General features: G+C 41.0%; 1 protein-coding gene and 1 long non-coding RNA gene across 3 annotated transcripts; one reads left to right on the top strand and one right to left on the bottom strand.

Moving 5' to 3' along the window:
* Window positions 1-22,889: 22,889 nt before the first annotated feature.
* On the bottom strand, window positions 22,890-61,032 carry NEDD1 (NEDD1 gamma-tubulin ring complex targeting factor). Of its 2 annotated transcripts, none has more exons than XM_020815482.3 (15): window positions 60,927-61,032; window positions 58,200-58,346; window positions 53,019-53,113; window positions 51,948-52,064; window positions 44,099-44,239; window positions 37,837-38,066; window positions 37,216-37,417; window positions 36,631-36,817; window positions 33,287-33,418; window positions 32,886-32,933; window positions 32,453-32,667; window positions 27,147-27,291; window positions 26,546-26,702; window positions 24,838-24,904; window positions 22,890-23,609 (listed from the first exon to the last, which is right to left on the bottom strand). In XM_020815482.3, the coding sequence occupies exons 2-15, from the start codon at window positions 58,336-58,338 to the stop codon at window positions 23,505-23,507; spliced, it is 1,980 nt and encodes a 659-aa protein (XP_020671141.3). In that variant the 5' UTR covers window positions 58,339-58,346; window positions 60,927-61,032; the 3' UTR covers window positions 22,890-23,504. The 2 variants fall into 2 exon arrangements, with proteins under 2 accessions (XP_020671141.3, XP_020671132.3); XM_020815473.3 differs by having other exon boundaries at window positions 60,760-60,949.
* An 8-nt stretch (window positions 61,033-61,040) lies between these two features.
* On the top strand, window positions 61,041-61,523 carry LOC144583076 (uncharacterized). The gene is made up of 2 exons (XR_013536656.1): window positions 61,041-61,133; window positions 61,331-61,523. It is a non-coding gene; the product is annotated as an uncharacterized LOC144583076 (long non-coding RNA).
* Window positions 61,524-72,089: the final 10,566 nt, after the last annotated feature.

Here is a 72,089-nt window from a genome sequence, read left to right as displayed (position 1 = left end):
AGGCAATGCATCATGTCCTCTGTCCTTTAATTAATTTGCCAGAAGCATATGAAACACAGGCGTTTTCTTGTCACAGCCTCATGAAATAGGGTTTCTTGTTTAACAACAAGAAAGTAATTCCTGGGCCTGCTATGTCATCTGTTATAATTAACATTTTATTGTAGTAGATTTCAGTAAACAGAGTAGCACATCACAATGTTCACTTGTTTTCATATTGAAATTAGGGCAAGAACTACAAGTACCATGACATGAACCTTCGGTATTTTTCTCTGTTATCCGCGTTCCTTTTCCTCAACGCAGTTATTCCATAAGTGATCGAGCTGTGGGTCAATCTGTGCTCGCATTTTTTATCAGTTCTGCAATGTCTGGCTTCTAATGCTAACCTCAGGTAATTTCTCTCTCAATACTCCTTCCTGCCGCCCCTAAACCTTTATAACATTGTCTACAGTGACTATAGGTTTTTTGGGTACAGAATTCCTATCTGTGTTCCAATCTAACAGTATCGTGACTAGACATGGGGACAAATAAAAAAACCGATCACAATATTTGTGAAAAATCACCAAGTTATTAAATATTCATCCTTTCATATTCGTCAGTTCCAGAGACCCCGATGAATACAAAGGGAAGAATATTTCCCTATTTTTATTCCTCCCCCATATGAAGAGAGGGAAGGCTAGCCTTCCCTCTCTTCCTATGGCTTTTCCATTCTGCCTATGGGCCTTCCGATCAGCTGATCAGCAAGCCGATAGGCAGCCAGGCAGCCCCACAGCCAGCCACCCCCACAGCCTCTCCCCACCCCCTTCCTCTCTCTAACTTAGCTGCTGCCACCATTCACCAACACCCAGCACTGCCACCATCTACTGCCACCCACTGCTGCCGCCATCCATTGCCACCCGCAGTGGTGGCTTCCACAGCCACAGCGTGCTATAAGGGACACTGGCTGCCCTTTGCAAAGATGGCAGCTGCTGCTTCTTTTACGGCAGGAAAGTTGCAGCCACCATCTTTACAAAGGGCAGCCCAGATTCCCTTAGTCTGCCTTAATGGAACCCAGGCTGCCCTTTGCAAAGATGATGGCTTCAGCTTCTCTTAGGCAGGGAAGCTGCAGCCACTGTCTTTGCAAAGGGCAGCCTAGATTCCCTTAAGGCAGACCATAGCGGCAGAGGCCATTGCAGCAAGTGGTGCTGGATGGTGACTGCAGAGGCCGCCATGGCACATGGTGGTGGTGGCAGCAGCAGCAGCAGCAGTACAGACTGCGGCAGCCAAGATATGAGGGCAACAGGCAGGGCCAAATTAAGACCCTTAGAGGCCCTAAGTACTAAAAAGATTTTGGTGCCCCCATATATATGTAATCCAAATTATAAAAAATTAAACATAAAATAACATTTTATTCATCAAAATTAAACAAAACTTACCGTAAGATGGAAAAGAATGTTTATTTTGTATACTTCCACTTAATTTATGTTTGACAAGTTTTCTCCTACTTTTTTCAATTGCAAAGTCTTTGATCAGATCCTCAAAACTAATCTTATGTAACACATCTGCTTCTATACTTAATAGAGATAAGACATCCAGCCTGCCTTGTTGCATAGTTGTTCTAATGAGATTTTTAATATACTTCAACTAAGAAAATGAACGCTCAGCTGAGCAATTTGTGACCATTAATGTTAAAAATGTACGAAAGCCAATGTCTACATTTGAAAAGACACAATATTGTCTTCTACAATTATTTTATAAAGTTCAGCAGAACTAAATCTTGTTTTTACATTTTTTTTATTGCACTGAACTTATAGTGCACATATGAAGGAAACTTATGAATGAAATTACTGTAAAAGTCCTCTGGGTAAGCATCAACAAGCTTTTGACAGCACTGAGAATATCTTTCAATGTTAGTAGATGATGAAGTGACATAATGTGGCACATCACTTAGAAAAGAAAATCTCTCTGCTATTTATTTTTCTCTCCTCTTCTTTTCATCTCAGTTTCAAGTTTGTCAACAATTGTGCAAAAGGTGGTGATACGGAATTTATCTCCAGCATTCAGCTATACTTCTGGTGCATCTCTGTCATTGGGTACCTTCTTTCTGATATGTTTGCAAGTTGTAGCTGCCTTGTATTCAACATCTGCTAGCATTTCCTTTACAGCTGCTTCATATCTTTCAGATTCATCTCGTGAAGTGCACAGTTGGTGAGCTAATGATACATAAAGATCTGCACATGCTTCCAAGTTCACATGCCCATTTTGTAGAACTTGGCTGACTCTGTGAAAATTCTGCAAAATCTCATTTCAAAAATTCAACATAAAACAAATTCTAGCTTTTGCATCTTTTCTGCAATTTTCTTCTAGCATCTCCCTTTTGTGACTGGTCTTCAACTATATATACTAATGCTTCTAAAATTTTAAGGAAAGATTTCAAAATTGCTGCTGTTGCTATAGCATGTGCCTCCCATCCGGTATCGGAGAGGGATTTTAAGACATTTTCATTTCCAATACAACTTTTAAGAATTTTTCACTGGCTGCTTGATGCTGAAAAACAAGTATCGAGTAACTGCGGGGGCGGGGGGGCCAGGCTGTGGGGGTGGAGGGGATCAGCTTTTTTTAAGACAGCCTCTGGCTTTCTAACCACCACCCCTACGAGCCAACAAATAAATTCATGCTTTGTCAGTTCATGGGGAGGTGATTCGTGCTTCACGCTTCATCAACTCTGACGGATCACAAAGCATGACGACTTACCAAAATGGCGATTCGTCCCCATTTCTAATTGTAACTCTTACAATTGGGAGTGCCTTCAAAGCAAGGCTGCATTATTCATAAGGCTGACTAGGCTGAAGCCTAGTGGCCCATCATTTTTAAAAAATGACTTAATTTATTATTGATTGGGGGGGGCTATAGGTACTCTAGGACTCCAGTGGTCAAAAGGCACTTTACATTCTAGTGTATATACTTATAGGGCTACATACTGTGGTCTATTACCTACCGTATCAGACTGTCAAGTGTAGTAGGGTGAAAGACTGAAGTGCCAGAGAGGGCCAGAAGACCTGAAAGCCTGACCATGGGTTAATATAACCCTGCTTCAAAGTTGTAGAATCTGGTTAGCAAAATTCACCTCTAACCTTAGAGTGCTATGAATAAGCACACAGAATTCTATTAGGATTCTTCTTTTAAAAAATGCATCTATTAGTTTGTGTCTATGTTGACACTCTGGATGCCTGTATATGTAACAGATTTCATCTTATTCAGGATCCTGACCGCAGTGTGGTCCTGCTCTTGGCTGTGTGTTGGGTTCTCAACTCTGAGACACAGGATTTCAGTTTTATCTGAATAGGAGTAACTCTCTTTTGTGCAGAACATAATTAACAAATCATGATATCAAAGTGAAGTTTGCTCTCGTTATGTTGATTGCTTAGTGGTTTATACGCTTTACAGTGTTCTGTATTTAGATGGAGTGTGGAAGACCTGTCAAACAAGGAAATAAAAAGCTTCAGAATTTCCTTCATTTTGAACAAATGTGGAACACAGAAGCCTGCATGTTCTCTTAAGCACAAAGCATATTGTTGCAGTCAAATGCATCATGTATAGGTTTAAGTGTCAGCATTTGTCAATTCAACATATGCTTCTGGGAGACCTGTATATTTATAGCTTAAGAACTGTGTACATGTGTGTGTGTGTGCACTCACACAGACACTTACATGATTAAGGAAGTTGTTCAAAGAAAAAGGAAAGTTGTGCAATGCTTTCTTCATAAAAAATTATCCAACTGCCAAACAGTTTGGAGAGAGAAAGAGAGAGGTGTACAATAACCACAAGACTTGTTCAGAGCTATGGCTCAGAGCTGTTGGGAGGCTGACTGATTTGGCAATCCATGCCTTCAGATCCCCCACTGAGTTCTGCTGAAAATCAGCAAATGGCAATAATATATGTTCTCCCCACCATCACCACCATTGGATTATGCCTCGCAAATCTCGAATAATCAAGTTCAGAGATGTTGTGCTACATGCCTTCAAATTTCTTCTTCGATTACCATTTCATGGCACAACATCATGAAAATTGTGGGAATAGCTGTACCTTGTCAGGGGAAGAAGCGTAAGAGAGAAAACTAGGGGAAGAAAACCCAGCTGAACAGTAGATCAGTCTTTTAATAGCTCACTTTAGTTAACCTTTCCCAAAAATACTGGGGTAGGAAAGTCATGCTAAAACCGTTCACTTTAAGTAGCACTGCCAGTCATGCAACAATGGGCTCAAATTAAAGGAAGCCAGATTTCGGTTGAATATCAGGGAATACTTCCCAAGTGTTAGAAAAATACGACAGTGGAACCAGTTACCTCAGGAGTTGGTGAGTGCTCCAACACTGGAGGCATTCAAGAAAAACTTAGATAATCACTTGGCAGATCTGCTTTGATTGTATTCCTGCATTGAGCAGGGGGTTGGACTTGATGGCCTTGTAGGCCCCTTTCAACTTCACTTTTCTATTATTCACATCACACCTTTTCTCAGCCTCCTCCCTGTCCTCATACTGAAATTTCTGTTTATGGAGATCTTGAGGGGAAATGTACCCATTAGAGACAATATACTCTGTCCCTCTGATTCCAAATTGCTCACAAATCTTAAGGTGTGTTCGGATCTGGATTCACATCAATATATTGGAATCATCCAAATTCAGATGTATCTGGGATTCATCTGAGTCTAACATATGCACAGTTTAGGAGAGTTGTTAACTTGATCTTTTTAAAAGGATGTTCAATAGGTACTGACATATATCAACAGATATATTGTTAAATTTATTTAACAAAAGTAAAGTCAAAATGGAGGAGCCATATGTGACAAACTAAGTACACCCTTACTGCTTTCATAGGAATTAAGAGGCTAAGTAGCAGCCAGATGCTGCTAACCAAATGCCCTTGATCATCAGCAGGTGCGACCACCTCTATCAAAGTCAAAGTTTTAGTAGTTTGCTGGTCTGGAGGATTCAGATGTGTGTTAACACAATGCCAAGGAGGAAACACATCAGCAATGATCGTAGAGAAGCAATTGTTGCTGCCTATCAATCTGGGAAGGGTTATAAGGCAATTTCCAAACAATTTAAAGTCCATCATTCTACTATGAGGAAGGCTATTCACAAGTGTAAATCATTCAGTCTTCCAAGGAGTGGGCATCCAAGAAAATTCACCCCAAGGTCAGACCATGCAATGCTCAGAGAAACTGCAAAGACCCCAAAAATGACATCTCAGACTCTACAGGCCTTAGTTAGTATGTTAAATGTTAGAGTTCATGACAGTATAATTAAAAAAATAGTGAACAAGTACAGTTCGTTTTGAAGGCCTGCCAGGAGAAAGCTTCTTCTAAAAAGAACATGGAAGCACTACAAAGGTTTGCGAAGTTGCAACCAGACAAACCACAAGACTTCTGGAACAATGTCAGATTAGACCCAAGTGGAGATGTCTGGCCATAATGCACAACACTGCTTTTGGTGAAAACCAAACACGACATATCAGCACAAACACCTTGTACCAACTGTCAAGCACGGTGGTGGAGGGATGATGATCTGGGCTTGTTTTACAGTCACAGGACCTAGACGTCTTATAGTCATTGAGTCCACCATGGACTCCTCTGGATAACAAAGTATTCTAGAGTCAAATGTGACGCCATCTGTCTGGCAGCTAAAACTTGGCCAAAATTGGATCATGCAATAGAACAATGACCCCAAGCACACCTGCAACAGAATGGCTGACAAACAAAATAATCAAGGTGTTGCAATGGCCCAGTCAAAGTCCAAACCTCAACCCAATTGAAAAGCTGTAGCAGCACCTTAAGAGGGTTGTGCATAAACAAATGCCAGCAAACCTTAATGAACAATTACTTCAAGTTATAGCTGCTCAAGGTGGTTCTACAAGCTATTGAATCATAAGGTGTGGTTAGTTTTTCTCCATTTGGTTTTTTTATTTATTTATTTTATAGAAGTCTTCACCACCACCTCTGCTGGCCAGGATATCTGGGAGTTGAAGTCCAAGAACATCTGGAGGCCCAAGGTTGGGGACCACTGCTTTAGAGCATAAGCTGTATGGTCAGATTAGCTACAAAATGCCGAATTGTAACATTTGGAAAGGTATCCATCAATATGTATGTTTGCACCATAATTTCAAACTTGCACACATTTAAAATAATGCATTCAGCCTATTTAAAGAGCATTGCTAAAATATACAAAACTGTTAAAGTCCTTGTAAGAACAACCCTCTACAGGCGCAGGCTAGGACAGACAACAGGTGCATAGCTGCTCTTCACAGCCAGCTGGCATATTCTTCAAGGGTAAGCAAGGGACGACATTGTTTTTTTTTTAAGTCATGTTTCTTGGTTGTTTTTGACAGAATGGAAACAAGTTATTTCAGGGGCCAGATTTTCCTTGGCAAAACATCAGTCCTTTTATTCCAGGTGAGGTTTCAAAAGTGCATTTGCATTTTACTGAAAAATAAGGGAAGAAAATAGAAAGTACATCTCTGTATACATTCTGTCCAATAAAAGTATATTGAATGTGAATTATTTAAACATAAACTCAGAGTTTAATTTAACTTTTTTAAAAAATAATAATAAAAACTAGCAGGTATCTTGGCAGATCATAATAAAGCTTGCTAAAATGTGGAGACTCTCTGTGACTGTACTCAGAGCGATGATGATTAATCTCCAACTGGGGATGGAAGAAAAAAGGAGGATGACTTCAGACTTTCTCACCCCAGTGCTCTCCAGATATATTGGCCCACCACTTCCATCAAGCTTGGTGCTTGATTTATACAACTAAATCACAAATCTCAAAATACATGTATTTGGAACAGGCACAATCACATTTAATAGTGGCATCATTTTCTTCATCACCTCGGGCAGCGACATGTCTTAGGCTGGCCAACTATACTTAGACATGTATTTCCCAAGGCTTAGTTCCAGCTGCAGGCACAGAAAGATTTACTGGCTAGAGTTCCAGTGTCCAAATGGAATCTCACAGGCTTGAAATGTTATCATTTCACTGTAGTTTTCCAAATAACTTGATGCCATAATCTTTGACAGAAATTGAGTACAAAGGACTTAGACCTCTTGTGCTCCTATCTTTCTCCCTGCCAGAGGGACCTTTAATTGTCTGTGATAGATGAGGCTTTTCTCTCTTCAAGACAAGCCATCTCTTACCATGATGGTCATCCATATTTCTTTAACATCTTGGCTGTATTATTGCAATACCCTTGAAAACTCAACCAGTAGAGAATCCTGGGGCTATCTCTTCCCTGGTGTTGAGAAAAGCAGACATGTCCAATGTATTCTGCACCTCTTACACTATGCAGCTCAGCTCATGACCTGAAACCATAAAAGCCCGGAGGATCATTTTCTCCCATATGAACCCACTCATTGAAGTATAGCCAACTGGCCCCGATGTTGATTTGGTCTATACAGAAAACCCAGAAAAACTGCAGCTGAGGAAAAGAAATGAGGGAAGGAATTAGAAAGGACATCTCTGCATATATTATTTACAACAAAAGTAGAGATTGGGAAAGTGCTCTTCTTTTCTCATTGCTGTAATTCTGGAAAGTCTATCAGGCTTGCTAGTTTGTTGGCTTGTTTCATCAGTCCTTGGCGGGAGGGCTGACTTGAGTTGTTTTGGTAGTGTTCTGTCTGGTTTATTTTACTGCGACCTTTGCTGTATAAACTATTTTTAAGTTTTTCATAAAAATGTCAACAAGCAATTAAAAGAAAAGAAAATATAAATCAGAATAAAAAAAAAACAGAAAATCAAGATTATACTGTCTGTTTTTTTTTAATTGCTTCAAGCTGCTACATGGTAAGACTTAAAGTATATGAACAATAGTTGCTGTGGGTTTTCTGGACTGTTTGGCCATGTTCTTAAGGTTGTTCTTCCTAACATTTTGCCAGTCTCTATGGCCAGCATCTTCAGAGGGCAGGAGTCAGAACTCTGTCTGTGCTCTGGTGCAGTTTGCCGGATAGTTGAGTATTTATAGCTGTGGGAACAGCTTTTGTCCTTTTCAGGAGATTGGGTGATTGTGGTGATCAGTGTTTTTGTTGTGGGTGTATTGTTGGGATAAGGGGGAGAGATGATCTGTCACTGTGATTGATGGGTGTTGTTAGCTGGTATTTTGTGTGCAGTGATCACTGGTCCTTGTGGTTGGGTAGAGTTCATTGAAAGGTCAACAAACTCTACGCAGCCACAAGGATTGTATTTTCAAAAAATACAGCCTGCAAAAGATCAACAAACTCTACCTGGCCACAAGGACCAGTGATCACTGCACACAAAAGACCAGCTAATGACACCCATGAATCACAGTGACAGATCATCTCTCCCCCTTATCCCAACAATACACCCACAACAAAATACATGCTGATCACCATAATCACCCAATCTCCTGAAAAGGACAAAAGCTGAACCCACAGCTATAAATACTCATCTATCCAACAAACTGCACCAGTGCACAGACAGAATTCTGACTCCTGTCCTCTGAAGATGCCGGCCACAGAGACTGGTGAAACGTTAGGAAGAAAAACCTTCAGAACATGGTCAAACAGCTCGGAAAACCCACAATAACCATTGGATCCCAGCCGTCAAAGCCTTCGAGAATAAATATATATGAACAATACATTAGGTAGGGTTATTTACAGTAGACACCCATCCTATGCTTAAACTCCTCCAGTCTGGTAGGTATATTTTCCTAGTCCTGTTTCATTACATTAAATTCCTGTGTCATTGCATTACAGAAAAGAGCGCCAGTGCTCCAGGCAAGGATGAAGAGAATCACAAGAACTATGAATAGGTGGAATTAACATTCTTTTTCTTCCAGTGAAAAAAAGAGAGTGAAAGTAGCAGTTCTGAGGAGACTTATATTTGAATGGCTACAACTCTATAAACCAAACAGAAGTAGAAGTCACAGAAAAAGGAAACAATAAAAGCAGTAGAGTGGGATTGCATTTGGAGGTAGCCCTGTTCTAAGATTCAACAGCCAGAATCCTAGTGGCAATTGATACTTGCATAAGGAAAGCAGCATATATTATGGTGGTAAACAGCCACTCATTAAAGAGGTGTTGGTGGTATTCCCAGGCATGTGCCGAGGTATAAATGCAGCACATTTATGAGGGCAATTTGCTGTTGCAACTTATAGATTTCCATTATGCAAGTGATAAATTGCCAAGGAGGATTTTGGCCAAGGAGGCTGCACCTCAGCTGGCAAATGCTGATAAAGGTTGAGGAACATGGAGGACAGAGTTATGTGTGCCACACCACCTGTCTTGCAAATCCTGCTGTTTTCAGGTGTGGTAGAGAATGTTGATCTGCTTGGAAAAATTCAACTTTAGTCCAGTTGGCTTCTGCAAGTGGGAACAGGGCAGAGGGGGGCGGGACACCAGTCTGCCTTTGCCTCAGGCAACAAATGTTTTGAGCACACACTAATAAATGCCTCCCTGACATTTTTTTTAAAAAATGTGCATTAATACTTCCTATTCACTGAACAGGAATAAAGCAGGAAATTGCAGGAAATTGAACTACAGGCTAGTTCTGCCCTCTGCTGGAAATGTTTCATTATAATCAATAAAATATGAGAAAAGTAGAAAATATAAATTTGAAAAGAACTGATCATTGTTCTGTTTGTAGAACACACACACACACACACACACACACAATTCAGTGTTTGATGAAGTGAATTGTAATCCACAAAAACTCACAATGAAATGAATATGTTAGTATTAAAGGTGCCACAACTTCTTTGTTAGAAATAGAAGAAAATCTTTCCCATGATTAATATTCATATATTTTATATTTCCTAACTTAGCTAACCTCAAAGGGTGGCCAAAGATTTTTTTTTCTTCTGAGGTAAAAAACAAGATGGTCAAACCCCAACCTCCCCCCACACAAACACGCACACAGACAACATACAGAAGTGGATCAGACAGGCAAATGATGTCATCTGCCAGACCTGGTGACAACAGTCTAGTTTTGAAAGTTCTGGCCAGGCTGTGAAGCACACACAACTGTGTCTTCCAACAGAAGAGAGTGTTGGGGGACAAGAGGGACTAAACCTGCTGCTGCCTGAAACAAATGCCTCCTTCTACCTAATGACTGTCTTCCTTAATTGCACCATGATTACACAATTCGTCTCATACATGGTATTATACACAGTCCCCAGGGAGTAAGCTTATGGAATAAATTGGAGCTTACATTTTAGTATACATGTATGTAAGACCATGCATGTATCACAGAAGACCAGTCTGTGGCCTTATTAAGCGAAAGACACTTCAGCTGTTGTTCCAAGGCTCATTTTCACCATGTCTAATCCTGAAAGTTGCAGCAACTTTCCTTAGGGACCCCAGAAATAATGTTCAGTTTTTTAAAACAGCCTTTAGAATATCCAGTCAGAAATTACTGCCAGCCAAAGCCTTGTACCCACTTGTGATGGATGTAGTGACAGCAAGATGGTCTTTCTCTTTCTATTCTAACAGCTCCCACAGGTAGTGAGAGACATCTGTTCCATCTGTTGAAGAAGTCTCAACAGCCAAACCTTGTCACTTAGAAAAGAATACTTGAAAATGGGAGAAAAAAAATCATTTAAGCCTGCTCTCTTGTATGCTCAGAGGCATCTACAACATCTATGGGATCTTCCACAACCTGTTGCTCTTCAAACATTTTAGGATTACAGCTCCGATCATCCCATTCTGTTGTTTTCAGCCAGTGCTTGAGTCTATTAGGGTATTTTTGAAATTTGATTCTGTCTTCTGAGGTATTAGCTATTCCACCCAGTTTGGCATCATCAACAGATTTGATAAGTATTCCCTACATCTCCTCATCCAAGTCATTAATAACATGCTCAAGGACTGGCCTCAGGACTAAGCCCTGAGGAACCCCTCCTGACAACCCTCACCTAATTAACTTGCTAATCAGAATATCATGGGGCACTTTGTCAAAGCCTTTGTTGAAGTCAAGATATATTAGGTCTACATCATTTTTACCATCTACCAGAGTGGTTACCCAAGGAAAATAGTTTTTTTAAAATTTTACAGTATTTATTTATTCAATTTGTATCCCACTCAGATTACTGTCGACTCGAGGCACTATTCTAGGCAGGTACAACATGACATAACATTCATCTGGCAGGATTTGTTTTTCACAAAGCTTTGTTGGTCTCTAGGTATTGCTGCCTTGTTTTCAAGTTTCTTGCAGAATGACTGCTTTATAATCTGCTCCAAAATTTTTCTTAGGATTGATGTCAGGTGGAATAGTCTGTAGTTCCCACATTCTTCCTTTTTGCCCTTCTTGAAGACAGAGGCAACATTAGCTCTCCTCCAGTCTTCTAGTACTTTACCCATTCTCCATGATTTCAAGAAAATAATAGAAAGTGGTTCTGAGAGTTTTTCATCCAATTCTTTCAATATTCCAGGATGTAGTTCATTGGGCCCTGGATATCTGAACTCATTCAAAGTAAGAAGGTATTCCTTGACAATTTGTTTGTCAATCTCAAATTCTAATCCTGTCCCCTTTGTTTGTACTTCACATTGGCCTGGAGGGCCATAGACTGTCTTTTGGAAGAAGACCAAGCTAAAGTAAAGATTGAACACTTTGTCTTTTCTTTGTCCCTGTTATCATTTTCCCATCCCCATTAAGTAGCTGAGCCACTATTCTTTTCTCTGACTTTTGCTACACACATACCTGAATAATGCTTTTTGGTTGCTTTTAGCATTCCAGCTCATTCTCAGCTTTTGCCTTCCTAAACCAACCCTACAATTCTTTGCTACATGTCTGTATTCTTCCTTTGTGGCCTGCCCTTCCTTCTATTTTCTATACAGTATGAGTTATATTGTTTTCAGTTCCTCTCTGAGTTTTTGTGTAACCACTTCAGCCTTTTTTGCTGTATTCCACTTTTTCTTCCTATTTAAAATTCTCTGTAGTTGTATCCTTAGAATTTCTTTATAAGAAACTCCCATCAATCTTGGACTCCATTTCCTGTTAGAATCTCCTGCCACAGGACCTTGCTTATCATTGTTCTGAGCTTACTACAACTGGCTTTCTTATAACCCAGTATACACTTGTGGCTACACTCTGCTTCTGTTTCCTTTGAAATCAAGAACAAGTAGAATATAGTCACTTTCCCTCAGATTTCCCCTTACTGCCACTTCTTCCACCAAGTCATCCATATTGGTTAGAATCAAGCAGAAGAGAGCTGCTACTCTTGACATTTCATATATATTCCTGCTTCTTCTTGTGTTATTTTAACGTTAACACATTTTACACTGACTTTATTTTATGCCATATACTATAAATACATTCCAATAACTTTTGGGTAAATTGTGAATTTCCCAGTGTGTAGAAACTATTCCCTTATTTTGGGTGTTTCACTTCCTAGATATAACATTTATTGCTTCCTCCATTTCACAGAATCCAGTAGAGTACAATCCAGCCTAAAGAAACCAGCAAGGAGGAGGGGAACACCATTATTTCCCACAGGTATCTTGACACAATCTTCAGCCACGGAGATGGGTTCTCCCTATTTTCTTCTAGGTTTGCTGTATTGCCTTTTTTTAAAAAGCAAAACCAAAAATCAAACTGTTTTTAATTAAGAGGTGACTGTCAGTGGTTTCTGTTGTGTGTTGTTACTTGCAGCTGTACTTTGAGATCTGTGGCTGGAATGATATGGTTTCCCTGCTCCATTTAATTATTATAGTTTCTTGTTTTGCTATTTTAACATTGATACATTTCAAACTATTTTACAGCATATGCCATATGCTCAGGAAAATATTTGTAAAGATGACTTACAAACCTTCTGAATAAAACAATATGACTAAAACAAAAATACAGTGTAAGAAAATCAGTGCACAAAGCCTTCCCTGTGGCTGCTCCTGCTTTTTAGAATTTTCTCCTGAGGGAGGCCACCTTTGGTCCTTCCTTGCAGTCCTTCTGCTGCCAGGCAAAATCCTTGTTACTGAGGTAGGGATTTGATGACTGACTTTCCTTGCAGCAAAAGGACTTGTTTTTTTAATGGATGAGTGCAATATCTTGTTTTATTTGTGAGGTTTTAAGTTATGTTTTATAATTTTAAAACCTCTGTTCTTAACTGTATTTCTGAATTGTAATTTTACTATTTAATGGTAAACCACCTTGAGTGCTAGTTTGTGGGGAAAATATACAATAAAGATCAAATTGGTAAATATGCAGTTCTATGTGCATTACCTCAGGAGAAAGACCTGTTGTATTCAGCTGATGGACTTTAGTCCTTCTTGAACTCTTGCCTAAAACAGAGCCCATTCAAAATCTGTGGTACTCACAGACAAGTCATCTGCTAGAAATGAGTGGCTTTTGAACCACATCCACCTAAGTGCCTGCCAACTTTGTACAGAATAAAGGTCTTAAGGGGAAAAGCGACAAGACTGATCACATCGCTTGGTGCTCTTGCAACAGCAGGTATTATGGTCAAATTCCCTTACTGGCCCAGCCTGTGCCTTCCTTTCAAACCATTCTATATTAAGCAGCTGTGTGCTTTGCTTTCAAAGCAGAGGTTAGAGATATCCCTGCCACTTACATCATTGTTTCTATGGCAACTAAATGTACTTCAGAAAGGAGAGACTGTTTAGTTTGGGCCCTGTTAAAATAAGAAGGAAACCCAAAAGAATGGCATGGCGATTGTGAAGACTTTCTTGCTAGTTCAGGGATATACAGCGCTCTAAAGCAACAGAAAGAATCCCAGTGGATGCCAAATACTTCTTTTCATGTGTGTACATATATATATATATATATATATAACCGTTCCTTATTTCAGCTGCTTATTTTGTTAATTAAAAAAAGAGAAGGTGTCTTTTCTCTTTCTGAAAGACATGTTGCTATGGAAACAATGGATTTACTTGGTATAGCTATCCCTTGGGTTCATCCCGAGTAAAAAAGGAAGTTAAATAAAGTGGCAAGGCTAGCAACAGAGAGACTAAATATAGATTTGGTAAACTAGTGCAGAATCCACATGTTTATAACACAAAAACCTACTGCATTTGTAAAGAGGATCAAGATCTATGTGACAGATACACAGAAAGGGATCATATCCTTTCCCATAGAATGGAGGAATAGGCACACATTACTCCGGTCACTTAATGAATTATCTAAATATGCCAGCTGCCTAGGAATAAGGCATAGCTCATGACCAGATGTGACAATGCATTCAAAAGTACATTTGTAACTGCATCACTGGCTGAATGGAAGCCCAGGATCTTTGCTACCTACCCAATTAATGCACATGGACTATTGACTAAAATCCTGTTGCACAGCTCTGCCTGTGCAACAGAAGTAGAAACAGCAGCAGTGGCAAATCACCACTGACTAAACACTTCCTTTGATTATTTTGGGGTACATACAATTCTGATATGGTCAGCGCTCCTGTTGAAGCTCAGGTCACCCTGTGGAATAGGGAGATGACCCAGGCGGTTGACATGATTGCGCCTAAGCACCCTCTCCCTGCGCGCAGAGCCCAGACAGCTCCTTGGTATACTTCTGAACTGCGGGTGATGGACAGGGGAGACGGCTGGATCGCAGGTGGAAGAAGTCCCACTGGGAGTCCGATTGAACACGACTTAGAGCCCATTATCGGGCCTATTTTGTGGCAATACAGCTGGCAAAACAGCAATATTTCTCCATCTGTATTGCTTCCTCAGAATGTTGTCCAGCAGAGCTGCTTCGGGTGGTCTGGGATCTTCTTCAACCCAGAAATCTGGTGGAGGTCCCAGACTGCTCATCAGCTCACTGTGATGTGTTTGCCATTCATTTTGAGGGACAAATCGCTCAGATTAGCAGTTGGTTGGACTCCACCGTTACTTCAAAATCAGAGGATGTGTCCAGTGTGCCATTTTTAGGTCAAATATTAATGGATGAGTTTCAATTGTTGAAACCTGAGGATGTGGACAGGGTGCTTGGATCTGTCTGTTCTACCACCACTCCATTCAACCCTTGCCCATCTTGGCTAATTGGAAGATCTGCCGGGGGGTCGCACTTGGGTCCAGGAGTCCGGGAATGCCTCTTTGAGAGAGGGAGTGGTTCCTACCACCTTGAAAGAGGCGGTAATCCAACCACTCCTTAAAAAGCCTAACCTGGACCCAAGGCTGGTGGTTAACTAATGCGAACCTCCCTTATTTGGGCAAAGTGTTGGAGCGGGTTGTGGCCAGGCAACTCCAGGCACTGCTGGATGAAACAGATTTTCTGGATCCATTTCAATCGGGTTTCAGGCCGGGTTTTGGCATGGAGACTGCCTTGGTCGCTCTGTATGATGACCTTTGCAGGGAGAGAGACAGGGGGAGTGTGACGCTGTTGATACTCCTGCACCTCTCAGCGGCTTTCGACACCATCAACCATGGTGTCCTTCTGGATAGGCTGGCTGGGTTGGGAGTTGGAGTCACTGCTTTACAGTGATTCCGCTCCTTCCTAGCTGACCGTGTCCAGAGGGTGGTGCTGGGGGACAGTTGCTCTGCCCCATGGCATTTATGCCACGGAGTTCCTCAGGGCTCGATACTGTCCCCCATGCTGTTCAACATCTACATGAAACCGCTGGGAGAGGTCATCAGGAGGTTTGGGCTGAGGGGTCAGCAATATGCTGATGATACTCAGCTCTACCTCTCATTTTCCACCAATCCAGGTGAGGCGGTTTCTGTGCTGAACTTGTGTCTGGACCTGATAATGGACTGGATGAGGGTTAATAAATTGAAACTCAATCCAGACAAGACAGAAGTGCTGTTAGTAGGTGCTTCACTGGATAGGCTGGAGGGCCATTTCCCTGCCCTGAATGGGGTTACACTCCCCCTAAGGGACAGGGTCTGGAGCCTGGGGGTGCTCCTGGATTCCAGTCTAACTCTGGAATCCCAGGTGGACTCAGTGGCCAGGGGTGCCTGCCTTCAGTTGCTGAAATTGTACCAGCTACGCCCCTACCTGGATGAATGGAGTCTCATGACAATTAGACATGCACTGGTAACATCTCATATAGATTATTGCAATGTGCTCTATGTGGGGCTGCCTTTGAAGACAGTCTGGCGACTGCAACTGGTTCAGAATCGAGCTGCGCAGCTGGTGAGTGGTGGGGCCACTAGGGGACATATCAAGCCGATTCTGATTAAATTACATTGGTTACCAGTTGCTGCCCAGGCCCAATTCAAAGTGCTTGTTTTGACATATAAAGCCCTAAATGGCTTGGGCCCTGGGTAGGCTCATCTGGAAGGAGGCGGTCCTTCAGGTATGGACTGCCTCCTTCCATATGAGCCTACCCGGCAGTTAAGATCTAGCCAGGGGGCCCTTTTGAAAGAGCCATCCCTCAAGGAGGTAAGAGGGATGGCTTGTAGACAGCCTTTTTGACAGCTGCCCCCAGACTATGGAATGCCCTCCCGACCGAGATTTGTCTGGCGCCGACGCTGATGACATTTCGGCGCCAGGTCAAAACCTTCCTGTTCCAGAAGGCTTTTAATTGAAATAATATCAACTGTGGGTGCTAATGGCAATTTTTAGAGTATCTATTTTAATTGTATTTTGTTTTATCTTTTAATTGTATTTTAATTGTTGTAAGCCGTCCAGAGACCTTTGGGTAGAGTGGGCAGCATATAAGTTAAATAATAAACAAACAAACTCTGTTACATCGTACATGAGTTACATGCACTTTTAAATAGCCAAAGGAAGCCTTTAATCAGTGGCATTTTGCTGTGATGATTACACAATTCCTGTTGTACAGGCAGAGTTGCACCAAGAGGTTTTCAAACTATTGCCTTTAAACTTCAAACCCAAAAAAACAGGGAAGGGAAAATCTGAAATAAACTTCCCAGTCTTGTTGGTCCTTCTGTTGGCTCTTATTATAACTTTTGAAAAGCCAGAAGTATCATAGTTGATAGGTTACATTTCATGTGATAATAGCTAGTATCCCTGTCACACACTCTATTCATTCTTAAGCTTTCTTCTTGACATGATAAATAGAAGTTGTCACATCAGTATGCCCCTTTTCTCCCTAAATAGTCACCTTTGGAATCTGACAAGGTTAAAAAAACCATGATGGTTTCATCACATCAAAAAGAATTGAGGAACTACAGACCAATTGTTCTTTTTTAAAAAAGGAAATCTTTCTACGACAACTTCAAGTCCTTCTGATAACCTCAGAAAAATGCCAGCTTCCTGTCAATTTTTATATATTTTACATGATCTTGGGCCAAAGTATATACTCTAAAATTCTGAAAGTAACCTATGTTTGAAAGTTGAAAAATATTATACTCTGGAAAGATGCAATTTCATGCTGATTTATACAAACAAGTTGGAAATACAAAGATGATGTAAGCAGAAGAAAAATGAAGTTGGAATTTCTTCTGTCATATTTAATGACTGGCCAAATCCTGCTGGGATTTTAAACAGTCATAAGATAAATCATGCAAGTTCCCGTGGGTAACTGATGGGGTGCTGGCCCTTGTTATTATATGGCCTGTTGGGCTCCTAATGTCAGCTGAGCTCAAATGTCACCGGCAACTGAGGTGTAGAAACAAACACAACACACCAAAATTCGAAAGGAAAGGCCACAAGTATATTGGTTACAGCTGCCAGTATCCTGATGCTAGCATGGAGGGTGGATTGGCATCAGCCAAACCATCTGCCCACTGATGGTACCCAAGGTAACAGCAACTGGAGTTAATCATGTGAGCATCTGTCACTATGTGGCTCCACCTTCCACCTGAAGTGGAGAGTGAATAATTGCCCCAAACTCAGCCTGTGTGTGGTCTTCTCCCCTGCACCATAAAAGGGAACCACCTGGGAGTGTCCTGCACTTCCTCCGTCCACCTGTACCCATTGTAGTGTGCAGAATCATAATGCATTCCAACCAGCATTAATTAATGATGGGTAGGGAAGGTCTAAAGCAGACTGGCTGTTCTTGGCTGTCTCCAGCCTTTCTGTATTTCCCAGACAGACCACAATGGACGCCTATTCCCACCAGTCCACTTATGAAGCTAATCCTGCCCCAGGCCTTCTGATAGGACAGAGGAAGCGTAAGTAAAAACCTATGAAAATTCCTGGGACTTCTTGAAGGATGACTTTCAGCTCCAAAATGGTGGTTGTCATGTCACCAGCCTCCATCACCACCAACTGACAAAACCAGTTTGTAAATATGTTAGGGACTGACACTTAATGTGCCCAACACACTTCAGATACTTCACCAATTAGCTGCAAATAGCTGTAGCAACTTGTGTTATTCTTCTTGCATGTCCATAAAATCCCAAAAGGAATTAACTTCAATTAATATGACTTTTTTGTAATGAAGAAAACTGAAAAACAGAGCTTAGCACATCAGGATTCACTCAAAGCAGGAACTTGTTTATTTCAAATTTGGGAAATAGTCTCCAATCCTATACTCAAGTTCATCTGAATTCACTTCTAGGTAAGTATACATTGTTGTTGTTTAGTCGTTTAGTTATGTCTGATTCTTCATGACTCCGTGGACCAGAGCATGCCAGGCCCTCCTGTCTTCCACTGCCTCCCGGAGTTGGGTCAAATTCATGTTGGTGGCTCAAATTCATGTTGGTAGCAAGTATACATAGGATTCATCAAATTCAACCATTTCTCCCTCCACTCCAGCTTTTACACACGTTTCCTTACAAACATACAGAAATTGGTAAACCATTTTATAATCAGTGTGCATGACATGTTATGATATATTTTATTAATATTCAATTCTTCAAAAAAACCCCTCCTGTTTATAAATGTGGGATAATGTACTTCTATCTCCATGATTCGAAACACCAAGAAATGGCCCGATATTGCTGCACAACATCATGTCCACGTTGCCAGCAGGAAAAAGGATGTCAAGCTGTACATAGCAAAGGGCAACCTGAATGCTGACAACACCAATGGTAGCAGTCAAGACAGTCTACCTCTTGTGCTAAAAAATACTCTTCTTAATGTTTAGTTTAAGATAAAATACTGAATGAATGCAAACCTGTAACACTATTCATAAAATTTAGTCCATTCCTATATGACAAATGAAGAGACTCTGCTGCAATTCTGGAGCATGCATCAACCCAGTGTAAACGTGGCCCTGATTTTCATGTCCAGTACTCCAGTACATTTTTTTCCGTGGTTTGACTAGAAGCAGACTGGAGGTTACAAGATGTGCTTACAACAAGCAACTGGATTTTAGCTAAAGTTCCGCTGCCTTTCAGGATATTTTGAATTTATTGATTGATTGATTGATTGATTGATTGATTGATTGATTGATTTGATTGATTTGATTTGATTTGATTTGATTTATTTGATTTATATACCACCCATCTGGAACGTGTCTACTCTGGGCAGTTATTCCGGATTTCTCTAGATATTTTTTTTTCTTCCTTGTTTCTTTGCTACTGGAGACTGTGATGCAACTGTATGTCTCTACTGATTCTGGATTAAAAAATTCTGATTTTGATCTCTGCAGCTGTACAAACATAGCAGTATATCTTGCAAGTTCTCTCACAGCTTTTGTAATGCTGAAAATGAGCAATATCTTCCATACTGGGGGAAAATGAGGGGGAAGATAGGAAGGCAAGCACTATTTTGACATGTCTTATCCAAGTGTTTTATACTTTCTGCCAAAATAATACACATTCCCTATATATGAAGCTAAAGCTGATTCATGCAGTTAAATGTTTTACCTTTCACAAGAATTCCCATAGGCACAATTTTCTGATTGTCATCACCAATTTCCCTATTACAACATCCATCCATTACAACTTCCCTATGAAAAGCTTGAGTGATAGCTGCACAGTTTTCATTTACTCTCTTGGGCATTTGTATGGACTGAATTTGAGGTGGGGATGAGAAAATATTCAAAGGTTACCTCCAAATATTAAAAGTAGACACATTTTGTTTCCTTGGTTACTATTCAACCACAAACTGTACAGATACTCATGTCAACCTGTTACAGAGGAAGCTAGTGGGGCAATTTCACATGCATTAATGTGGTAAAGGCCACTTCATGAGATGCATGAAGTGCAATAGTCTTTCACAGTAAGCAGGGACAGACAGAAGAACATTTGCTTAAAGTTCTGACACTAAGCTGACCATACTACAATGGTAGACGAAGACACTACAGTGCCTGAGGCAAATTGTGTCCCCTATTATACAAACATAGATGAAACATCCCCTTTTCATATCAACCTTTTTGTTACATAAGAGACAGGCATCGTGTCCACCATCACTTAATTAAACTCAATCATACTTCAAAGCTAACTGTTGAAGGACAGGTTACTTACCTGTAACTGTGGTCTTTGAATGGTTATCAGTACACACAGGTACCTCTGGGCCTATGCAGACAATCCTGAGAACATTGCAGAGCTTTAATTCCCCCCCCCCCCCTTTGGCTAATATATCCCTGCAATCAATGATCACTCCTCAAATCCTTCTGTCCACATAAATGGAAGCAGCATGACAGACATAGGGAGGTTGGGTAGATTGTGTGAATTCGCTGATGATCACTCAAAGAACCAGTTACAGGTAAGTAACCTGTCTTTCATAGTTTCTGTGATCCACACACATGGGTGACTCCAAACTAATCGGCTGGTGGGATGTCATGTGAGCATAAAAGACAGCAGCACACAACTGAACAATTCATCCAGTTTGGCTCTAACATCCAATCTATAGTGGTTCACAAAAGTCATAGGTTGGGACCAAGATGCAGCCTTGCAAAACGTAATATAACCGGACCGCTTCCAAAAAGGTCACAAAGTCTGCCATAGGCTGAGTCTTGAACTGAATCTGTTCTGGTGGAATGTTGTTTCTTTGGAGGTGGTCGTCTGACTACCTCAATTTTTAAAGATGTTGTCATCCCCAACATCATATCCGAGTAATTATGGATATCACCAGAAGGAGACAAGGCATTAGTATTTCCAACATCTGCTTCAGGAGAGGTTAGATAGATGAAGACTCTTTATCAACCTTGATATTAGAAGAGTCTGTCAGTGCGATTGGGACCAGCATGCTCTTTCTGTTTCCTTTTGGGAACAAATAAATGCTCAGGTCTTTAGCTTTGGCTGGTACCAACTCATTACTCAAGGTGGATTTCATTGTTTTCAAGCCCAAACTCTTGTGTTCTGACCTACCTTTAGTAGTTGATTCTGAATGACCTTTCCTTAGTTTCAAAGTTTTCACTTGACCAAGGGATACAGCTTTTTGTTCAAGACCCACAAACTTTTTGTTTTGTTATTTTTTAAAAAAAACACCTCGTTTGCCTCTTGATGTTGAGGCATTTTGGTATTGGAATCAACAGGGTCAGTCTTCTCCTTATTCTTTATAACCTCTCGATGCCAATCAACACTTGGTTTCAAAGATTGGGACTGACTTCAGTATCAATGCAAGAGAAGGAGACCTGGGGGTTGATGGTTTTCTCGAGATCAAAGACTTTGATGCCTAAAGAGGTTTTGGAAGATCTCCCAAGCCTAGCAGTTATCATAATGTGCTGTTGATTGATGCCAGTCTGCTCCCACATAGAATGGGGGGGGGGAGGAGACAAAAAGGATTGAACTCTCTCTAGAAGGAAACCTTGAATTTCTCCACTTAGTTGTGGCTCTCATTTTGTTTGTCTTGAAATTGATTAGGACAGATGCTTTGAGACTTGAAGTTGTCTGGATCCTGATTGATGGCTGGTTTCGGTAACAATTTTGTCCAAGTCCCATGAACTGGTGAGGTGTCATATTGATGAAGAAGTGTAAGCATCACTTTGTAGGGCCTTCTTCTTCAGACATTGATTCCAGTGTCTGCAATGTCTCTTGAGCCTGACATATGCAGAAGTGGTGAGGCACAAGGTACCACTGATGATAGCCATTTCTTGTATTTCCCTTTTATTTTCCTCGGTTTTGAAACCACAAACTCTGTGGTCTTCTTTCTATACCAAAGATGATGGTGACAATGTTTTCAGTGACTTCAAAACTAATTGTTGTGTTTATGTTAAGTATGATTCTGAAACCGAATCCGGTAGCTTGGTATTGAGTTTGGCTTGTATTGAGTTTGTCTCACTGAGTAGGCCTGGTCTTCCTTAGTAACTGCCTCCTTCACAGATGGTTGTAAGCCTGTTCTTTAGTTATGTTATTAATGGCCTTAGGTGACTACTTCTATAGGAAAAGACTTCATCTCAACAGATTTTTCTTAAGGGCAGCTTTGCTGAAGTTTTGACAGATTTTACAATTGAGGTCTCGTGACCCTCGCCTGGATAATAGAGCCACTTCTTGTGGCTGTCACTTAGCTGTATCTTGCTGTCACACAATGTTTCTGGTCAAAAATAGTCTAATTATATCAACATTTTAATTTGTTTTTAATTTTATCAACATTTCATATATGTCCATAATTTTAAATGTGCAACACACTGATACAAATAAAAAGAAAAAAGTGGGCAGGGATGCAGCCACTGTTACCAAGTAGCAACATTTGCTTTGGCAGCAAAGAAGATACAGTATGTGCCAAGTTATCAAAAGTCTTAAGGAAGAGAGAGGCTATGTCACTTTACATTTGTGTAAATATGTGATGTCAGTGCCACATATGTTTTATGTTGCTGTTGATATATGGTCATCACCTATGGTTTTAAGCAATAAAGCTTATACAAATAGTCAAATATGATTATGACTGGAAATCAATTTTTTGCTCTTTGGGGATAAAATTCTCCCTCTGTGTATGTTCTGTGCCATCAAGTCAGAAGTGACTTAACAGTGACTATAATAGGGTATTCAAGGTAAGTGAGGTAATTAAGGAGTGATTTTACCAGTTCTACTCCCCCAGTGAGTTTCCATGGCCAAGTGGGGATTTGAACCCTGTTCTCCAGAGTCCTAGTCCACCACTCTATCCACTATACCACAGTGGGAATCCAGTATAGAGAAATACAATAATATTTGCTAAGTAATTTTAATCAGAATTTCAAAAAATGTTTATTCAATTTGAGCAAATTCATCAGGCTGCCATTAAATTACACCAATATGCAGATTAATACATTACTCAGTTGTAACAAAAAGAAAAGATACATTCTACACTTACAAAGTAACATTTATAGGAAAGAATTCAGATCCAAATATTTGAATGTTCTTCTAGCCAGATAAAGAGATATAAAAGCCTCATAAAACAACTTCCTTGCAAAAAGAAAAACAAAAACCCTGCTGAAGTACTGAAGCATATAATAAATGCATCAGGACAAAGAAGGTTGATAAATTCTTATACAAATTACATTACCTGTTTAGTTTCCCTTATTATAAAGGCACTTCGTATACAGCTAAAACTGGTTAACATTACATCTGTTACCCTCTTTTACAGCCATTGTATTTCAAGTTTCCCATAAAACACTTGATACAAATATTATTAGTGCATTTTTTCTGTATTAATATGTTATGTATTGCTTTTTCTAAAATTAAAAAAGTTCTGGAAAAAATACTGAGTTTACACACTAGTTCAGTATCGGCCAGACGACATGATGCCTGAGGGCAACAACAGTTCAATTCCGTTTCCTTGCATATACATGGTCTTGTCAGAAGTGGGCTTGCAGTCTTTTATTTTCCTCACGCAACCTCTCGATTTCAGCTACTAAGCTGTCATTTACAGAGTATTTTTCAAGTAAGGCATGCATTTCATTCTAGAGGGGAAAAAGGAGTTAAAAAGTTATTTGAGAAAAGTTGTCTTTTCGAATAGGGTTTGCAGTGTGGTTCTTTTGTGTAGTTTTATTGCCATATGTGGGAGTGGCTTCTCCGTTCTCTCCAATTCTTAACTGTTAGAGCAGTATGACAATGGAACTAATTACCTCAGGAGGTGGTGAGCACTCCATCACTGGAGGCATTTGGAAGAAAACTGGTCAACCATTTATTGGATCTGCTTTGATTTGGATTCCTGCAATGAGCAGGGGGTTGGATTCAATGGCCTTATAAGCCCCTTCGAACTCAATTATTCTGATTCCATGTCAGAATCTGAATTGGAAGGGGAGATGGAATGTTATCAGATGGAGAGCATTCATCCTGAGTGATCTAAGAGGCTTTAAACCCCAATGAGCTAAAGGTTCTATCCCGTTTAATTTTGTTTGTTTTACAATGTCCTTTCTGTGCCAACCAGAAAGATGGTAAGGAGGAGATTTGTTAGATGAGAGACTACAAGAGAAAGGAGAGACACTGGGATAAAAACTGTAAAGGACTAAGGGGAATTTAGGCATTTTAGCTGTGGGGAAAATGCCCTTGTGAGATCTGAGCAAAACCCCATTTCTTTCGAAAACTCTTAGAGATTGTCAACAAGCATTCACCAATAACCCCTGAATGTTAGTAATTAAACTTCCATTTGGAAAACATTACACTGTTAACAATTTAATTGACTATCTCAGGCAGTGTTATTTAACCACCACTAAAGCCTAAATTTATGCTTGAGCCCAAAGTACCAGGCTAAAAAAAGATTTTAAAATATTGGTGGCAGCCAACTATGAACTTCAACTTTGTCAGAAGACACTGCAATTAATCCACTGAAGAAAAGAATGGACAGGCTTGGAAAACCAGGAGCCAGTCACAAGAATACAACACTAACACCTGAATCATTACTTTTTCCAGTAAGGCAATCTATTTCCCTTTCACCCCAGTGTGTAATATTACTTCCTCAGTTCACACAATACTTCCACATGCCCACTTTAAAAATAGAATGCAAGTTTTACTTTGCACTGTGCCTTAGGCTTGAAAAGGTACAATCCCTTAACAGACTGATTGCCTCCATATCATTATATATATTTTAGAATCTTTAGAAGACCGAGCACTGTACAGCTCAGGAAGGGATTTTATTTGAAACACTTTTTATAACATGCACACACATCTTTATATTTTTATACATACCAGCTGCACATGAAACTGTTTGATCATCTCCACTTGCAAATTCACAATGTCGCGATGGCAGGCTTCCCTAAGGGAACAAAAGACATGCACCTTCAATTCATGAATACAGCTCTAGACTTATCTGTCAAGTTCTTAGAGGAACCATAAGGTAATTTCAAAATGCAAGACTCTGAGTATAGTCTATACTGCATGCTACCCTACATCTTACAATTCAGTGATAAAACTTATCTTTATTGGACCCTACTAAGGCTACGAAGTTTGGAAGAAGAACATAGGTTCTTGTCTTTATTAATCTCGTTCCATTAATTTCAATCCATTTTCTATAGCAGATCTGGAATAAATCATCTGAGGTAAAATGTTTGTCATAGACTCTGACGAACGGAATGCAGATAAAGGCTTTGTTGGAAAGATACACCTCAACATCCAGCAGAGCAACAGTTTTCATTCTCATCTCCATTTTGAAGCATCACACTGCTCTTTCTCACCAACAAAGCAGCATTTACAGGAGCAAGTGGTAGAGGACCATGAAGTCCAAAGAGGTAAGTTATCTCTCCTGCCTCCACTTTGCCCATAACTTACACCAGTCCCACTTTGCAGAAGAAAATTAGGGGCATACACCCTGCCCTGTGCTGCCAGGTCAAGACAGAATCTTCTGATAAGGTTATAAGCTAAAGAAAGCTTACAATAAGAATGTTAATAGGTAGAAACCAAGCAGAAAAATCCGATGAAACTCCAAGAAGTGTTAGCCGTGCATTGTTTCAGGTTCCAGGAAATTCAATACACCAAAACAAGTGTTTAATATACTGATAACTATTTCTAACAAATCTGGAAGTTGAGTCATGACAACTGGACTTCTTTAACTGGACTGAGAATCTTCGCAGATATTTTTAACAGATCTTTAAAAAAATAAACTGAGAAATGTAACTGTTCCAGAAACAGAGCTATACATATTCCAGGTAACATTCTTCATTTACAATAAAGGCTTCATATTATATGTTTACAAACGTAACTGTGGAATTTTACTGTGTGGTAGAGTAAATTTACTGATTTAAGGGCAGCCCAAGTAATTGTTTTTAATCTGCTGTTGCGTTTTCAAAATACGGAAGAACATTTTGAACAACTCATTCATATGACTTTTCTGAGGTAATTTACCTATTTCTATTAATCTTAATTCTGTCAGGATATGAATACATAATTTGGGACATTTTGCACAAAAATGAAGCAAGCTGAGTAGGAGATAGGAAAAGAATAGTGAGTACACAGAGCATGTTACTCCTCCCTTGCAAGAGACCCTTTACCAAAAATTCACATTGTTTTTTTGAACAGGTTTAAAGAGGCATTTGAGAGTTCAACAGGAGTATCTGAGATAGAGGCTTGCGAAACAGGGGGAATGCAGCGACTATGCATTACAGTGCCTAATGTAGAGAATTGTAATGCTTAAGTTACCAGACCAAAAGGAATTAATTGCTGCTTCCCATTCTTGCACATTCATTTGCTTTCACAAGTAAATTATGCTATATACAGAAACCAAGTAAACACAAGGAACAGCCCAGTCTGTGTATAATAGAAATCCAATTACCAACCAAAACACCATGTTCATCTACCAACCAAAGCGTCAATTTAAAATTATAAGCCACTAAATTATGAATGTTCATACAAAATAAAAAGCTGATAAAAATATAGTCAGTGTCTATATAACTCGATTCACCTGAAGTCATCCAGAGTTTCTTGTATCATGTTCTGAATGAAATGAATTTGAACTGAAGATAAAGGTGCATTCAATCTGCTGCTTCCAACAGCATCTACTATTTTTTCCGATAGTGAGCTGGCAACTCCAGCAGTCGCAGCAGAAGTTATCTTTGGACCTAAGCAAAACAATACAGGAACAGGAACATTTCATTTTAACTGGAACAAGGAGAACACCACAGCACAGTTCTGTTATTTCATATCACTGCATATGCTTACAATATGAAAAGTAACAGTCAAGAATTTCATTTCCTCATCTTAATTAAGAATTTAGCATGCAGGTTTAAGAATTAAAAGTGAATTCATACTGACTAAAGAAGAAAAATCTTGGGAAATTATACTAACTTGTGATGAGCAATATGCAGGACCAGCATTAGAAATGCTAAGTTATATCACACACCCCTTCACAAATACATGATTAGCATTGGATTCTAATAAAGCCAGTTATTTTGTATATATAGATAAAAACATCTTTCAGTTAATTACACTCAAGTTCATCTAGGATTTAATGTCCCTAGCTAGTTTATTATATTTCATAAGGGAAAAGTGTGATTTATACTGACTTGGCGAGGTAGTTCCATTTAGCGGTGATTCATATGTCAGATGGGCCTGGAGATTCTTAAGCCTCTCTCGAGAATCAGGACTCCTGACTATGCTGACCAGTGGTGGAGAATTCAGGTTTCCAGAATCTGAGCTTGAAGAGCTCAACTTTGAGAAGGGAGAAAATATGTAACATTAGAGCTCCATAATGTCAAAAAGAAGAAAGGGTTAAGGCAGTATAACGAATGATGGGCTTGGCTGACAACCTGGTTCCAACAAGGCACACTTTTCTGGTGTACTTATAGATCTGTGGTAGTGGTGGGGAACTCTTTTCAAACCTCTTTGGACAACCAAGCTCCTTGACTATCTGGTAACAACAAAAAATCAGCAACAGAGGAAATCCTAATACAGCAATACAGTTCCAGGGAGCAATATGTACATTAAAACCCTTTATTCAAAGACTGTCAGTGACATTGGGTTAAAGATGAAGGCAGCAGTCTAAACATTATATTCATGCTATAACTTCTCAAAAACACCCTATGACAATTAATTCAATGTGGTACCATTTGGCACAACAGAACTGATGAGAAAGGCTGCTAAGTCCTCTAAGCAAAGGGACTCCACAGATGCTAAACTTCTTTGGTCAAGAATGACCATCTCAGTTATAAGGCTTAGATAGAATTTTCCTGTCACCATTCCACATAGACCTTCTGGCTGTAAGTAACATGAAGACTCATTTGAACATCAGTCAAATGAGTGTGAAGTTCCTACAGCAAAGATGGCCAACTTCATTCTGACCTCTGGGATTATTTGGAGATCACATTACCATCAAAAATGTCCTCCTTAAAAAAACCACTGTGTAAATCTGGAAGGTATTTTTTTCTTTAAAAAACCCCAAAGTGTACTATTTTCCTTCTTAGCAACTACACAGCAGTTCTTTCAACGGCTTAAAGGACAATGGGTGTAATTTTCTTATCTTACTCAATTTTATTTTGAAAGTGGTCAGTTAACATTCCCACACTTGAAATATTACAAGGCTAAGTAACTATGCAACTCTTGTATAGGGCTGAAATCTGAGGGCACAAGGGGAAGGTTTGCCTGCCCAGATGGAAATAGTGCAGAATAACCCTCCACAGAAAATTCTAGGGCTCCATCTGAGAATCCCTGCTGTGCATTTAAGGATGGAAACAGGGCTTTAATTACTGCAAGAAGTTTGCCTATAATTGCTAAATGATTTTAAGAGGTTTGGTTTACTCTCAAATGACAATTTAGTCAAATGGTGTTATTACCATTACTGCAAAGGGAATTTGTGGGCAAATATGCTGTCCCATATTCTATATATTCCCTGCCTTCATTCCAGGATGTTAATTCTTCAGATAAAAAAAAAAGATCTGTAATTAGCCTTTGGAGTAAGATGCCAATCAAGACATTGATTGGATTCAGCATTCCAAGTTCTCACTGTGGTATCCCCTTTTTGAAAAGAATACATGTACCTCTTGGAGCCTGGTATCTTATTAGTGGACTATTATGGAAGGCACTGATTAGACTACATTTTCAAACAATGCTTTCTGCATGCCTTGAGGGCAGATTGTGCCATGTCCCCATGGAATAGTCCGTCTACCCCAGTGACCAAGGACAAATGGAAGACCCTAAATATTACATCCTATGTTATCCCTTTAAGGAAGAAGTTTCTTTATGTTAGACAACATGTGGTCCTTTTCACTTTGCTTTCTTTTAAAATCAAGAAGAGTATTATTTCTGCTAGACATCTGGCTAAATTATATTATCAGGCTGATCTTTAGTCTCTGAATATTTAATATTTCTATTAAAATTGTAACTACAGTAGGACATCCCCCCATCTGCAGGATTAGTATCCACAGATTCACTTATCCACACCTGAAAATATTAAATATAATAATAATAATAATAATAATAATAATAATAATAATAATAATAATAATAATAATAATAATAATAATAATAATAATAATAATAATAATAATAATAATAATTTATTGTCATTGTAAGTATATACACAGTATACCCATACTGATGTTAAGTGTGAGATGATTTTCTTTACACCAAAGTATCAACCTTTGTACTTCCTTTCTATAAGCAGACTCATTGTTCTTATTTATGAGCCCCACCACTGTCGTATCATCCGCAAATTTAATAATTGCATTGGTGTTATACAGTGGGGTGCAATCATGTGTGTATAGGGAATAGAGGAAGGGACTTAGCACACAGCCCTGGGGAGCTCCTGTACTTAGTACCAGGGTAGAAGAATGGTGGGATCCCATCCTTACTGACTGTGGCCTATCTGTCAGAAAATCCTTTATCCACATGCAGATCTCCTGAGGGAATCCCAGGTTGATCATTTTTAAAAACAACCTATTTGGTAGAATGGTGTTAAAAGCAGAGCTATAATCCACAAACAACAGCCTTGCATAAGTTCCCTGTTGCTCTAAGTGGCTCAATACAGTATGGAGTACGATGGACACAGCATCATCAGTAGATCTATTTCTCCTGTATGCAAATTGCCATGGATCCAAAGAAGGTGGAAGACTAGCCTTAATGTAATCCAGCACCAATCTCTCAAAACATTTCATAATAACAGATGTTAAAGCTACTGGTCTATAATCATTGGGAGATACCACAGCTGACTGCTTCGGGACTGGCACTATAATAGATGTCTTGAGGCAAGTGGGGACAGAACACTGCAACAAGGATAGATTGAAAATATCCGTAAAAACTCCAGCTAATTCTGCAGCACAGCCCCTAACAACTCGTCCCATGATTCCATCTGGTCCAGCTGCCTTTCGAATATTAATATTCTGGAAAGCGCGTCTCACATCTGAAATCTTCAGTACTAGTGGTTGTCTGTCGATGGTAGATTCTAGTGATGTATTATGGACAGTAGGTGCTGGAATAATGGTTGTTCCTGTTTCCATCTCAAAACGGCTGAAAAATTGATTTAACTGCTCAGCCAAAAAATCACTGCTGCTACACAGACTGTTTTTGTTACTCTGCCCCGTGATTTCTCGTAGGCCATGCCATACTTGACGAATGTCAGAACTCTCAAGGTGTTGCTCAATTCTCTGGCTGTACATAGCTTTGGCATCCCTAATGCCCCTTTTCAGTTTAGCTCTGGCCTCTCTATACTGTAGTTCATCACCAGAATGAAAAGCAGCATTTCTGGCTTTTAATAAAAGGCACACTTCTCTATTTAGCCAAGGCTTGTTGTTAGAAAACACTCGTACTTGTCTTGTGGTAGTAATAACATCGATGCAGCTTTTGATATAAAACAGTACTGTCGAGGCATAAGTATCAACATTGTCCTCCTCAAACAGTGTCCAATCAGTGCTCCTAAAGCAATCTTGAAGTTGCTCAGTTGCATCCACTGGCCACACTTGTATTTCTCTAATTGATGGGCTGATTCTTTTAACAAGGGGTCTGTACGATGGAATCAAAAACAGATATATATGATCTGACTGTCCCAAGCTAGGCAATGGCTTCGTCTTATATCCATGCATGATGTTACAATATACCTGATCCAAGGTATTTTCCCCTCTAGTGGGACAGTCCACATACTGATAAAAGTTAGGGAGGATGGTCTTTAAATTGGCTTGATTGAAAAACCCCAGAAATACATACAGTGGTGCCTCGCATAACGTTTGCTTCGTTTAACGTTTTTTTCGCTTAACGTTTATTTTTTCAGAGTCAGATTGTGCTTCGTATAACGTTTTTCCCTATGGGCGATTTTCGCATAGCGTTTTTGGGACCATGCTTCGCTTAACGTTTTTTGTTTTAGGTCCCCTGCTTCACTTAACGATGTTTTTGTTTTCAATTTAAAAAGTGTCTTAGAAGGGTCCAAAACGGTTCTAAATGCTTGGATTCGTTAGAGGACCCCTTAAGTCATGTGCAAACCTGATTTGGCTTTGATCTGACGTTTCGTTAATTTTTTGTGAATTTTTGTTTTTTGGCCCATAGGAACCAATGGACCTGTCAAAATCTGACAGCTCCATGCTTTCCTATGGGGGAGAAAACAATTTACAAAAAATTAATGAAAGTTCAGATCAAAGCCAAATCAGGTTTGCACATGACTTAAGGGGTCCTCTAACGAACCCAAGAATTTAGAACAGTTGCTGAGTCTTCATTAATTTTTTGTGAATTTTTTCTTCCCCCATAGGAAATAATGGAGCTGTCAGATTTTGACAGCTGTCAAAAGTTGGGGAAAAAAAATTCACCATTAATTAACGAAAAGTCAGATCAAAGCCAAATTAACTTTTGCATCCGTTTTAGAGGGTGCAGAAGCTAATCCAAGCATTTAAAACCATTTTTGACCCTTTTATGACACACTTAATTTTGCAAAAATTGACTTCGCAAAGCCATTGAAACGTATTGAGTCAGCTACAATACATTCCAATGGAGGATACACTGTATCGTTTAACGATGTTTCCTATGGGTTTTTTCGCTTAAGGACGGCAATCCGTGCCTATTGGAACGGATTAACCGGTTTCCAATGCATCTCTATGGGAAATGGTGTTTCGCATAACGATGTTTCGCATAACGTTTTTTTTGAACCAATTAAAAACGTTATGCGAGGCACCACTGTATTTATATGCATTGCCATGGTGTATTTACCAGAACTGACCACTAGAGGGAGGCGAAGGCATATATTATAACATTGTATACGCTATGTATAATGTTTGCCACTTGCACATTTTTTGGCACTAGAGAGGGTTTAAACTGATTCCCTAAGGATATTGCAGTCCTACTGTATTATCAAGTATTCTGTATTATATCATCTTTATCTAGTTCATGTAACAATGTTTAGGTCTAAAGCATAATTTATTATGATCTGTGGCTAACAAACTTGCGTATTTAGGTAATGAGTTAAAGCCAGTGGGACTTCCATCATGATTCACCTTCTTAAACTGATTTCTATGGCACCTAAATGTACATACTGTACATAATTTGAACTGAACCCATTATGTCTGCACCAGCATTTTTACTAACCTTGATTAGTTCAAAATCAACATGCTGGGCTTTTTCACACATGAAAGCCACGGTTTGGAACTAAACAAGTTTAGTGAGAACGCTGGCCAATCAGTAAAACTAACAATGCTTACCTCCAAAATGAAAGTGAAACTGACACGAAACCAGGGCATACCAGATCTCATAATCACAACTAGGAAACTAAAGCACATGCAAAGCAATCACTCTTAAGAGGCACTATTATATAACACATATGATATTCTATGGAGTGAAGAGAAAGTAAGTAATAAAGATAGCTATCCTAACTGCATGGGACTGTAGCTTACTGTACCAATTTGAGATGTTCTCTTGTCTCTTGCTTTCCATGATTTGCCTTTTTAGCATTAATCTCTGGATTCTCCTCCTCCTCTTTAATAGGTGAGCCAACGAATACGTTAAGTGGACTAGAGTGCATTATGTGTGAGCTAGGATTTTTTCTTGCAGGTATTGTTGGGTTGAAATGGGAGAGAAAATCCAAACTTGAAAGATAAGGCTGAAAATCCATGCCTAGAATGCAGAGCAAAATCATATATGTGTTTAGTTTGTTACCTACATTAGAAATGTTACTTGAAAAACAGATTTAGCATGCACCCTGTGGCAGTGATTACCCACCACCACAGTTCTTTTTAAATAATTTGATTTACTACCACTTATAGGTCTGCACTATACCCAATGCAATTGCTCTGATTACTACCATAATAAAAACATATTATAAAAATGCTTACCATCACTCTTTCCTGGAACATCTTCACTTGTTTTACAAGCTGCAACATCTACAAGACATCAGAGAAATAAATATTGACTATAAAAGGGAAAAAATCCTACACAGGTGGAACCTAAGTCACAGCTCTATCTGATCATTTGTTCAAGAAACACAATTGCTGTTTAAGCTTTCAATACATAGAGGCAAAGCCTTGGGATTACAATTCCAAAGGCTGCTGCTAGTTATTTTAAGAAAAATCCTCTTAATCTAGTTACAATAATTCTGAAGAACAGATTTACTATATGCTCCACACCATGGGCATAACTGCAAGCATTAAATGACTCAACTGCAAGACAGGAGATTTAAGTTTTAAGCCAATGGGCAAACTACTAACAAGTAAATTTACTGCTCGGTGCAACTTACCATCCCGAAGAGGAGAGAACAAATCACCCAAACTATTTCTGCCCAAATCATCAAAATTAGTCAGATTAGAAGTATTCCCGTGATCAATTTCTTTGGAAGGAATTACATCCAAACTGCTGCTGCGTGGGAATCCTAGAAGAATAGCACATCAACTTTCTTGAATAAAAGAGCTGTTCTAATGACAATTCAGCTTTTATCATCCAGTCTTCAATTCTACAAAAGTACTTCCCATTTCTGATCATGGGGTGTTCTTGGCAAAGATACTGGAGTGGCTTGCCATGGCTGGACAGTGTCTGCGAAGCAACCAACATGAACCTGACACAACTCTGGGAGGCAGTAGAAGACAGGAGGGCCTGGCGTGCTCTGGTCCATGGGGTCACGAAGAGTCGGACACGACTAAACGACTAAACACACACTTCCCATTTCTAAAAGGAAGCTAAAATTGGTCCACTTAAGAATGAAGCAAGGCCAACAAATTTGAGATAAGCACTTGTGATGGTCACAATTTTTGGCCCTTCCCACTAGAAAATATACTCCAGAGAATTTTTCTGCCCTCCAGTCCAAAAGGTTTTGAGATGCATGAGGTTGTAGCGGGGAGACAGGATTGTTCCAGATCCCACTCTTACATGAGCTGAGGTCCAATGATAGCACAAGCTACTCATTTTATCATTGGGGTGGCCACTAATAAAATACCACTATACAGTGGTGCATCGCTTAACGATTGCCTCATTAAACGACAAAACTGTTATCTGATGACTTTTGCGATCGCTTTTGCGATCGCAAAACAATGTTTTAACAGGCAAAATTCGCTTCATGATGATTGGTTCCCTGCTTCGGGAACTGATTCTTCACATTACAACATTTTTAAAACAGCTGATCAGCTGCTTCAGAATGGCCGCCCGCTGTGTAAAATGGCTCCCCGCTGTGTTTTTGGACGGATTCCTCGCTTTACAGGCACAAAAAATGGCCACCCCTATGGAGGATCTTCGCTGGACGGTGAGTTTTTCAGCCCATTGGAACGCATTGAACGGGTTTTCAATGTGTTTCAATTGGATTTTTTATTTCGCTTAACGAGGATTTCACTCTACAGCGATTTCGCTGGAACGGATTATCCTCGTTAAGTGAGGCACCACTGTAGTTAGAAACATGTTCCACTGAAATCAGTAGGATTTACAAATGAGAAAACATAATGACTGAGATTCAAGTAACAGCCATAACTATTATCAAGAATAATTTGACCAAAAATTTAGATTGATTGAACCTGTTGTCTAATATCAATTGTGTAGACTTCTACCTATCAATGAAGATCACTCCAATCTCCCATACTGCTGGTAGGCTATCACCCCTTAAGCTGAATGCCAGGATCAACTAGCAAGAGGACTATTTGATACTACATGCATTTGACAGAAAATTTTCACACATTCTTTTCACAGGGAAATGAGTAAGTAGGTGTTAAAAGCTATTTCTATTCTATGGAACAGATTATGTTGTCTCCTTAGATTTACTTAGAATTAATCATATAAGTCTTAACTGAATGCTATGCATAATAAAAAAAGAATCAAAATATATAAATGGCTGGAGGGGATGTGGAAACAGAGGGTCTCCCCATCCTACTTTGACTGAATGCCCAGTAGCCTCAATCTTTTGATGTCCCCAAAATTATAGAAAAATAACAGGGCAAATGCTACAAAAAAAGAGAGAAGATCCTTTTGCTTATATCGATAGTTGCAGGGATCAACTCTTCAGCACTCCACAAGGACCAGACTTTTGCTAGCCACAGCCAGACTGGAGTTTACTTGGTGCTCAAAAGTTTGGACGATCTAAGCGTTTTGAACTGGCTGGATACAACTTGGTGAGTGGCTTTTTCAGAAAAAAAGTTTCATAAATTAAGAGTATCTAAAGGTTTAGAGTCAACATACAAATGTATTAAGACTTGATTGCCCTTTGTTGAGTACACAAGCAGTTTGAAACTCACAGTTCCAATGACCTGTGTTCTGAAATTTTGGAGAGATTTTTAACCCTTTTTAAAACTGCTGCACTTACTCTAGAAATTGGTAACTAGATTGGACACTTTAATGTACAGTATTTGCGGTTTAGCTAGAAGAGGGTTGCTGTATTTCTGATTTATTTTAATATAATATTGTATTTACTTTTTTGGAAAAAAAATCTATGTAGAAAAATGTAGAAAAGCATTTAGATTTTCAAAACTATAAAGAAGCAAAAACATGATTTTCAACATAAAACATAGGTGAACCTAATTGTAAAGTATCTGATGGTCTGCAGTCCATGAAAGGTTATTTGAACTAAAACTTCTGGGTCTTTAAGAAGTCATTAAAACTCTGCTATAACACACTGAAATGGCTGCTCTGCTGGGTATTGCCAGCCTATACCACCATCCCTTTACAAGTTACCTAAAACATGGTTTTCAACATTATTTCACCATTTGCTTGGTGAGCTAAGAAATCTAAAAATCACCAAAATCCAAAAATCAACCATGATAAACTATCACATGGCTTAAGATTTTCTGCTCTTTTGAAACCTTGCCTGATATAACAGTGCAGCAAGCAGCCTAGGTGAAGGAGCATAACTAATGCCACCACTGACAAGCCATTCCAGAAGATGACTTATAGAAGTCCCTGCAACCACAACCACATATGTGGGAAAGTGCTTCATCGGCGATTTACAGGCCAGCCTCACTATCCTTGCTTTGAGCAGAACACCACCACAACTAATGGGGTGCCGATGCCTCTGTTTGGGCAATGAACAAACAGGTTTTCAACAAGCGAATATATTCAGTGCAGCAAATGAGATATCCTCCAATAATAACCATCAAAAACAGTCCAGAGGTCAAGAATCCAACAAGAGACAGTCCATTAGAAAAAACGCGGGAGAAAGGATGATACAAATCACAACGAAAATAAAAAAAGAAAACGTTTCGATTAAAGGTGAAGTTAAAAAAAGATATCCAGGGGGCAACAATCAAAGAGAAATACCCGTAGTCAGGAAAATCCAAAGTCAAATAACCGTAAGACAAGAAATTTTTTTTGCTCTAGCAGGAGAAGTTCCGAATGCAATGGCGGCAAAAATGGAACTGAGGCTTGAGACGGGCAGAGCATGCGCTATAGGGGCAACATTCAGTTAATGTTTTTTGCTTTAAAGCTCTAACATATTCTGAAGAGTCCAGCGCAGGCGTGGACAAAACCCAGTTGTGTGCATTTACAGAGGCCACGAAAAAAATTGCCTATTACGTAAATATCAATCAATCAGTTTTTAAATATATTTTCACTCTGCATCTCTCACACACCCCTATTTTACAGTTTTCATAAGGTCACCATTGTTTTTACCTGATTTATCCTGAATAGCATCAGGCCCTTTAATTTCAGCTAGAGGGACCGATAGGGGCAATGATACAGCAGATACATTAGGAGCAAGGTTTTTGACCATGCCAACATTTTGAGTTCCTCCAGTGTTAATTGTTGCCTTGGTATCAAATCTCTTGGAAACCTGCTTATTTGAGGTTTTAAGACTAGACTGAAACAGAAATAAATTTATCAGAAGTGTTACATTCTAAATGAAAACAGCAAAAAAAAAAAAAATATTAAACAGTATTCCCCCCCATGGATAATACTGATCAGAATCCAGTACCAAGAACACACTGAACACATTTTTAAAGTATTTAATAAAAATATTACAACACTTAAACAAATGTATTCCATCTACACAAACAGCATGCCATCAAGTTCTGAGAATTTATCTTTTCCGCAATGGGTGAAAACTCTGTAATTTAACTGCAGCTACAACAAAAACACATTACAAAGTTTGACATTTATGTTCAGCACCAGGTTCTCCAACCCACTGAGCCACTCCATAATTAGGTACACTTATCTTTTTAACCCAGATTTGAGCAGTAAATATGCCAGATAGCTTACCTTGGAAAAGGTATTACAGTACTGCAGCGCTATGCACTTCACAGAGGTTTTGTGAGCACTGACTGATTTTACAGGTGCTGTCAGTTTTCTTAGGTCGTAGTGATATATTTTTCCACGGGAAGATCCAATTGCTAAGGAAGTTCCTTCAGGCATGAATTCTACAGCAGTTAGAGGAGCTTCTGCTGCTAAAGTCCTCAACTGCCTTTATGATATGCAGGAGGAAAAGAAAGATAAAGAGGACAATATAACGCTGCACAGCCTTTCCAAATTATGTTGTGCAAACATTCCAACATTCTCTTCTCATCATGATAGTATATAAATCAAGCAAGCAAGCAAGCAACCACAAAATGTACCAGACTGTTTGTAAGAATACACTAGAAACCATTTTCACAAAAGCAAATCTTGTGGCATACCGACATTCCAGATGAAATAATTTTTATAAATAAATGTCAAATGGTCTAATGCATTTATCTCACTTAAAAGAGAAAAATTAAGAACTGATTTCAGTACCATTTTGTTGTTTGCTGATAATTAGCATGTTGTAAATTTCTGATTTTATGCTATCACAGAAATGTAATACATACATTTTGTAAATAAATATTCTGACAAGTGGAAATTTACCTTTTACTTGAGGTGTCATAGAGAATGATTCTTTTATCAAGACCAATGGTTACAAGTAGCAGCTCACTGATGGGAGAAAAACAGATTTCATAGGCTGGGGCTTTATGGGCGTTTTCAAAGTTATGATATGGTGTTTGACTGTTAGCATCCCACAATGTTACAGTTCCACTGTCAGACACACTGCCCAATAGTGCCTTCTTAAATGGTGAATATTTCAAGTGCCGAATGGGCTATAAGGGGAAAAAAACATTATGTACATTAGAGCACGTCACAACTTCTATAAGTATATGAATAGGATCCAAGCTGTATGTTGACCCACTGAATTCAGTAATTTTTAATCATGATCACCTTATGTCCTGTCAATTCCAATGACACTTAAGAAAGATTACTATAGTCTGGATCCAGGCCCATAGGTATAAAACAGTAGGATTATTGGTCATCACTAAGATTTTTTTTCATCGATGTCGTCAATCATATCCAGTTGTCCCCAACCTTTTTAACTCCACGGATCGGTTGGGGAAGGCGGGGCACCCCGCCACGCTCGTGTGCATAGGTGTAAAGGAGCAGGGCCGCGCTCATGAGGGCATGCACACTCACACATATGCATGAAGGAGTGGGGCAGTGCTCACACGGGTGCGGACACACACATGCATGCACAAAGGGCGAGAGCGCTCGGGGGGACTCACAAAGGGGTGGGGGCGCTCACATGTGCGCATGCACAAAGGGGCTGTGCGGAGGGTGGGAGTGCGTGCGGTGGTCGGTGGGAGATCTGTCTGTGTGGCCCAGGCCACAAACCAGCACTGGGCTGCGGACCGGGAGTTGGGGACCCCCGATATAGCTTACAGAGGATGTGACACCAGGCAGCTTGGAATGTGCATGGAATACTAAGATTTTGCTACACTGTTTCTGTTAAGATTAGCCTTTAAGCAGTGAATTCTCAGGAATGCTGGTTTTTAATTTACAGGTTTTAACATATTTTTCAATTGTTTTTATCCTTGATTATTTTAATCTTAATCTCTGTAAAATAGTATTTTTAAAAGTGTTATTCTTGATTACTCGATATCCCAACTGATCAGGGATCACACCCCCAGCAACTCATGGAGGACAGTGTCCAGTCACACCACAGAACAAATTGGACGCAATATCCAGTAGTTGGAAACATAAAAAGTAACACCCGAAAATCCTTTAAGTTCATGTCAGCGTTGATAGCATATCTTTATTACAAGAGAAGCCATTTCACGTGTTTAGTCAGCAAGTCTGCCATCTAAGCCTTACTGGAGTGACACGCAATTAAAATTTAACAACTTTTTCAAGCTAGTTGTTTCTGCAGTAACAATGGAAACTTTTGAATCCTGACAGAGTGCCAAGCTTAATGTCTGTAAAGTTAAGAGTTTTCAAGATTAAAGCCGCGATTCAACAAAATACTTTAGACCTGCAATTGATGGAATAATGGGCTGTGTTCCATGAGGCTCTGAATAACTGTCCTGATTTCAAATTCATTAAAAAAAAATTCAGTACAGTCCTTACAGAGTCCTTCATATGTCAAAAACTGAGTATGCTCTGTGCACACATCTTTTTTTAAAAAAGCACATAAAGTGTGCAAAACGGTTGAAGAACAGGCAGTGATGTACAAATTGTAATAACTCTTCCTTCTTCTCCACCCAGCCTCATGGCCTGATCTTTATAACTGAAGGATAATAATATGCATCATTGAAAGAGTAGCCACAGCTTCCTTACATCTTCATGCGAGGCGAACGTGAGCAAATGTTACAGCCAAATTAGGGGATCTAAACGCCAGGCATTTGCACTTCAGTAATAAATTCAAATAGAGAGAGTTGTATAACAAAGAACAAGAGGCTTGGAAAACTAACTTTAACCTGAAACTACATGTTCCATCTTCTTGTTGTCTCATTTACTTTATTATAAGGGTCAAAGGCAGAGTCCCGGTCAACTAGAACTGACTATTTTATTTCTCTTCTAGTCTTATTGGATCCTTATTATTCAAGGTTTTTAGGTCCTGGCTCCTTTAATCCTGTGCCTCTATTTGCCCTTTCAATTCTTCTGTCCCACACTGCAGGAAAGTAAATGATTCACTCAGAAAAAAAGAGACTTATATCGTAACCTTTACTGGTTCTGTTGTACGCCATGCACAGAAAGTCTTCCAGAGTGAGTCACACCATATTACATCTCTGTCAAATGAACAGTAAATCTTTACATTTCATTTTTTTTTATTCCTCAGGAGCTATTCAGTCCTCTAACAGCACCAGCAAAGTTACACATGCAGAATAAACAGCAAACAGGACAAAAATACAGTAATAGAGTACAGACAGAAAACACCTGTCAATGGAAACCCAGCTGAAGTCTTTCACCGCCTTATCACTGCAGCTCAGATCCACCTTCCCTGCTTCAGTCTCTGAATGAGTGCACTTTATCCATCAATAACTGTCAGAGGCAGTTTCCCAAATAACCCACACATAAAGCACAGCTATGGCAGCTTTATTAGTTCTGCTATGAGGTGGCTTTTTAAAAAAGAGCAAACTGACTATTAAGAAGTATGCATCAATATAACTGATAACAGTGAATCAAAAATACCAGCCCTTTTGTAAACTGGGCTTTTGCTTCTAATGAATACGATGCTGCTGCTACAAGTCTTCTGTAGTACCGCCATACTTGCTTGAACCTCAAAAAGAAAGACCAAGCCTCTTGGTATAAAATACAAAAACTTGGGATGTTCATCATTAGCATGGAAAACCTTTTCTTGCTAAAGAATTGCTATGACCAAGGCATGCCAGTAAAAAACTATTAAAAGAATGAGTAAGAAGAGCTGTAATTAATGCCCTATGTTTACAGAAATAAATGTATAAAAATCTCATACAGTATATGAGATGACAAATTCCCCATGTTTAGGGTGGGATTTTAGAGGTGAGTATGGTCTACATCCATGGAGTTTTCTTGGCAAAGATACTGGACTGGCTTGCCAGTTCCTGCTCCAGGTGGATTGCGTTTAGTCAGAACTCTGAACTACGTCCTGTCCCTCTTGGGTGTCCCTGCATGGCACAGCCCATAGCTTCTCTGAATTTGTCAAGCCCCTTCGCCACGACAAGGCAGTAATCTGTGAATACATCATGCGAAAGGCTGGACTGGATGAATCCCAAGCCAGAATTAGGACTGCCAGAAGAAATATGCAGATGATAGCACTCTGATGGCAGAAAGTGAGGAGGAATTAAAGAACCTCTTAATGAGGAGAGCGCAAAAATGGTCTGAAGTTCAACATCAAAAAACTAAGATCATGGCCACTGGTCCCATCACCTCCTAGCAAATAGAAGGGGAAGATACGGAGGCAGTGACAGATTTTACTTTCTTGAGCTCCATGATCTCTGCAGATGGTGACAGCACCCACAAAATTAAAAGACTCCTGCTTCTTGGGAGGAAAGCGATAAGAAAGCTAGATAGCATCTTAAAATGCTGAGAAATCACCTTTCCGACAAAAGTCCACATAGTCAAAGCTATAGTTTTCCCAGTAGTGTTGTATGGAAGTGAGAGCTGGACCATAAAGAAGGCTGACCGCCAAAGAATTGATGCTTTTGAATTGTGGTGCTGGAGGAGACTCTTGAGAGTCCCTTGGACTGCAAGGAGAACAAACCTATCCATTCTAAAGGAAATCAGCCCTGAGTGCTCACTGGAAGGACAGATCCTGAAGCTGAGGTTCCAATACTTTGGCCATCTCATGAGAAGAGAAGACTCCCTGGAAAAGTGTTGGGAAAGTGTGAAGGAAAGAGAAGAAGGGGATGACAGAGGATGAGATGGTTGGACAGTGTCATCGAAGCTACCAACATGAATTTGACCAAACTTCGGGAGGCAGTGGAAGACAGGAGGGCCTGGCGTGCTCTGGTCCATGGGGTCACGAAGACTCGGACATGACTTAACGACTAAACAACAATAACGACCCCTCGCACTTGTGCTCTCCAACGCACGCGCAAAGTGGTTGGGGAAGTGGTTCCCCCACTGCTTTGAACATGCGCAGGAGCGTCTGCCCACCCACCCACACACCCCACCCCTGCGCGCGGGCACATGCTTGAAGGGGTGAGGGAGTGTTTACACGGGGGAAGGGTGGGGCTATTTTCCAATCGCGACGTAGGTGAAGACCATCAGGGGCGAGGAGCCCCTCCTTAGGGTTGGGGGGCAGAGATAAGAAGGGAACCGCTTGCTGGGGTTCGGTAAGGATTGCTGGCCTCTCCCTTCCCCACCCCAGAACAGGAGCCTTTGCTCGTCTGCCCTGCTCACTGCTTTACCTTGCCGAGGCACAGCAAGAAAAGGAAGAGAAGCTGTGCCGGTGGCTCTCTTTCTCCTGCCCGCCCCACTTCACCTCGTCACCCTCCTTCTCTGCAGTGCTGCACCTCCAGGAAGTAAAGTGGGGGGGAGGGAATATTCCGGTTTGTTTGGGAGGGTTTGCTTTCTCGCCACTTTGGGTTCCAACTTGGCTGGAATTCTCCAGCTCGTCAGGAAGCCCTGTTGCTGATCGACTTCAGAAGACAAGTGCGGCGGCGGCGTGGGCTATGGAAGAGAGGGTTCCACAAGCCGCATGTTTCTGAAGCAGACATTGATTAGTCAGCCACTTTGTCTGTGGAAAGCGCAGGCGCAGGGTGAGGGGTTGAGGCTGCGTCCAGACGACCCTGGACTCCCTTTGCCACCACTTCCGCCTTTGGGAAGATGTTCCTGGCCGGCGCCTCCGAGCTGAAAGGGGCTGGGCAGCTCTTTCACCTTACACCTGGTGGAGGCTGCTCTACTCCCCCCCCCCCACAATTTTATAAACGTGTGCCAGCGGCGGTGGCAGTCTGGGAGTCTGAGCATGGCCGGGGGGCTCCCTCTGGCTGCCCTCCTTCCGACGGGCTCCAACGAGGCTGGTGCCGGTGCTCCTCGCCACCCTCCGTGGGAAATTCAAATGCAGCCACTGGTTCCAGAGATGGAGACATCAGCCTGCTGACGGCAGCGAGGAGCACCCACCCTGGCCTCATTATAGCCTGCCAGGAGGCGAGCAGCCAGAGCACCCGGCCATGCTCTTGCCTGCCGGCTCTGGCCCACTCCCACCCCACTCCACCGCCACTGCTGAGCCACAAAGGCAGACCTCCCACCCACCCCCGCATGCACCTCCCTCGCCACAGCTGCTTTGCACGCGGGGGCACTTGTATGAAGGGGTGAGGGAGCGCCCATGCTGGCAAGCGTGTGCGCAAAGCAGCTCTGGGGAGGGGAGTGTGTGCGGGGGAGGTCTGTCTTCACGGCCTCCCGGGTCTTGCTCACCCCCCCCTCTGCTGCCACCGCCGGGAGAGCAGCCGGAGCACCCGGGCATGCTCTTGCCTCCCGGGCTCTTGGCTCTCCCCCGCTGCCGCCTCCTAGTGCGTGCGGGGGAGGGGGCGGCGGGAGGTCTGTCTCTGCGGCCCGGTCAAGCCACAGACCGGCAATGGGCCGTGGACCGGGGGTTGACAACCTCTGATATAATCCATTTCCAACTGCACACGAAAAGTCCAATCAAGTATACAATGGGCCCCATCCTCTGTTCGATCTTTAAATATGACCTACCTCCATGAACAGCAATAATGTCCCATGAATTGAGACCCTAATTACATGGCAGAGAGAAATAAAGAAGTGTAAGAAGGGAGGCAACACTAGCCTGCTTTTCATGTGCTTTGGACGGGTATACTGAAATGTGATGTAAATAAGGGACTTGGGGTTGGGAGAAAAGCCCTACCTGACTCTTCTGTAAGCATGTGTAGTCAACACACAATATACTAACCCTGTCCACCTACACCATCACTTCCAACAACAAAAACAACCATCTAAATAGTGGAGCTGGCAGAGGGGGCTGCCGCAGCTGTACGGTTCAAGGTGTCAACCAGAACACAAGAAAAATGGGACTCATTAAGAAAGACAGGAGGGCACGGAGTGCTCTGGTGCATGGGGTCATGAAGAGTCAGACACGACTAAACAACAACAACAACAACAACAAAGACCACACAGATCTAACAGCCTCTCTCCTTCATGTGTTTAAAGTGACAGATGGGGTAAACATCCAATGCTCTCCTCACAGTGTGTGGAGTAGACATGCTTACAAAATGATTAAAACTAACTCTGAATCTATCTGATAATAAGATCCAATGATCACTTGTACTTTTATCTTCATAAAAATATTTTTAATACTGAAAAAAAAAATTCCAACAAACCCTGTGTCATCAATATTCATATCCCAGTCCCATGTGTACTTTACCTGAGTGGTACCATGGCCAAATGGAATGCTGGATATATTTGTAGCAAGACTGTGTAGGATGATTTCACCACTCAAAGACCCTGAAGCAACATAGCAATCATTCCAGTTAAATGACACACAAGTTACTTCGTCTTTATGATCCTGAAAAAGAAGAAATACCAAGGAAACAGTAGATTAGTGCAAAAAGTTGTGACACCCTCCCAATCTGCTACCCTCCAAATGTATTCTACCACAACTCCCATGACTTCAAGCCACACTGCAGGTGCAATCAACCCAGAGTGGGTTTTTTTAAATTAAGTAACGAAAGGGCGGGGAATCCTGTTGGAACCCAATGGGATTTTCTTTTGATTAGATCTGTACAGATTGTTCTTTTGGCTTCACTCATCCTATTAGTGTAGTAGTAATTAAAGATCTCAATCTTTCATTAGAGTGAAGGCACAAGTCTCCTAGCCCTAGTTCTTCTTATCTCTTAGGGTTTCACAAAACTGTTAACAGTGATAATTTTGCAGCAATGCCGATAATCTGTATACTTTAATCACATATGTTAATCAGTAAATTTTTATAAGTTCTCATTCAAATTTTTAACTAGCCTTGTCTCCAAAAGCTTGGGTAATCAAAACGAAAAGGCTGAAATCTAGTATTAAGCCAGAAATAGAACAGGCCCGTTGAATCAAAGGAATTTATGGATCCCCACTGATTCAATGAACCTGTTATAGTTGTGACTTGTTACTTGAAGTCTTAGCAGGACTAAGTGCATACTGACACATTCAGGAGAAATGTGAGGAGTAATTCTCCAGAAACTGCACCATTCATAAAGCAGGTGGAAAACTCCATGATATACAGTATACTCTACATAAGATCTTTGGCTGTGAAAAGCTAGCACAACAATTTTCTCCACAGCAAGGCCTTCAAACATACAAAATTTAATATATTTGATGTCCCTCTATTGAAAGAAGGTTCTCTATTATTCCGGAAGCTCCCACTGAAAGGAGGAGGGTATTAATACAAGCTTCCTCTCCTCTGCAACCCCTCATGCCACTGTCCATACTCTTCTGAATAATCCCCAACCCTTTCAACCAGATTTTCAGGAGCAAAGAGAGTTGCATGCCGAAGGGAGGAGCATGAAATTGCCTTCCTCCTTGAATCAAAATGTCTTCCATGGCACAATGTTGGGACTCTGATGCCTACACCCATACAACTTTTCCTGCTCAGTACTGTTCAAAGCATCACAAAATTCTAGAGCTGGAAGGGACCCCACAGATTACGTCTAGCCCCTCTGCCACTACAGGAAATCCACAACTTAAAGCATCCCTGATAGATGCCCATCCAATCTCTGCTTTAACATCCCTGGTGAAGAACGTCAACCTCCACGGCAGTTGACTTCATAATTAAATGGCATTGTCAAGAGGTTCCTTCTAATGTTTAGTCTAAATCCATTACTTCTGATCCTATCCTCTTGAGCTGCAAAAAAACAAGTCTGCTCCATATGACAGCCCTTCAAATATCTGAAGATGGCTATCATACTCTCAGTCTTCTCCAGGCTAAAGATGCCAAATTCCCTCAATCTTTCCTCATACAGCTTCGTTTCCAAATCTCTTACCATTCTGGTCGCTCTCCTCCATGCACATTCCAGCTTTCCAATATCCATTTTAACTGTGGTGTACAAAACTGGATATAGTACTCCAAATAAGGTCTGATCAATGCAAAATAAAGTGCTACTACTTCTTCCTTTGATGGGGATAATATAATACACCGTAGTAGAGCAGTCGATTTTTGCTAGTGGACCATCCTCTTGGCTCTTGTTTAGTCTGTGATCCACTAAGACCCTGAGATTTTTTTCGCATATACATTAGGACCTCCTTATCCACGGGAGCAGTATCTACTGATTCACTTATCCACAGTCTGAAAATGTTAAAAGAAAAATCCCCTATACTATACATACATATATATACAGTGGTGCCTTGCTAGACAGTTACCTCGCATGACAGTTTTTTCACTAGACATTGACTTTTTGTGATCGCTATAGCGATTCGCAAAACAGTGATTCCTATGGGGGAATTTCCCTGCTTCGCAAACCGATTTTCGCTAGACGACGATTTTGACAGCTCCCTCCGCACTTGCAAACAGGTGTTTTCGGGATCTAAGCTTTGTAAGACAGTGATTTAAACAGCTGATTGGCGGTTCGCAAAACGGCTTTCCTATGTCCGATCTTCGCTAGACAACAACGATTCTTCCCCACTGGAACGCATTAAACAGGTTTCAATGTATTCCAATGGGGAAATGTTTTTCACTAGATCATTTCGCTAAACAGCGATTTCAGTGGAACGGATTATCATTGTCTAGTGAGGCACCACTGTATAAAGGTTACCATGCTGTGTATTGCATTTGCTATACAGAACTCTGTAGCACCCCGCTTTTCACTCCCCTTCAAGAGGATGAGAAGCCAATGGTGAGGACTCTTTGGTTTTTAGCAGTCAACCAGCTTAAAATTCACCTAACTGTATTATCATCTAGCTCAGATTTTGCCAGCCTGAACACAAAAATATTGTAAGGGATCTTGTCAGAGTCCTTCTTGAAATCAAGATCCACTACAAAATGCAGTAGTTTTTACCTTATCTACCCAGCTTGTGACTCCATTTAAAACCAAGGTAAAATAGTTTGGAATGTCTATATTTTGGGGAAAAACCCTGATGAGTCTCAGAAATCAAAATTTCCTTTTCTAAGTGCTTGCAGACTGTTTAATTATCTGTTCTGGAATGTTTCCTGGTACTGATTGTCAAGCTGACCAGTCGGTAGCCTGGATCATCTCTCCCCCCCCCCTTTCCATGCCTCAAGTCTTCACAGACCTCACCTGTTCTCTAAGAATTCTTGAAGAGCATAGACAGAGACTCTGAGATTACATCTGCAAGCTGCTTTAGTGCCCTTGGATGGAGCTCATCTGGAGACTTATTTAAGGTACCTGTGCTCCCATATCATCTCCTTCTCAGCAACCTTCTCATTTCTGCTTCTACAGGCATGGCACTAATTTCCTTTTGTGAGAAAACAAAGGCAAAGTAGGACTTCAATACTTCTGCCTTCTGTCACCTCTTAGTAATTCTCTGTCCTCTCCATGCACAAACCTACCATTTCCTTCTTCTTTCCTTTACTTCAAATGTAGCTTTTTAAAAATCCAACTTTGTTGTTTTTCACCTCTCCTGCAAGTATGAACTTATTTTGAACTTCAGCCCTCCTAACCTTCTCTCTACAAATACTGGCTACATCTCTGTACTCTTTCCTTGGTGATCTGGCGCTTTCCCCACTTCCTCTACATGACCCTTTAAGTTGCAGCTCTTTATGTAGCCACCCTCGTTTCTTTAGATGTCACTCTCAGATTTCTTTCTCAGTGGAATTGTTTGTGATTATGCTCTGAGAACCTCACTCTTAAGAAACTCCCACCCATTATGGATTCCCTTCTCTTTGAGTATTTCTGATCATAAGATCTCACCCAGCATTTCTTTGAGCTTACTGAAATTCAGCTTTTCTAAAGTCTAAAGGGTGTGTTATTCTACTGTCAGCTTTCCTACAGTATTTCCAAGTTTAACACATGTCAAGACAGCATGGTCACTTCTAGCCAGTTTCTACTGTTCCATCTCACTGCCCAATTTTTCTCTATTACTTAATACCAAATTTAGGATAACTTATCCTCTTCTTCCTTCTTCTACGTTCCAGGACATTAAATTACCATCAAGGCAAGTGAGGAAATTGTGGGACCATGCCATCTAGGTGGAGTTGCACTTCCAACATCAGGATAGCTGAAGTCTCTCACTACTACAATGTCTCTGCTCTTTGAATGTCTGGTCTAGGAGGGTACCATCCAAATCTTCAGCCTGACTGGGAGGTCAGCAGCAGACCTCCATAGTAACAATACTATTGTTCCTCTCTCTTTTGATTTTTACCCAAATGCTCCCCAGCTTTATATACAAAGCTACTCCCCCGCCATTCCTGTTTAACATGATCCTTTTAAGTTATACCTTCAGTTACTACATTACAGTTATGAGTAGCAATTCTCTCAACACCAGAGTGTGGCTGTTCATCCCACCATGATAAGTGCCTCCATTTGCTGGAACACAAGCTCTCAAACTTTAGAAAAGATGCAAAGACTTCCCTATTTCGCTTATGTTTTGCTTGACTTCCAGTGTGTTCCTCCCCAGGGAGCTAAGCACTGGTGTAACTGTACTTCAGTTATTTCTACTGAAAATAATTACAGTCACGCCCCGCTTAACGATTACCCCATATAACAATGAATCCGCTTCACAACGATGTTTTTGCGATCACAATTGCGATCGCAAAACGATGTTTTAAATGAGGTTTTTTCCCTTTGCAAGGATCGGTTCCCGATTCTTCGCATTACGACGATCAAAACAGCTGATCGCCGGGTTTTCAAAAGGGCTGCCAGGTGCTCAAAATGGCTCCCCGCTGTGCTTAGGGACGGATTTCTCGCTCTACAGACACTGAAAATGGCCGCCCCATGTAGGATCTTCGCTGGACGGTGAGTTTTCAGACCACTGGAACACATTAACCGGATTTTAATGCATTTCAGCTTTTTTATTTCGCTTTATGACGTTTTCGCTCTACAGCGATTTCGCTGGAACGAATTAATGTCGTTAAGCAAGGCACCACTGTAGAGAGGTCTAGAGAGCCCTAAAAAGTAGCATATAAAATATCTCACACCTAAATTGTATATAATAATAACCTCAGATCTGCAGAGCTGGAAAAGTCCCTATGGACCATGGAGTCATGCATCTGTCAAGGAGGTACAGTGGGGAATCAAACTCCCAATCTCCGGCTCCTCAGCCAGAAACCTAAACCACTTTCCAGCAATCCTTAATAATCTTAGAACTGCAGAGCTGGAAGGGACCCTATGGATCATCACGTCCAGCTCCTGTCAAGGAGGCACAGTGGGGAATCAAACTTCTGACACTGTAACCAAATAGATATCCATATCTATATAAGTACATATATGTACACACAAATGTCCATACTGTACATATATGTACAGATAGGTAGAATATCCAATATATATTTCAAAATGACACATTTCTAGAGAATTATATTACATGTTTATTCTAAATATGTGGCTCAGCAGTCAAATCACACCACTATTCACAAAAACAAATTAGACTACAGTATCAGGTCCTTAAAAGCCAGAACCTGTCTATGCCTATGTAACTCTGGTAAACTGCCTTGTACATAAGGATAGTGGTGTTGCTGGCATTGGAGGTGTAATAGTAATGGATTCATAGAAGACTATTGTAAATATGTATAAGGACAGATGCAACTTGAGAGCACATATTCAAAGGTTGATGGCATCCTGTTCTAATACAGTGGAGTTGTAATAATTGTTTTTACCAGCATATAAAATGTCTTCTGGCATTAGGATTATTTATCCAAGAACTGTCAATCTTCCACATAATCCTATATTTGCATACACAGAAATGTCAAGCATAATATCCTCACACAAAAACAGTTATTTAAACAGACATTCATTATCATACCACAATTATAAAGCAGGAAATCCTAAAATCAGGACTACAACTCAATTCTGTAATTACAGTGGCATAGGTGTTTAGGGATTATCAACAGCTTAAAAAGATTCAGACAAAAAAAGAGAGAGAACTGTGCATATATTACTGTGGGGACTTGGCTGCACTTTGACATGCCTCATTAGTACTTGTTTCCTCACATTAAGCTTACAGATCCTGTAACGCAATTATATTAACTTGAATGATTTGGCAGAAAAAATGTTATATAAATGAAGCACACACACACACACACGCACACACACACACAAAGTGGTGCCTCGCATAACGAGCGGCCCGTTTAACGACGAATCCACATAGCGATTCGTTTTTTGCTATCGCAAAAGCGATCGCATTGTGATGTTGCCTATGGTCTCTCCCGCGGCTGCTCTGAAGCGCCAGCCGGCATTTTCGGAGACGCGCGTCGGATCGGCCACAGGAGAGGGCTCTCCCACGGCCGCTCTGACGCGCCCGCTCCAAAAATGCCAGCCGACGCTTAAGAGCGGCCACGGGGGAGGGCCGGCCAGGGAGGAATTGGCTCCCTCCTTTCACCCGACGCTGGGTCCTCTTCGCGCTGGGCTGAGCTCAGCCGGCGCGAAGGGGAGTCACCGTCAGGTGGAAGGAGGGAGCCGATTCCTCCCTAGCCACCGGCTTGCTTCTCCTTTGGAAAAGCAAGCCAGTCAGGCAGGGAGGAATCGGCTCCCTCCTTGCAAGCAACGCTGGGTCCTCCTCGCGCTGGGCTGAGCTCAGCCGGCGCAAAGGGGACTCACCGTTGGCTGGAAGGAGGGAGCTGATTCCTCCCTGACCTGCCGGCTTGCTTCCAAAGCCGCCCATCACGGTGGTGGGGACCCCCAGGGAGGTCTCCCAGGGCTTGCACGCCACCATGGGAGGCCTCCCTGGGGGTCCTCGGTGCCTTCAGAGGTTTCAAAGGGCTTTCCTCGACATTGGAGGAAGCCCTTTGAAAGCTCCAAAGGCAGCAGAGCGCTGGGCGGCTAGAGGAGCGCCGGGAGGCTTCGGACCGGTAAGTCCTTTTTAAAAAAATTTTCTGTGTGGATTTTGGAGGGTGGGTTTGGACTGGGGGGGTTATGTTTGTAGTTTGTGTGTGTGTGTGTTGTTTTTTTGTGGCATTTTCGCCGTGGGCGCTTCGGAGTGGCCGCGGGGGAGGGCTCCCCTGCCGCCATTCTGAAGCGCTTCGGCCGGCTGTGTGAAAATGGGGGCTTTGGTCCTCCCAAAGGCCCCATTTTCACACAGCTCATTGGCGGTTCAAAAAATGGCCGCCGCAACCATTTTCGCGCGCTGCCCTCGCTTACCGAGGCGGCGAAAATGGCTGCCCCTATGGAGGATCTTCGCTGAACAGGTTTAATGCGTTCCTATGGGGTTTTATGCTCCGTTTAGCAATGTTTCCGGATAGCGACGATTAATCCAGTACGGGGGCACCACTGTATGTGTGTGTGTGTATATATATATAAAACCATCACCCTACTACTCGTGTCCAGCAATTTATTTTGGTATTCCAGTGAATATTCCTTATCTGCAGGAGCTCGAGGTTTAGTATCAATGGATAACATAATCCACTATCCATATTTGCAGGAACACAGAGCTCTAATAATTTGGGAGTTGCAGTCCAGCAACATTTGGACAACCATCCTTTCCTGCCCGTTATTCTATAATAGAATGAAGGCTTGAGAAGACCCTTATTTAGCAACACTGTCCTTACTATACTGTAAATACAAACACCTGTGAATGTTAATTTTGAAAGATCAGAGTCCAGTATTACAGATTTGGGATTACTTATTCGGTCAGATTGAGACAAGTTAGTTGTGACTAACATGTACACTAAGGTTTCAATTGATCTACTCTAAGCATAAAGGACGTGGTGGCGCTGCAGGTTAAACCGCAGAAGCCTCTGTACTGCAAGGTCGGAAGACCAGCAGTCGTAAGATCGAATCCACGCAACGGAGTGAACTCCCATCGCTTGTCCCAGCTCCTGCCAACCTAGCAGTTCGAAAGCATGTAAATGTGAGTAGATAAATAGATACCACCTTGGTGGGAAGGTAATGGCATTCCGTGTCTAGTCGTGCTGGTCACATGACCACAGAAACAATCTTTGGGCAAACACTGGCTCTATGGCTTGGAAACAGGGATGAGCACTGCATCCTAGAGTCGGACACAACTGGACTAAATGTCAAGGGGAACCTTTACCTAAGCATATTTATGTCTAGGTCCAAGCATTGTTTTATCAGTCACACACATACACAGTGAAATGGCCAAAATAAAACAGTTTGTCTTACCTTAAGAGATCTGTGAAGTTTTCTGAACTTTAAATCCCAGATATTAACAGTGCTATCGGTGCCTCCACTTGCAATATACATTGAATTAGAACTCAGATTTATACATGTTTGTTTCCCCTGGATTGTGGGGGGGGGGGAAATGAAACAATTCAATATATCATCTCAGGTACCACACAGGAGGATAGGATACATTGAAACACACAAGAAATGACACGTACTCGCTACAGCACTCAAGAGTAAACAAAAACTTTAGTAACAATGATTTCTATTACCTAACTACCACCAGCACAGCCAGTTATCTTTATTTTCTTGAGCTTTGTCTTGGTTGCTGTTAAAAATAATTAGTTGCCATCAAGGCAATTCTTACCCATGGAAACCCCAGGATTTTCAAGGTATAGCATATTCAGAAGTGGTTTATCATTCTCTTATTTTGGGAGCAGGCTGAGACTGTGCAGCTTGCCCAAAGCTACACAGGGTGGCTCTTCCCCTGGGATGCACAGTGGGGAGTCAAACATCCAACCTCTGGCTCCGCACCCAAATACCTAACTCACTCAGCTATCCAGCTAGCAGTTGCTGTTACAAAAATAAAACTCTTCTTTAAGATAGGTAATGAAATTATTTTCATATAATTCATCCAAAACCTAATTTCTGTTGATTAAATCTTTCAGAGAAGCCTATGTAAATCAGTGATGTGCAAAAGTGGCCATCAAGTAAGCTCATGCACTGTTAAGTAGCACTAAGTCAATGTCTCTCCCCTTTAATATTGCTGCTTCATGACATCATACATTAAGAGTAATGGGACTTTTTAAAAGAATCAAAGTGTGTCACAGATTTGAGCATATCTAATTAAGTAGTATATTCTATATCTTTCCAGTTAAAACAAGAGACAAGAACTTCTAATTTCTTAGCAAATCTTATGTACTGTCTTACCCCCAGGGAAGTGTGTACAGAACTTCAGTCCCACACCTACTTAATACCAGGAATTAAGCTCCATTAATTATAATTAGACTAATTTCTGAGTAAACTTATGTATAGGCTTACACTGTAAAACAAAGAGCAGGTTTTACTTACCCCTTCAGCTAATTCAAAGAGTGGAACTGGTTTACCTTTACAATTGGAAATCACTATTTTATCACCAACAGTAGATGCAGTTACCAGAAAGTTATCTGAAACAAGAGTCATGGATCATGATGCAAATCTTTGTACGATAGCTTGGAAAATAAAAGTATTAATCCATCCCCTTTAACAACACAGCTTAGCATTAAATTGGTGATTATTTTAACTGATCTAGATCTAAATTATACTGTTGGTCTCAACAAGAGCAGCCTTACTAAATCATTTTCTCTCTATATTATAAAAGATATAAAGTCTATTTTGATGTCTAATACTTCTTAGACAAGGCAAAAAAGTGGGGAGTAGCTAATCAGTTTTGTTTCCTTAAATGCACAGCACATTAGAAACTGCTGAAGCTTCGAGGATTCATAATAGCTTCATCCAGTTATGCTGCTTGCAGTATCTGATAAAGTTGAATAAAGATTATCATCTCTGAGCTGTTCAGCCCTGAACCTGTCCAGATTTAGGCAAGCTGTATCCACTGATTTCAATGGATTTAAGCATGCTTAGTTCAGTGTACAATCAGGCTGTCACCGATGACAAGCTACTACAGCCTTGATTCCCAGGAGCTAACAAGATGTACTTATCAACTCAGGCATATGAAAGACACTGAAGTCTTTGGCAAATGGAGAGACTGGCAAATTCAAAGCAGCTTCTCCTCTGTTGAATGACACACGAGGAGGGCAGGGAGAGACTCTTAGTTATCAGGTGACAGCTGTGGGAAAGCAAATGACTCCTTGCCACAGAGCCCAGGCTTATCAAACAACCTGTTGTTCCTTCTCAGTAAAAACATTTATCCAAGGAAACTTTTCCTCTAAATGATAGTGGTCAACCAAAGGAAGGCACTGCAGTTGTCAGCTAAGAGAAACTAATGATCCACAGGGCAATGTTTGCTATTTTACTTTCATTTGAAGATAGTAAAAATTCAGACTGCAAACAGAAATGTTTACTGTAGAAACCTTCTGACCCACATAAAGCAACGTGCTTGGGTTTTGTAAATGAATGGGGAAGCCAGACATTATCCAGCACTCAGGTTACCTGTCCATAGCCTTATCTACATGGCCCTTTGACATAACTGTAAGAAACACTGTTGGAAGAGCTCTATTAAATATTCAAGCAAATGTCTTCCTACATACATGCATTCAGAGCTGCTCGGTTGGGGCAATCTGGCTAACAAGAAGCCTACGACACATAAGAGAATGAGGCGCCATTATGAAACCTAACTTCTGATATAAGGGATGCAAGAAAAATTCCACTTCAATCTAGTACTGGAGCCAGGAATTTGGACTGAATCCTTGGGATATAGTTGAGCATCTTAAGTACTATGAACTGGACCATAGACATGCAAGACCATATGATTTCTTATTACTCTGGTACATAGAACTTGGAAGTGGTTAGAAGCTAGATCTCAACATACTGGTGGATCTCTGGGTAATTTGCAACTCATCAGCAAAGATTCCTGAGTATAACCACTTAACAACAGCACAAGGGAAGGTTGTGGTCTGGGCACAGATCTCATCCTGCAGCACTGAAGTGACACATGCCTCCCCAATGGTTCATTTGAACCATTAACATCATTTGTTTTTCTCTCTCTCTCTCAAATTATATTTCTAAAATGAAGAAAGAATAACATAGGAAGACTTGATTTTCTTCATGGAAGGGCTTTAAATTGCATTTAGCTCTTGTGTTCAAAATAAATTCTTGGGATCAAAGTTCTAATATATGTTTTGCATAGACATTGGAGTTGAAGTTAAAATCAGTCTCACTAGCCTAACATCTGGCAACCTATTGCTGCTTAATGAAATCACCCCAACCCACTGGGTCAGAGAATTGCACAAATTTTTCTTAGTGTTAGAAGTCCTATACGCAAGTAGCTCGCAATATAAGGACATCAAATCGTTTGTAGGATAACAGAAGCCAGACAAAATGAAGTAACAATGTAACTCATAACCTCTGCTTTTCAATCATACCATTAACAACCCATTAAAAAAGCCATTGAAAGGATCATGTTTGGCTGCTAGCAAACTACCAGATGCTTATTTATTAAAATTATGTTGCTGGACTGGTAGAACGGAGTTCTGTGCACAGTAGGGATGACAGTTTCTCTCACTGAACAAAAGTCAAAGCAAAACATTCATATTCAAAGGATGTGTTTCAAGGAATAGTCCCCAGAGCAGATAAGTGCACTAAGGGATGGACAGCCACTCAATTTGCTACTGTAGGTTCACAGCAACTGTAATGGTTGCCCATAATGCAACAGAAAGTGAGAGAAAGCCACAGCATCCTTCCATGCTATGAGCCCTTTGGGACTAAAGAGTAAAGCTGCTCACCAAACCTAGGACACATAAATCAGCTGCCACACTGCCAACTGGTTTGGCAAGCAACACCGCAAAAGAGCAGCAAAAGCTCTTAACATGGCTCACAGGACATATACTGGTCACACTGGCGTTCAGTGAAGGATTTTTTTCCAGTATCAGCATCCTAATTATGGAAGTAGCTCCAAATAGGCAGTCCAAGTAGCTTTGTCTCCAACTGTTTCAGGTGTGCACATTTTTATTCTGCCAAACTTTTAATGGTTTTTAAATGGCTTGTAATAATTTCTAATGCTGTTCTAAAGTAACTGTTCAGTTTTACTTTCAGTTACAAATAAAAAACCTGTTGGGGGACCTTTTGAAGGCTGAAAAGGACTGGCTGGAATCCTTAGCATTTGTAGGATAATAGGATTCTGGCCATCTACTAAATGCTTGTGCAAAGAAGTATTTCTGCACCTTTACAGTCTTTAAGGCACCTTAGGGGGAAAGTGGACCACAGCAAACTATGGCAAATTCTTAAAGAAATGGGAGTGCCTGACCACCTTACCTATCACCTGAGAAATCTATATGTGGGATAGGAAGCAACAGTTAGAACTGGATATGGAACAACTGATTGGTTCAAAATTGGGAAAGGAGTAGGAAAAGGCTGTATATTGTCTCCCTGCTTATTTAACTTACATGCATCATGAGAAAGGCAGGACTAGATGAAACCCATGCTGGAATTAAGACTGCCGGAAGAAATATCAACAGCCTCAGATATGCAGATGATACCACTCTGATGGCAGAAAGTGAGGAGGAATTAAAGAATCTCTTAATGAGGGTGAAAGAGGAAAGCACAAAAAATGGTCAGAAGCTAAATATTAAAAAAACTAAGATCATGGCCACTGGTCCCATCACCTCCTAGCAAATAGAAGGGGAAGATATGGAGGCAGTGACAGATTTTACTTCCTTGGACTCCATGATCACTGCAGGTGGTGACAGCAGCCACGAAATTAAAAGACACCTGCTTCTTGGGAGGAAAGTGATGACAAACCTAGACAGCATCTTAAAAAGCAGAGACATCATCTTGCTGACAAAAATCCGAATAGTCAAAGCTATGGTTTTTCCAGTAGTGTTGTATGGAAGTGAGAGCTGGACCATAAAGAAGGTTGACTGCCAAAGAATTGATGCTTTTGAATTGTGGTGCTGAAGGAGACTCTTGAGAGTCCCCTGGACTGTAAGGAGATCAAACAGATCCATTCTTAAGGAAATCAACCCTGAGTGCTCACTGGAAGGACAGATCCTGAAGCTGAGGCTCCAATACCTTGACCATCTCATCAGAAGAGAAGATTCACTGGAAAGGACCCTGATGTTGGGAAAATGTGAAGGCAAGAGGAGAAGGGGAGACAGAGGAGATGGTTGGACAGTGTCATTGAAGCTACCAACATGAATTTGAGCAAACTCCAGGAGGCAGTGGAAGACAGGAGGGCCTGGTGTGCTTTGGTCTATGGGGTCACAAAGAGTCGGATACGACTTAACGAGTAAACAACAACAACAGGGGGAAAGTTACTTCTTTGGACTCCCAACTCCTTAGAGGGAGTTGGAGTCCAAAGAAATAACTTGTTCAGGTTCTGAGTGTACTTGGCTATGTTATCTAGCATTACCACTGAAGTATGGAAGAAGAAAACCACAACAGGATGGAAGGTACATAAATCAAGACTGGTAATAGACCACATTTTCACGGGATTGATACTAGGCAGCCTGCTACTGGCATCAGTACTGAGGTCCATCTGTTTTCAAATGGTCAAGTTACAACGAGGGTGATGCAATCATTTAAGATGTTTGTTTAAACTACTGCATTAATTAATCAAATTGCCAAAACATGCCAGTCCCATTCAGCATGAGAGTGGTGATGACTTAAAATATAGTGTGTGATATGGTGTTGCAGGTAAGCCTCCCCCTCCCTGCTCACCTGAAAGTCTTGTGGACTCTCACATATTCAGTGCAAAAATCTGCTTAGGTATTGTATGTTTTCATTGAAATACACTTAAAATATTTCCATGATCTGTAGCCTTTCCTTATCTGTCTGTCACAGGAACATTCTAAGCATGTTAGCTGAATGCACCTACCATGCCTATGCAGATATTCAGAGTGAACATATGGTGGTCTCTAGAACTTCCAGTTGGTGTACAGATGTGAAGAGAGAGATGCATGCATGTACCCCTGTCCACACCACCCTTCAAGCCCTCCATGCTTTCAGGCTGAGTGCCTGGACTAAATAATGTACACCAGAGATACGGAACACATGATGTCTATTGACTTCAGCTCCCATCAGCCCCAATCAGTACAACCAATGGCAAAAAACGAAGGAAACAGCAAGGCAGCAACATCTGAAATGGTCTCATATGAAATATTCCTATACATGAAGACTATGCTAATAAAGCATACACCCTGTGATATACATCCCATACTTGGATAACTCTGGCTTTCATTTTTGGACACATTGATTAAATTATGGGTGGGCCACTGTGGCTCTCCAAATGTCCTTGCACTACCGCTTCAATAATACTTCACAGTTAGTTATGTTGACTAAAGCTAATGGGAAATATACTCCAAAAACATATTGAGGATCATAGTTTCTCCTCTCTGCTAAATTTAGTGTCAATCCTATGCAGAGTAGACTTACTAATATTAAACCACTATAGGCCTACAATTACATCAGGCCAGACTTACCAACTACATAAACTACTTCAAACCTACCTCCATTAAAATATCTGCTTTTTTAAAACTACCAAACAATGCAAAAGACAGTACCAAATACTACACCCCGTGCAATGGAAAAGGATACTGTTGCTACCCCAACATACAGCATTAACTGGATGGGATGAAGCATGAGGACTGAACTGGTCTACTAGAGTAATGGATGAAGCGTCCCATATTTTAACATCATCATCTCCTGATGAAGCAAAGCGGATGCTTTCCTGCATGGCTGTACCTATGAACAAAAAAAGAAAAAAAGGCACTCTTGAATAAGGGCCATTACACAATTATAACCATCTACAAATTACTGTAATGCTCAGTATTACTTGTAATCAGGAAAACTGTTATGCTGAGTAAGCAGCAACAATAAATTATGGCAAGCAATTGCTGCAGTGGCACATGACTATTATGCATCAAGGCACACACAGCTGCAATCTTGCATGTTAACCTAAACTTAGGCCAAAATCCTGTTGCATAAATTACCCCTGCATAAAGGTAATATAAGGAGCGGGGGGGGGGGGGAGGATTGCCAATAATTTAGAAGTTCCTGTTCAAATTCTGGGGCTCACCTGACTCACTCACAATCCTTCATGTTGCAGGTTAGTCAAGTAAGCCCAGGATTGAAGAAAGAATTATTTAATTACTGATATTAATTCACTCTGTCTGTGCTCTGGATCTGACTCCTGTCCTCTGAAGATGCAGGCCACAGAGACTGGTGAAACGTTAGGAAGAAAAACCTCCAGAACATGGCCAAACAGCCCAAAATACCTACAACAACCATCGGATCCCAGCCATGAAAGCCTTCGAGAATAATATTGTTTGTGACAAAACGAACAAGGCAGTTAATAAAAGTTTATGAGATTAACTTTGATTCACAAAAGTTTCAGAACCCTAATTTCCAACAGCACCTATGCTAAGGGGGTCTGCAAAGTTCATATTGGAATTCAGATGGCCATTCTATATATGAAGGGAAAACTTACTAAGTAGTGTAAAACAAGTAAATAGCAGTCTGGAGAGTTCTTAAAATGTTACAGAATTGCTACTTCCCACGATGTAATACAATGGGAAGGAATATTGACATATGTGTATTTGTCATACGTAACCAACCCTGTTGGATAAACAAGAGATGTTCAAGTCAAAAAGATATGATCTGGTTGAAAAGCACTGTTTACATAATACTTTTTAAAAAAAAAACTACCTGTTTGTGAGATGTGTACTGAGTGCTCACAAGCCACCTTGATCTATACCAAATTTTAAATCACAAGAAAATTATAAGAATCACTTACAGAGCCATAAGTACTTCTGTGTATGGGATTAAGCCCTACTGACCCTAGTGGATTTTACCTCTTGTTGAAATACTGTATAGGATTAACTATAAAGACAGAGGCTGACTATACAGGCATTAAGCCTGCTATCTGACCCACTGAAGAGACAAGCTAGTTTCCTCCTGAAGACAGAGATCAGACAATGTCTGTGATGGAGTGAACCAGCCTGTCCCCAGAATGATCCTACCTGTACCTTCCTGGGTCCTGTCAAGAGCGGATTCTTTATTGGTGCAGGCAGGATTGCTGTGTCTTGGTCCATTGCCAGTGTGTGTGATCATTGAAACAAACCAAAGTGAGGCTTCATTTTCTAATTTGTTAATACTGTGAAGACATCCACTTTAGAATATTGGCAAATTAAACAGCTCCATAGAGGGGCTGAGGAAGTTTTTTAAAAATGTATTTAAGTGTGTGTTAATTAATTATAATTGCATGCTGTCAATGCTGATTATGCTGACCCTTTCCAAAGTTTTCTAGGTAGGGAATACTCAGAAGTGATTTATCATTCCCTTCTTCTGGAGGCATCCTGGAACATCCAAGGCAACACAGACTGGCTCTTCTGGGCTGCACAGTAGGAAATCAAACTCCCAACCTTTTACTCAGTAGTCAGATACCTAACGCACAGAGCTATTCAACCCATTCAAAATGAGTATAAAAGCAGTAAATGCACACTGCATCACTTTAAGAACAGCATTATGTATGTGTATTACAAGTTAGGTATGCATATTAGGTAGGTATTCCTAAAGCACATACTTAACGTTATTTTAAAAGTGCTGTGGTATTATGTTTGCCGCTGTCATGTATAATTTAAAAGTTATTTTTCACTCTCTCGATCCCTCCAGGTAGCTGAAGGCACTTCTCTTCTTAAGCCACTACTGGCAAACTGATGGCAAACTACTGTGGACCAAAGGGAATCACTTGAGATCCCTATGCCATTCGGATGCGAGGATCGCACCAAATGGCATGCTGGACCTCCTAGCTATCCCATTTAGTCCGATCCAGCCCCACTCCAGCTCAGCCGTGTAGACAAGCCCATAGACTTGTCAGCAACTGGTTAGTTATCCTGGTTTGCACCGAGAAGCAACCGGGAAGGTACAGGGGACCCTCTCCACTTTCTCCCCTCCGGCATCGAAGAGCCAGTGTGGTTTAACAGGGGAGGTTTTTTTTCCCCAGCTTTCAAAACACACCGAAACCCCGCCCCGTTGGCGGGCAGCTGGAGCCCCGCTCCACCCCGGGAAGGTCCGTCTGCCCTAGGAGGAGGAAGCGAATGACTCCCAGAGACACATATAAACTCCGTGAGAGACGCCGGGCTCCCCCCCCCCTCACCTTCCCCCTTGGCCGAGACACCCCCCGGGAAAAGGGCGCTCTAGCCAGCTCTCCTCGTCGGCATGAAGTCTCCCAGGGCAGGAGCGGGCGTCCACGAACGTCTTAAGGCAGGCGGGTTCCCGTCCTCCCCTCCCCGAAGCGCCCGCCCGGGAGAGCCGCGAGCGGACCTTTTCCACACTTCTTCACAACTAACTTCGCAGCCCGTCCCGTCAGGCACTGCGGGAATCAACTCGCCGCCCCCATCCCCGCGCGCGCCTTTCCTTCAGCGCCGGTGGGGGGGGGGGGTGGGAGAGAGAAGAACCTCCGTTTACGGCAGCCGAGAGAAGGCAAAAGAGTGGAAGGCGCGTCCGCTTCTCTCCCCTCCCAGCAAGAAAGTACGGAGGGCTGAGAGAACGGGAGGGAGGTGGGGCTTTCTTTGGGAACCCGCCGTTGTCTTAAAAGAGGCTGGGGTGGCCTCAGGGTCTCTCCTCCTACTGGCTGGGCTTTTTAAACGAGAAAGAAAGAAAGGGAAGCGGGCGGAGTCACGTGACGCAGGTCATGGCACCCTTCTGAATGTTTGTTTGATTTGCAGGGCTGCTTGTGATTATAAATACGTACCTGACAACGAAGGATCACACTTGAATCTCTTATGAAGTCGCTGAAGGTTTACGCCACGCCGGTCTCTTCTTTTAAGATCGTGTTTAAAATATGGCAAGGTTCTTTGTCTTTATTTGATATCCAAAGCTCAGAAGCCAGTAGCGCAAATAATAAGTTCAGTGTTTTTACTCTATCTGGTTTTGTTTCAGGCGTGGCCGAATTACGTTATTAATGTAAAATAAAGGTGGTAACTCATTTTGCTATGTACTGTAATTCCAACTTTCAGTTAACTACTTTTTACAGAAACGTGGTCTGACTACTGCAGCCCTGTTCCTCCATTTTGCAGATTTTAAATATAACTCTAGAAGCAACTACTAAGTTACTTCTGAACAAGAAAGATTGAAAATAATTACAATTCTGACTTAGTTTTATACAGTATATAGTTTTATCTCCTCAAAAATTGCTTTACCCTCAAGATTTAGGGAGGCTCTTCTTACTTGCATCGGGGGAGGGGGAGTAAACTCCTTGCTGGTGGGGGCAAAACTCATTTATTTTTGTAGGCAGCAGTGATTTGGCTCTTCTAGCTTCTGTGATGAGAAAAAGATCTAGTTGAGTGAAGTCAGGCTGCATGGCAATCAGACATGCTCAGACTTTGAGCCTGCCTGTTTTTTGGCTGCTATGGTGAGTGCAAGACATTGTGTACCATGCATGCGTGTGTGCACACCCTCCCCTTTGTTCCCCTGTGGTGGCTTTCTAGCATTGATAACAGACTCTGAATATCCACAGGCATGTAGTCTTGAGCCATAACTACACTCCCATCCACACATTCCCTCTTCACTGCAGGGCTGATTCAAGGCTCTGATGGGTCCAGGGCAAAAAATACAACAGTGGGAGGGGCCTTCCTCCTCCCTCCCTCTCCCTTACTTGCCACCTAAATAGGTTGTACAACATGAACAATGTACAGTGGTGCCTCGCTTAACAATTTTAATTCGTTCCAAAAAATTCATCCCATTGAAATGCATTGAAAACCGGATAATCCGTTCCAATAGGAACGAATTGCCATCCTTAAGCGAAAATCGCCATAGGAAACATTGCTAAGCGAAACGCGGTTCCCCAATTGAAATGCATTGAAACCTATTCAATGCATCTCAATGGGGGGGAAAATTCAACAACAAGTTAAAAAAGAGTCAGAACAAAGTCAAATTTGGTTAACAAAGGATTTATTAAGTGCACTTTATGATTTCAAACATTTTAAACAGTAAACTTTAACTTTATAACATTTAAAAAACAGCAAACATGAGGTTGTTTAAACCATCGTTAAGCGAAACAAGGGACCCAAAAATTTAATCGTTATGCGAAGCATAGTCCCAACATCGCTAAGCGAAAATCGCCCATAGGGACCATCGTTAAACGGAGCGCAAAAACGCTCCAAAAAAGTCATCACTAAGCTAATTCATTGTTAAATGAAGCGCTCGTTAAGCGAGGCACCACTGTAATACAGTGATGCCTTGCTAGGCAATAATCCATTCCACTGAAATCGCTGTTTAGCAAAATCATTGTCTAGCGAAAAGCATTTCCCCATTGGAATGCATTGAAACCTGTTTAATGCATTCCAATGGGGAAGAATCGTCGTCTAGTGAAGATCGGCCATAGGAAAGCCGCTTTGTGAACCGCCGATCAGCTGTTTAAATCGCTGTCTTGCAAAGCTTAGGTCCCAAAAACACCTGTTTTGCAAGTGTGGAGGGAGCAGTCAAAATTGTCATCTAGCGAAAATCTGTGAAGCAAGGACCAAACATTGTCCAGCGAAATTCCCCCATAGGAATCACTGTTTTTGCGAATCGCTATAGTGATCGCAAAAAATCAGTGTCTAGCAAAAAAAACTGTCATGCAGGGCAACTGTCTAGCAAGGCACCACTGTATAACATAAACAAGACTAAATGGCTAAGAAGGAAATCTTGGTAGCAGTAAATAAATAAACAAAGCTTTAGATCAGAGAGGAGGCAGAGGAGGGGGTCATGCGTACTGGAGGGTCCTCCAGCTCTGCTGGTGACAGCGGCTGCTCTGGCCAATCCATTCCGCTTTATGTGGGTCCCTACAGACAGTGTACCCTGGGCAAATGCCCACTTTGCCCTCTGAATAAAGTGGCCAGGCTTCACTGTCATGCTGCAATGGGATCAAGATAAAAAGTATTTGTTTACACACAATGTACATGAAAAGAGCTAAGCTTGTTTCTTTCCTGAAGGCAGTCATCGGTGCTTCTCAGATGTAGAAAAGCATCTCTCTCTTCTAGGGCAAATATATTCAGAGAAGTAGACTGTATTTTGCTGTACTTGCTGAAATTCCTGCATTATACAAATATAAGAGTTTCAGCTTATATTTTGTAATGTGTGACATAAAACCAATGTACTCCTCCATATTTTATTCTGCCCAAGAGGACTGCCAAATCTGCCAGTTTCCAGCTCCCCCATATATGAGCTATAATGATCCTCTCTTTAAATTGGCTGACCTGGAAACAGGGCTTTCAAGGTACCATCCTTCTAAAAGGATTGTCTTGATAGGATTAAGCTTATACTTACAGGCTAAACTCCCAAGTTCCAGTAGAAAAGTACCACCTCTTCCCTAATATTTTGATTTCTGCCAACCTGTCTTTCTAATATACTAGGCCTGGGCAAAAAAGTAGGTAAAATGCCTTTGGAATAAGCAAGCTGTTTTTAGACATAAAGCATAAAGGTTGGCTCTTTACATAGTACTACCTCCTCCTTGTGCAAGATGCTGTTTTTATTTATATCTCTAAGAAAATCTTGATGCCAAGGTTGTAGCTTAGAAATTTTACTCTCTCCAACCCATATAAAAGCATTTTGTTGCCCAATGAAGCCCAAACAATTTATTATGCAATAATCCTTTTGTGGACACAAGTCCTTCAAGCCCACAGTGTTCTCCAGTCAACAAAAGCTTATGCCAATATATATAGTATTTCTTAGCATTTTAAAGCGCATTGAGCCTTTTGTTGAGCTTGCTGCAGTCCTGAATAGCATAGCTGTACCTTTGGAAATTTTCAGAATAAACTTTCACTCTCCACCAAAGCTGAGGAGACTGAAATTGACCAATTCTATGCAGACTTACAACACCTTCTAGAACTGACATGAAAGAAAGATGTTCTTCTCATTCTAGGGGATTGGAATGCTAAAGTAGGGAGTCAAGAGATAAAAGGAATAACAGGAAGATTTGGCCTTAGAGTTCAGAACGAAGCAGGGCAAAGGCTAATAGAGTTTTGTCACGAGAACAAGCTGGTCATCACAAACACTCTTTTCCAAAAACACAAGAGGCGACTCTACACATGGAAATCACCAGATGGGCAATATTGTAATCAAATTGATTATATTCTCTGCAGCCAAAGATGGAGAAGCTCTTTTCTTTTCAGCAAAAAAACAAGACCTGGAGCTGATTGTGGCTCTGATCATCAGCTTCTCATAGCAAAATTCAAGCTTAAACTGAAGAGAGTAGGAAAAACCACTGGGCTAGTCAGGTATAATCTAAACCAAATCCCTTATGAATACACAGTGGAAGTGAAGAACAGATTTAAGGAACTTGATTTGGTGGACAGAGTGCCTGAAGAACTTTGGATAGAGACTCATAACATTGTACAGGAGGCAGCAACAAAAACCATCCCAAAGAAAAGGAAATGCAAGAAAGCAAAGTGGCTGTCCAACGAGGCCTTAGAAATAGCAGAGAAGGGAAGGTTAACAACATGCAAGGGAGATAGGGAAAGTTACAGAAAACTGAACGCAGACTTCCAAAGAATAGCAAGGAGAGACAAGAGGGCCTTCTTAAATGAACAATGCAAAGAAATACAGGAAAATAATTAAAAAAAGGAAAAACTGCTGGGAGAAATATCAGCAACCTCCAATATGCAGATGATACCACTCTGATGGCAGAAAGTGAGGAATTAAGAAACCTTGTAATGAGGGTGAAGGAGAAGAGTGCAAATAACGGTCTGAAGCTCAACATCAAAAAAACTAAGATCATGGCCACTGGTCCCATCACCTCCTGGGAAATAGAAGGGGAAGATATTGAGGCAGTGACAGATTTTACCTTCTTGGGCTCCATGATCACTGCAGATGGTGACAGTAGCCACGAAATTAAAAGACACCTGCTTCTTGGGAGGAAAGCTATGACAAACCTTGACAGCATCTTAAAAAGCAGAGACATCACCCTGCTGACAAAAATCCGAATAGTCAAAGCTATGGTATTTCCTATAGTGATGTACGGAAGTGAGAGCTGGACCATAAAGAAAGCTGACCACCGAAGAATTGATGCTTTTGAATTGTGGTGCTGGAGGAGGCTCTTGAGAGTCCCCTGGACTGCAAGGAGAACAAACTTATCCATTCTAAAGGAAATCAAGCCTGAGTGCTCACTGGAAGTACAGATCCTGAAGCTGAGTCTCCAATACTTCAGCCATCTCATGAGAAGACTCCCTGGAAAAGACCCTGATGTTGGGAAAGTGTGAAGGCTGGAGGAGAAGGGGACGACAGAGAACGAGATGGCTGGACAGTGTCATCGAAGCAACCAACATGAATTTGACCAAACTCTGGGAGGCAGTGGAAGACAGGAGGGCCTGGCGTGCTCTGGTCCATGGGGTCATGAAGAGTCGGACACGACTAAACAACAACAACCTTTGGACATTTTCAGAATAAACTTTCAGTTTCCTGGGTTTAGAAAGACATGTCTATGGTGAAGTAACATTCATTCATTCATTCATACATACCCTGCCTAAAAAACCTCCAAGGTGCCTTACATCATTAAAGATAATATATAAAGCTAAATAAATGAAGAAATAAAACCAGTAGCTATACAAATACAAAAAGGAACAAACAAATACCTCACTAAAGGACAGTAAACAAGAGCAACAACAAAAACACATTCAAAGCAATAAGGCACAACCATTCATTTAAAAACACCACTCAGATAACCAGTTACTTAGGGAAAGTGTGCTTAAACAGAAAGGTCTTCACCTGCTTGCAGAAGGACAACAAAGATGGGGGTCCACCTGGTCTTCCGTGGGAGGCAGTTCAAAGTTTCAGTGCAGCAACAGAGAAGGCTCTCTCCCATGTATCCACCAAATACTCTTGTGAAGGTGGTGGAACCAAGAGCAAGGCCTCTCTTGTCGATCTTAACACCCCAGCAGGCTCAGAAAGCGAGATGCGATCCTTGAGAGAACTTTGGCCCAAGCTGTTTAGGGCTTTTTAGATTAAAACCAACACTTTAAATTCTGCCCCAGAATGGATCAGCACCTATTTATTTATTTGATTTATATCCCGCCCATCTGGTATATTCTACCACTCTGGGCGGCTAGTGAAGCTGTTGTAACAGGAGGGTTATGTGATCCCTGTGACTAGACCTAGTTAGCAATATGGCTGCTGCATTTTGGACCTGCTGAATTTTCTGGACACTTTCCAAAGGCACATAGAGTGCATTATAGTAATCCAACTGAGATGTAACTAAGGCATGTGTCAGACCTCTCCAGGAATGGGCACAGCTGGCACACTAGTTTTAATTGTGCAAAGGTACTCATGGCCACTGTTGAAACCTGGCTCAGAAACAAATCCAGGACCACCCCCAAGCTGTGCACCTGTTTTTTTCTGAGAGTGTGTAACTTCATCCAGTACAGGTGGCATCCCTATTCCTTGATCTGCCTTTCAACTGACCAGGAGCACCTCTATCTTGTCTGGATTACGTTTCAATTTTTTCACCTTCATCCAATCCATTACTGTCATCAGACTTTGATCTAGAGCCCAAACAGCTTCCTTGGATTTAGATGGCAACGAGAGATAGAGTTGAGTGTTATCTGCATACTGGTGACACTGAACCACAAAATGGACATCGCTTCCTTGTGTATATGGCAATGCACTGTAAGAAATGTTTCGCTCTATTTTCCTTGAGAACAAAAAAAAACAGTCATTTGTTGATACTGTAGTAGGTAAAAGCTCTAACTTTTAAAATGGAGTATGTATTTGATTGATGATTTGAATTTAGTATTCTTGATTAGTTGAGAGTTTTAGCACTGGCGAGGGAGAGAGGAGGCTTAAGAGATCTATAAACTTTTGGGGTCCCCTCAAAACCTGTGCCAAAGTTTTGCAGTTGTTTTGCAGTACACACACCCTAGAACAGTTTAATTAATGGATCAAATCATGGTGCCTACATAACACCCAAGTGGCAAAATGTTTGCCTGTCTAGTGAATTTTTCATACCACCTTCAGAATCATAGGCATTCTGTGATATCTGCTTCATGAAACTCCTAATTCTTTCAGTTTGTGTGAGTAGAAGGCTGGGGCAAGAGAGGCCTGGCTTTTTACCTTTGGGTGATAACTGTAGGGCTTCTTTTGCAACCAGCCAGAGAAAGATCCCTTCCACCTCCACAGGGCTGGCTTGCCCAGTGGGTATCTGATAGTGGTGGCAGCGACAGCCAGAGAGTGTATTGGCAGTGATGGTGGATGGGTCTCCCTGGCCATTGAAGATGCTACCACCAATGCCACCAATGATGATTTTTTGTTTTTTCCATTGGAAACCATTAGACAGACCATCCAATGGTTTCCTATGGAGAAAAAACAAAAAATCATCATAAATTAACGAAGTGTCAGAACAACACCAAAATCAGTTTGCATAGGTTTCAGGAGGTGGACTAACCATTGCAATCATTTAAAACAGCGTCCAAGCATTGTAAGACACTTTTACAGGAGCGAAAAGGGAGATCGTTGTGTGAAAATCCCCCATAGGAAACATCGCTGTGTGAGGCAGCAAATTTGACAGAAAAAGGCATCGTTGTGTGAATTCATCGTTGTGTGAGGCACTCGTTGTGCGAGGCACCACTGTATTTTAAACTGCAAGTAGCAGTTTAAAGCACGGAGGGACGTGGTGGCGCTGCAAGCTAAACCGCAGAAGCCTGTGCTGCAGGGTTAGAAGACCAGCAGTCATGAGTTCGAATCCACACGACGGAGTGAGCTCCCGTTGCTTGTCCCAGCTCCCGCCAACCTAGCAGTTCCAAAGCATGCAAATGCAAGTAGATCAATAGGGACCACCTCGGTGGGAAGGTAACAGCGTTACGAGTCTAAGTCGCACTGGCCATGTGACCATGTAAAATTGCCTTTGGACAAAACGCTGGCTCTGGCTTGGAAACGGGGATGAGCACCGCCCCCTAGAGTCGAACATGACTGGACAAAAATTGTCAAGGGGAACCTTTACCTTTAGGGCTTTCATCATGCGAAGCAACAGAAGTCACTTTGGATTCCACCCAGTTTTTATAGTTTGTATAATTTCAGCCTAGGTCATTTCTTATGCAAAATATTTTTGCCTCTCACTGCCATACATCTGAAGCTAGATACATTTTTTCTGGGCTCAGAAAACATCTAGACAGAACACATTATTTGGCTGTTAACCTTTAACTGTTCTGTTACTTTTTCTATGTTTGATTTATGCAAGATTTCTCAATTTCAACTGACTCCTCTAAAAAAGTGATTTTAATAAATCATGAACATAATATTTAACATAAAACATGAAGGACAATTTTGAAAAGCAATCAATTTATTGCATACCATATTTTTCTGTTTATAAGACGACTCAATGTATAAGACGACCCCCCCTTTTCTAACACCAAATTAGAAAAAGCGGGGATCAAAGGGCTCCCTTTTTGCTAAGCCCCGTGCCTTCGCAAAAGGCAAGGAAAGTGGCTATAAAAGTGACTGCCCCTTTTCCTTGCCTTTTGAGAAGGCACAGAGCTTAGCAAAAAGGAAGAGAGGAATGCCTCCTCTTCTTTTTTGCTAAGCCCCGTGCCTTCGCAAAAGGCAGCAGTAAAGAGCTGCCTTCCGTGTATAAAACAGCCCTCAATGTTCCTCAAATTATTTAAGGAAAAAGTGTTGTTTTACACACAGAAAAATATGGTAATTCAGATTTATACTGCATTACATATACAAATGGTAGTCTGTAAACTTTATTTTCACTGTCTTAAAGAGTACTTATCTAAAGAATTTTTTTTTTTGCATTGTCTCCTGGAATTGGCAACAAATTCTTAATCTTGGATTTTGTGACAGGGACATTCATTGCCATGGTTACAGGATTATCAAGATATCTTCATTACAATTTTATAGATGTGTTGAGCATGCAAAAATTATTTCATTAATATAGTTTAACAGCAGGAGCTATTTTAAAAAATGGCACATATTTTATTAAATATTTATTTTTAAAGGAGTAATAATAGCTATGATACATACCAAAGTGATAACCAAATTAAAGGCAGCATTTCTAAAATAGATTTTAACTTAATAATATAGCCTTTTAACCTGAGGTTTTCAAAACTGAATTTCCCTTAAATTAATATACCTAATATTCCAAAGATAGAATTACAAGGTGTTTTTAAAGAGTAGCTTGCACACTTTTACTAATGACACACAAATTTCTCTTGAAAATATATTGCTGTGCTTTTATCTCAAAAGTACTAAATATGAAATGCTTCTCTTCCCTAATTTGGCTGGTGGATCTTGTTGAAGGGCATGGTGACAATATATTTTTTGTTAATTGTTTAACTAAAGAGATAAAACTGAATTTCCTATCTCTTCTTTTCCATTAGATATCCAAGGTGATAAATCTGTTTTAATAGTTTAGAATCGAAATAGTCTGTCTGAGGATGTGGGTATCCAGTAGCAAAAATACAGTTTGCTCCACTGTTATTTGCACCTGTGGAAATCAGATTTCCCTGGGTGAAATTGCTGTAACTTTCAAGATACAATTTGCAGGAATCAGCAGGGGTAGATGCAGATCTCCAGCAGCAAAATCTACCTTAAGGTGCTAACAAGTACTAATTGGAAATTTTCACACACCCCTCTCTCTTTTGTTCTCTTAAGTGCCCTAGTGAAAGTTTGCTCCTGTACTAAGTCGAAACATTTGAAGACTCCCCACCAAAAAAGAAAGAAGGAAAGAAAAAAAAATAGAACAGAACATACTGTAAATGGTTTGGAGACTAGGGACACTCAGTTAATGGGAACTGACACTGCCATGAGCACTTCTTGGATCAAGGAATCACAATGGCAGAAAACGAACAAAATCAAAACTAAGTTAAACTGTTTGCAACACATTTAAACCATTGCTGCTGGCTGAACAAAAAATGGCATTTCCCTGTCCAGAAAAGATGATTCCACAATGGACTTCCTCACATCAAACTTTATGTTGTATAGTCACAAACCCTCTGCCACCTAACCTACTCCACCTAGAACAGTTAGAGAAAATAAAGCTTGTATACACTTCTCTTCCCTATAAAGTAGATGGTTGTTGCACATCCAATAAGTAAACCTGCATACAGCACTATTAGGGCTAGCATCTGTCTAAAATGTTGGAATGAAAAAATGCAGAAGTGTGAGGTGAAGACAGAGGCAGTGCTGGAGGCAGAGAGTGAGCCGTCCCCTCACACGTCTGAGGCAGGAGAAAAGGAAGAGACAGTGCCCAATGTGTCACACGGGGTAGAAAGTTGGATGATAGAGGAAAGAGGGTCAGAGGAAAGAAAAGGGGCAGAGCCAAAGGAGAGGGGAAGGAAGGTGGATGTTTTCCTGACGGAGGAATTGAATTTAGACGTGGGAGATACAAAAAAAGTAGTCTGGGAGGAAGAGAGAGAGGAAGGAGGCCCTCCGGTCTTCAAGGTACTGGGAAAGGAGAAATTAAGAAGGGAAAGAAGAAACGTGGGTGAGAGAGGCAAAGATGTTTCAAGAACGGGAATACAATTAGAAGGGTTGGACCAATTAGAATGGACTTTTTTAAAATTTCCCCGTGGGCAAAGTCCCTTGAAGAAGGCAATCTGTCTGGAACCGTTATCAGCCGGTTACAAGCTTTAAGAGGGAGACTGGGCTCAACATCCCTGCTGTGGGACCATCTGTGTGGCAAGGAGTGCTCCCCTGAGGAAGCCAACCGGCCAGGAACATTTTGGGCCGGCTCTGTACTAAAGGAAGAAAGTTCAGATGTAGGACTAATGTTATCATGACTGAGTTTCCATTAGAGGTTGCCCATGTTGGCCCCAAAGAAGTGGTGGTTGATTCTGCTTTGTTAGCTGTTAACATTCAGATAAAAGAAATGCGATTCCTATGGCTATTCCTGCCGAAAGAGGGGAACTGCTGGGTCTTTCCACAGCACCTGATCACAAGAGGTTTACACAATTCCTGTCTCCTTATCTTCTGGAAAGCCCCCTAGAATCTTTGGGTTATGTCTCCCATCCTAATAGGTAAGAAAGACACAACTAAGATTATCTTTTTGAAAGAGTGGAGCTATCATGCCACATGCACACAAACCTCCGTCTGGACTGGAAAATCAAACCAACTTGTCTATTCTTAAACTACCAAGAAGTCCAATAAGTCCAATAAAATAAAATAAAGCCAAATATTTTTTTCTCATGGCAGAAGTGTTCAAAACAACCAAAACTATAAAAACAACATGAAGGACAAAGAGCAATTCTCACAGGGATCCGTGACCACTACCTCACATGTACAATGTAACAAGCCTGAGGTGAGGATGAAAGTGTATTGGAAGAGAATGGAAATACCATTAATATTAATTCATTACAAAAGGGGGAAGGGGAACCAAGAAAATTTCTTACAATGGATTTCTGTTTAGTAAGTCACAAAATATTATTCATGGTTATGGGTAGTGTCTTAACTTTGCTTTTCCAGAGGAAAGATCCATCCTGCCTCCCTGACTGGATTGGAGAACAAAAAAATGCT

The sequence above is a fragment of the Pogona vitticeps genome, chromosome 5 (genome assembly GCF_051106095.1).
Source record: "Pogona vitticeps strain Pit_001003342236 chromosome 5, PviZW2.1, whole genome shotgun sequence".
Classification (NCBI taxonomy): Eukaryota; Metazoa; Chordata; class Lepidosauria; order Squamata; family Agamidae; genus Pogona; species Pogona vitticeps.
The sequence above is the reverse complement of the archived record's forward strand: the minus strand, read 5'-3'. Positions and strand labels throughout refer to the sequence as shown.

Bases quoted from the DNA above. Each gene is read 5' to 3' on its own strand.
- NEDD1 (XM_020815482.3), bottom strand. From the start codon at position 58,338: ATGCAGGAAAGCATCCGCTTTGCTTCATCAGGAGATGATGATGTTAAA. The intron at 32,934-33,286 runs GTAAGTTGCACC...GATGTCTTGTAG, and splicing joins GTTCTCTCCTCTTCGGGATG to ATGTTGCAGCTTGTAAAACA. The intron at 24,905-26,545 runs GTGAATCGAGTT...TTGTTCCCTTAG, and splicing joins GAAACTCTGGATGACTTCAG to GGAAGCCTGCCATCGCGACA.